The sequence below is a fragment of the Macaca nemestrina genome, chromosome 3, assembly GCF_043159975.1.
Source record: "Macaca nemestrina isolate mMacNem1 chromosome 3, mMacNem.hap1, whole genome shotgun sequence".
In the NCBI taxonomy this organism is placed as follows: Eukaryota; Metazoa; Chordata; class Mammalia; order Primates; family Cercopithecidae; genus Macaca; species Macaca nemestrina.
The window spans coordinates 33,517,349-33,589,437 of NC_092127.1; the positions used below are offsets into that span (position 1 = coordinate 33,517,349).

Sequence of the window (72,089 nt, forward strand, 5' to 3'; positions counted from 1 at the left end):
TTTTCACAGTGGCTGTGCTAATTTATATTCCAACCAATAGTGTCAAAAGGTACCCCATTCTCCACATCTTCACCAGCATCTGTTATTCCCGGTCTTTTTGATAAAAGCCATTTTAAGTAAAGTGAGATGAGATCTCATTGTGGTTTTGATTTGCATTTCTCTAATGATTAGTGATGTTGAGCATTTTTTTCAGATACTTGTGGGTCATTTGTATATATTCTTTTGAAAAATGTCTATTCAGAAAGTTTGCTCATTTTTAATTGGATTTTTTTTTTTTGTTGGTTGTTAAAGCTCCTTATATATTCTGGTATTAATCTATTGTCAGATGGATCGTTTGCAATTTTTTTTTCTATTCTTTGAGTTGTTGCTTCACTTTTTTATTGTTTCCTGTGCTGTACAGAAGCTTTTTAGCTGGATGTAATCTCATTTGTCTAGTTTTGCTGTGGTTACCCATGTTTTTGAAGTCTTACACAAAAATATTTGCCCAGACCATTGTCCGAAAGTGTTTCTCCAATATTTTCTTCTAGTAGTTTCATGGTTTCATGTCTTAAATTTATGTCTTTAATTCATTTTTATTTAACTTTGGTATATGGTGAGAGATAAAAATCCAGTTTCATTATTCTGCATATGGTTATCCAGTTTTCCCAGCACTATTTATTGAAGAGACTGACCTTTCCCCAGTATGTGTTGTTAGCACTTTGGTCTTGGAGATCGCTATCGTGTTTAAGTAGTTTTCTTAAAACTGCTATTTTGAATTCTTAGAGAGTTCACATATTGCTGTTTCTTTAGGGTCAGTCATTAATGTATGTCTGTGTCTTTGCTCTGAAGGATTAGTTATTTATTCTAGTCTTCTCTGTCTGTTTTATTTTGGTTTTTCTTGTATTTTTGCATTTAGAGATTCTTTATAATTTACCTATTGATTTTTCCAACAGGTTACTGCCTCTTTTTTGGCACGATTGTATGGCACCTTAAGCCCAGGTTTGTCTCGATTCTGGTAAACAATCAGAGTGCTGCTAGTCCTAAATGGGGGAGCTCCTGAAGGGGATATTCCACTAGTGTGGGAAGGCTGGTGAGCGGTTCGTTCCCAGGGCACCTCTGAAACAGACCTACCATGTGGTGCTGCTGAACCGCCACTCCGATTTGGCAACTCTTTTGGCAGAGTTACAGAGCAAAGTTTCCATGGCTGGAGATGGGAGTCCTGCCTTTCCCCTTTGTTTCTGACCGTCTTAAGGGCTATTTTTCTCTCCAGGCATTCTCAAGGCTTCCCATGAGTTGACGCAGGGACAGGTTTTCTGCAAGGGAACCCAAAATGGTGAGAAAGCTGGTTGTCCATCCTCAATCTCACTCTTTCCAATGTAGAAACCATGAGTCAGATGGAAATTTTCTGCGAGCTTGGTACTTCGCAGATTGTGATGAGGGGTGTTATGGATATGAAAGTCCAATTCCCTTATTATCTGCTGGAGTTTTTTCCCTTCTCTTTGGCCCTGGGAACTGTCACATCATCATATTTGAATTCTGAAATATTGCAGTGTTGTAGATTTGGTTTTGGTTTTCTTCAGATGGGAGTGAGAGTGAAGCCAGCCTGCTGCTATACCCCAGTTTGAAACCAGAACTTAATTTGTTCTTATCTTTAAAATTTCTTAAGGTGGATGTTCTGGTTATTTATTTTGGACTTTCCAAATATACTCATTTAACACTATCGATTTTCCTCTGAGTACGACTTTAGTTTCATCCTACACATATTGATATGGTGCATCTTCATTTCATTTTTATATTCATAAAATTCGAAATGTTTTCTCATTATTATTTTGATTTATTCTTTTATTCATGGTTTATATAAAATTATTTTGTGTGTTCATGTTTATTTGCATGTGTTTATTTCTTCTATATACTTAGAAGTGAAATTCCAGATCATCTGGCAACTATATGTTTAATCATTTGAGGAACTGCTACACTGTTTTTCAAAGGAGCAGCATCATTTTAGAGTCCCACCAGCAGTCTATGAGGGTTTCAGTTCCTTTGCATCCTTGCTAACACTTGTTATTATCTGACTCTTTGATTCTAGTCATACTATCATGTTTAAGTAGATTTTCATAGTGGTTTTGATTTTTAGTTCCCTGATGACTAATGATATCAAACGTTTTATGTACGTATTAGCCATTTGCATATATTCCTTAGAAAAACGCTTATTCAGGTTCTTTGCTTCTTTTTTAATTGGGTTATTTGCTTTTTTATTATCAAGTTATAAGTGTTGTTTATATATTCAGGATACAATTATCATACCAGTTATACAATTTGAAAATATTTCCCCATTCTGTAGATTTTTTTTTTTATTCTCTAGATGGTGTCCTTTAAAGCACAAAATTTTTAAATGTTGACAAGATTCAGTTTTATTACTTTTACTTTTTTTGTTCATGCTTTTGGTGCTAAATCTAATAATTATTTGTCAAAACCAAGATAATGAAATGTTAGCCCTATGTTTTCTTCCAAGATTTTTATAGTTTTACTCTTATATTAGATCTTTGATTCATTTTGAGTTAAACTTTATATGGCATAAATTAAATATCTACCTTCATTTTTCAAACATAACTGTTGACTTGTACCAGGAAATTTGGATATACTGAGGAATAACTGTATGTACCACACTGTCTTGATTATCGTGGTTTTGTAGCTTTGAAATCAGTAAGTTATAAATCCTCTTATTTTGGTCTTCTATTTCAAAATCATTTTGGCTATCATGAGATGCTTACAATCCCATGTAAGTTTCTGAATCAATTTCTCAATTTTTATAAAGAAGTTAACTGGAGTTCTCATAGGGAATCTGATAGCTGGAATTAAATTGCTAGAACAATTTGGAAACCATTGGCATTTAAAAAATGTTATGTCTTCCAATCAATAAACATGAGTTGTTTTTCCATTTACTTAGATCTTCCTTAAACAATGTTTTGCAGTTTTCAGAGTGTTACGTTTGCACTTCTTCTGTTAAATATATTACTATTGTGTTCTTTTCGATGCTATTATAAATACATTGGTTTCTTGATTTTATTTTCAGACTGTTCATTGTGATACGTTTTGTGTATCCATTTGTATCCTACCAGCTTGCTGACCTTATTTATTAGTTGTATTAGTTTGTGTGTGTGTGTGTGTGTGCATGTGTGTGTATTCCTTAGGATTTTCTAAATACAAGATCATGTAATATTCCAATAGGTAGTTTTACCTTTTCTTTTCCAATTTAGATGCCTTTTATTTTTTTTTCCCTGCCCTGGCTAAAATAGCTTGTACACTGCAGTATAGAAGTGGTGAGAGCAGACATCCTTGTCTTGTTCCTGATGTTGGGAAGAATTTATCCAGTTTATTCCGTTAAGTATGATGTCAGATATGGGTTGAGAGTTGTCCTTTATCAGTCTGAGGAAGTTTTCTTCTGTTCCTTATTTCTTAAGGACTTCTAAATCACAAAATGTTACCGGTTTTCATCAAATGTTCTTTTGTGTCTATTGAGATGAGCATGCAATTTTTATTTTTTAATTTATTGATATGCTGTATTGGGTTAATTCATTTTCAGATGTTAAACAAACCCTGCATTCCTGAGAGAAGTCTCACTTGGTCATGATGTATATTATTTTTATATGTTGTTAGATTTGGTTTGCTAATATTTTATTGATTTTTCCTTTATAATCCTTTTTATTTCTTTCAGGCCACTAGTAATGATCCTTCTTTCATTTCCAGTTTTAGTAATTTGAGCCTTTTCTTTTCTTGGTCATTCAAGCTAAACGTTGATTTTGTCTTTTCAAAGACAAGCTTTTGGTTTTACTGATTTTCTCTATTGTTTTTCTGGTCTCTGTTCATTTCTAATCTAATCTTTATTATTTTCTTTCCTCTGTTTGATTAGGTTTAGTTTGCTCTTCTTTTTCCGGTGTCTTAAGGTAGAAGTTTAGGTTATTGATTTGAGGGTTTTTTTCTTAATATAATCATTCACAGCTATGAATTTCTCTCTAAACACTGCTTTAGCTACATGATATAACTTTAGTATGTCATGTTTTTATTTTGAGTCATCTCGAAGTATTTTCTGATTTTACTTATTTCTTCTTTGACTCATTGATTGTTTAGGAGTGTATTGTTTAATTTCCATATATTTGTGAGAGCTCCAGATTTTTTCCTGCTATCAATTGCTAATTCCATTTCATTTTGTTCAGGAACATACTTTGAATTTTTTTGTGTGTAAATTTATTGAGACTTATTTAACAGCCTAGCAAATGGTCTATCCTGGAGAATGCTCCATGTGCACGTGAGAAAAATATACATACTGCAGCTGATGGGTGCAGTGTTCTAAAGAGTCTGTTAGGCCTACTTGGTTTATACAATTGTGTAAGTCTCTTATATCTTGTGGATCTTTTGCCTAGTTGTTTTATCTCATATTGAAAGTAGGTTATTGAAGTCTCCAACTATTATTGTTGAACTATTTCTCCCTTCACATCTGTCAACATTTCTTCATATATTTTACCACTCTGTTATTGGTTTATAACTGTTGTATCTTCCTGGTGGATTGATCTTTTATCTCCTGAGGCATCTTTTGTTTCAAGTCTATTTTGTCTGAGGTCAGTATAGCTTTCTTGTGGTACTCAATATGTCTTTTTCCATCTTTTGATCTTTATTCTATTCGGGTCTTTGAATTTAAATTGTGTCTCTTCTATGCAGCAGAAAGTTGGCTTTTTAAAATCCAGTCTGCCAATCTTTTTTATTGGATTTTTCAATCAATTTATATCTAATGTTATTTTTAATACAGTTGGGTTTTTGCCTATCATTTTATTTTCATTTTCTATTTGTCTTCTCTCTTTTTTTATTCTATTCCTCTTTTTCTACTTTCTTTCTCTTTTTTTCAAAGCAACAAAGGCAGAGATTTATTGAAAACAAAAGTACACTCTATAGGGTAGGAGTGGGCTGAGCATATGGGCTTAGGAGTACTTTTTTTGCTGCTTTCTTTCCCAATAATGAATATTTTCTTGTGTAACATTTTAATTCCTTTAATTATTTTTACTACATTTGTTTGAGTTATTTTCTTGGTGATTGCTTTAGAGCTTACCATATACCTCTTAACTTATCAGAATATTTTTCAAACTTATATGAATTTAATTCCCATAGTATATGAAAATATTACTCCCACATATTTCTATTTGATTTCCCCTTTCAGTGCTATTACTGTTATATATATTATATCTACAATACATTTGATAATTATTCTTTACCATCTGAGGTTATTTACTTACCTAGGATAGCTTTGCTCACTTCCATCTACTTTATGCTGTTATTGCCAGATACATTACACGAGTATTGCATTTCTGTATAAACCCAATATGGCATATACATATATAGATATACACATACAACTTAAAAAATCACTTGAGAGAAGAAAAAAATAATATGAATTTTTATACTTATTTAAAATAACATAATAAACTTTATCTATCAATGCCTTTTGTTTTCTCCTGTAGATTTGAAATACCATTTGGTCTCACTTGTTTTCAGACTGCAGAAAATCTTTTAATATTTCTTATAAGGTGAGACAGCTAGCAACAGAACCTCTTTGTGTTTATCTGGGAAAGTCTTATTTCATCTTCAATTTTGAAAGACACGTTTGCAGGATATATAGTTCTCTGGAGTGTTTGTCAGTTATTTTTTTCTCTTTCATGCCTAATAAAATGTTTTCTCACTGCCTTCTGCCCTCTAGTATTTCTGTTGAGAAGTCAGTTATTAGTCCCATTTGTTTTATGCATAAGCAATGAGTTGTTTTTATCTTACTGCATTCGACCTTTCCTCCTTGTCTGACTTGCAGAATTTTTACTATGATGTGTCTTCTTCTGGATCTCTGCGTTTATCTTATTTGGAGTTTATTGAGCATCCTGGATGTGTAGGTTATTATTTTTCAATAAATTTAGGAAGTTTTCTGCCATTACTTTTTCAAATATTTTTTCTTTCTCTCCATCTGATATTATAAGTAAACATAACTATCATGCTTAATGGTATCCTGCCTTTCTCTGAGGCTTTGTTAGTTTTTCTTTATTCTTCTTTCTCTCTTCTCTTTGGCTTGTATAATCTCTACTACTATATCTTCAAGTTTACTAATTCTTTTTTATGTCAGTTAAAATCTACTATGTAGTCTTTTGGGGCAATTTTTATTTTAGGTACTGTATTTTTGAACTCTAGAATTCCCATTGCTTCTTTTTATGAGTCATATCTCTTTATTAACATATTTAATATAACATTGTCATCACGCTTTTCTTTTTTACTGCTTCAATGCTTTTAGTTCTTCTTTTTTTTTTTTTTTTTTGAGACAGAGTCTCGCTCTGTCACCCAGGCTGGAGAGCAGTGACACGATCTCAGCTCACTGCAACCTCTGCCTCCCAGGTTCAAGTGATTCTCCTGTCTCAGCCTCCCGAATAGCTGGGGTTACAGGTCCCCACCACCACTTCCAGCTAATGTTTGTATTTTCAGTAGAGACAGGGTTTCACCATATTGGTAGGCTGGTCTCAAGCTCTTGACCTCAGGAGATCCACCCACCTTGGCCTTCCAAAGGGCTGGAATTACAGGAGTGAGCCACCGTGCCCAGCCTCTTTTAGGTCTTTAAATATATTTATAATGGCTTCTTAGAAGTTTAGTTACACTTACATGAAGTTTCTGTTGTCTGTTTTCTTTTTTCACTGGTACATGGGTCATACTTTATTATTCTTTGCATGCCTTGAAATTATTGTTGAAACCTTGACCTTTTAGATAAAACGTTGCTGCAACTTTAGGTACTGGTCCTCTCCCCTTTCTGGGGCTTGCTATTGTTATTTCTGGTTGATTTATTTAAAGATTGGCTTGAAAATTTTAATTAACTCCATTCCATCCTCTATCAGTGTTAGGCCTCTAATGTTGTTCTTCTTGAAGGCACAGCTTTGGGTATGCATCCTGGGACAACAGTGGTTTGATATGGCTCTCTCATTCTTTTTCCCTGACCATATTCAGCTGTTAAATTCCAATAACTACCGAATGATGGATCTATTGTTTTCAAAAGTATCCTGAATAAATTTCTCTACACCAATCTAATAAAATTCTAGTTCCTTTGAAGGAGACTTTGAAATTATCTTTGTAAAAATTATCACTAAGACAATCATTACAGTGAAATAGATCTGACCTAACTGACTCCATCTTGCTTCTAACCTCTAACATGTCCTTGTTCACTCCTTTGAATAGGCCGCACTGACTCTGGGAGGAACTTAGTTTATGGTTTAGCTTTGAAACAAAGACAAAGCCCTTTCCCCAAACAAACCTCCTTCCTGCCTAGGGACTAGAGTGCCTTTGTAAGACTATCAAATTAGCCAAAAGATCGGAAATTATGTATCAGGAGTCGCGCCACTGGAGGCTGCAAGTTTGTAAACCCTCTCAGACTGCTCCTGAGGATAACATCACTATTACAAAACCTAAGATCAGTGCTTGAGATATTTAACAGACCCTGCACTTGATGGATCAGCTGGCACCACCCAGATGGATAAGGTGACTCATCTGGTTTTGTGGTAGCTGGCTCAGCGCAAGAACACAGCTTCAACTCCCTATTATTCCATCTCCAACTCAACCAATCAGCACTCCCCACTTCCGGAGCCCTAACCCACCAAATTATTCTTTAAAAAACTCTGATCCCTGAATTATAGGGAGACTGATTTGAATAATAATAAAACTCTAGTCTCCACACACAACCAGCTCTACATGAATTACTCTTTCTCTATTGTAATTCCCCTGTCTTGATAAATCGGGTCTGTCTAGGCAGTAGGCAAGGTGAACCAGTTGGGCGGTTACAGTTTCTGTGTCTATATTTGATATTTATTCTGACCTCAGAAGGGATCTTTCCAGGTGTGTTATTCCTCAGTTCTCTCCGAAAACTACCCAGCTATCATCTAGACTTTATCTACAGTAAATCCAAGAGGTTCTTTCTAATTGTCTTTCACCACAACTACCTCCATTGTTCTTAAGAGTATCTATACTATGGAACTTCTCTATGCTGTGCTGCAATTGATGTCCGTTCCTTTGGGAAGAGATTAGGAACTACCTGTTTTATGGCTTGTTTCTTCCCATAGGCAAAATTTTTGAGTCAGGCTCTGGAGCTGGGAATATAGACAATGGCAAGTTTCTCTCCACTACGACTACTGTAGGAGCTTAGTGGAAGATGTGGTGAGCAGGGAAGCAGCCTGAGCCTGAGAAGCCTCTTGGATTTTCTCTTCTTTCATGGAACCACCTACCAAGCTGGGGCATGCATGCTACCTCAAGGAAGAGCCTCCATTCCGTGAGTGGAATCTCAGTGAAGCCACCACCTCTCAACTACACTTTCCCAAACTTTGGCCTCCTTAACAGATAGCCAGGCACAGGATGAGAAACTCATATCCTGTTTCTGACAGAAAGAAAGCTCTTTCACTGGGAACTAAAGGGAAAGAGATTCCTGTGATCTCAGCTACAGAAGAAAAAAAATACTGAAGTCTCTTTTTCACTACACTGAAAATGAGAGAGGGAGTAGGCATGGCGCAACATTTCTACCAAATATTTCTTGATTTTTTTTTTTTTGAATAGATGCTTCTTTATTTGCTCTTTGCTCTTAAGACTATTTCTAAAGGCTTTATATTATTGGTTTTCTTTTTCCTTTCCTTTCTTTTATTTTTCACTGGGAAGTAGGTCAGCAAATCTCTACCCAGTCTCATACTGGAAGTCAATCTGAACCCTTTAAAAAATCTATTTGTGTTGCAAGCCTCCTGGGAAAAGCGTTCCCAGTTATAAGATTTCTGCAGATACACACACACGTACACACACACACACACACACGCACACACATTTAAGTTTTTTTAAAAACTCGTCTGCCTTAAGACAAATTTCAAAAATGACAAAAAGCATTGCAGCACAACAAAAATGTCTAATTTCTTTTACATTTTTTAGCTTAAATGGTTTTAACAAAATGCTTCTGTTTTGTGTAGCTAATTGCTACAAGTCTGTAGTTAAAGCCAAGATTACAGTAACTCAACATAGATTTTATAGATAAGTCAATTTTGTAATCTTGCCTTTTGGCTTTTGGTTTTTGACTCCTATATTGCATAAAAGATTTTGAGTGTTGATGAATACCTGCTCCCCTCCATTCCCATCTAGCCTAGAACCTTTAAATTGGCTATAAATCTTTTTGCTCAAAGTTCCGTGGCCATAGGGGTCCCACCAAGCAACAGGATAAACCTGAGGGAGCTAGCCACACCACCCCAGCAATGTTATGGGACACAGTGAAAGTTTGGCCATTGAGGTTGCCTCTGGAAAATCTTGTCCAGAAGCAGGAGAATTAACGCCAAAAATGAAATTCTAAGCCTTGCTACTGACTGAATAAATCCCTCTCTTGGCCAAGGGAACCCCAAAGAAACCTGAGAAACTAGTTCAGGTTATAATGGTAAGACGGGTTTTGGACATACCTCATTACAAGCCCTCACTTTGGAGTTTAGACACAACTGAACAGCATTAACACTAAAGTAGAGATCATAAGACTGACAAATCACTCTGCAGCAATAAAATACAAAATTCCAAAATTGGTATTTTTGGTGTCTGGGATACCATCACATGACAGATAGTAGGCCCTAAAGGAAACCAACGTATTTTACCACAAAATATATTTCTTTGGCTTGTTTTGGAATGGCCCTGCAAAGCTGTCCCTTGTGGGGGGAATTTGCATTCTGTAGAGGATCTCCTTTCCTTTCTAAAGGAAATCTTATTAAAGATTATTGGTAACATACAAATGTCTTCAAAATGTAAATGTGGTCTAAATTATGTTCAAATATTAGGTTTGCTAAATGCTTTAAGGTCATAAACTGCTTCTTTGGCTGCGGAGACCAGCTTGGTCGGGAGACCCTAACCCAGCAGCGCTAGAGGAATTAAAGACACACACACAGAAATAAATAGGTTTGAAGTGGGGAATCAGGAGCCTCACAGCCTTCAGAGCTGACAGCCAAAAGCAAAGATCTACCCACATATTTATTAACAGCAAACCAGTCATTAGCATTGTTTCTACAGATATTAAGTTAACTAAAATTATCCCTTAAGGGAAACGAAGGGATGGGGGACTTGATGGCAGCAGGAACACACCCTTAAGGCACAGATCACTCAGGCTTTTGTTTGTGGCTTTAGAATGCCTTTAAGCAGTTTTCCGCCCTGGGCAGGCCAGGTGTTCCTTGCCCTCATTCCCCTAAAACCCACAACCTTCAAGCTTGGGCGTTAGGGCCATTATGGACATATCACAGTGCTGCAGAGATCTTGTTTATGGCCAGTTTGGGGGCCAGTTTTTTTGGGGGGGCTTGCTCCCAACACTTGGCTTTTGAAAATTGTTTAACTTGCCTGCTTTCCAGCTAGGTAAGACTTGGGGACCTGTGGAATTGGCCACACCCCCTAGCTATGCTGGAATTAGACCTTATCAGAACATAACTTACCAGGTTTTATGTTAAAATTAAGAGTCCTCATTGTAACATGCAATTAAGACTACCAGAAAGAGTTTTACATGCAAGATGTGTAAGAACAGTACAATGTGGGGGTCTTTTGTAAGCGGTTATAAAAGGTTTTTACTTCTTTAAAATTTCTCAGTCATCATTTTGGCAAAATAAATAATTTATGGTAATCTGGAATTCCAACATCAAACTTTAATTTTAAAACTGTCTTTCCTGATGCCTGGCTTTTTGGATGGATCAGAGGGCCTCTGAAAACATCCAGAAAAGCGGTAAACAGGATTATTTGACGTGTTTAGGTACATGGGATTGCCAGAATGATGTTCAATCTTCTTTAGGTTATATTTTTGTGAGTCATACCAATTTATTATTATTATTATTATTATTATTATTGCTTTTTTGTGTGCCTGGCAACTTTTTTTTTTTTTTTTTTTGAGATGGAGTCTGGCTCTGTCTCCCAGGCTGGAGCAAACTCCACCTCCCGGGGTCACTCCATTCCCTGCCTCAACCTCCCAAGCAGCTGGGACTACAGGCACCCGCCACCACGCCCGGCTAATTTTGTTTGTATTTTTAGTAGAGACGGGGTTTCACCATGTTAGCCAGGATGGCCCGGAGCTCCTGACCTGGTGATCCGCCCACCTCAGCCTCCCAATATTCTGGGGTTACAGGCATGAGCCACCGCGCTTGACCTTTGCCTGGTAACTTCTAATTGGATATCTAACACCGTAGACTTTGTCAGTTGCTGTATGTTTTGTATTTCTACAAATAGCCCTATGCTTTATTCTGGAATGCATTTATGTTGCTTGGAAAAGATTTGATTCTTTCAAAGGTTGCTTTTAAAATTGTTAGCGAGAACGGAAGCATCTTTTGGCGTATGGCTAATTTTTGCCTACTACTGCAGGAAATCAATTTTGGTTATTTTACCAAATGCACCATGAATTATGTAGTTTTCCAATTTAACTAGTTGGAACACAAACTATTCTCACCATCATGTGATCTCCATGGATGGTTACATTTGCGCTTTTTTTTTTTTTCTCTCTCTAGTCTTGGGTAGTTTTCTCATGCATTTATGAGCTGACCTGACCTGTACTCAGGTGAAGACTCAAGGCAGATACTTGCAGATCTCCATATCCTTTCTCTATGAAGTGCTCTGTGTCTGAGACTTTGCCATGTAACCTCTAGGTGCCTTGGCTGTAGACTTCTAGCTCTGTCTTCTCAACTCAAAGGAACCTGAAGGTTATTCCTGGATTCCCCTTCTCTGTGCTCTGACTTAGAAATCTCTCCAAGTAGTAAGCTGAACAAATTGTAGGGATTATGTCATTTGTCCCCCATCTCTCAGGAATCACTGTCCTGTGCAACCTAGTGTCTAATTTCTCTTTTATAGCATTTCATATGTGAGAATATAAATATGATTTGTTACTCCATCTTGGATGAAAAAATAAATTTTATAATCTAATATAAAATAAAACCTTTAGCCTTTCAGTCATTACAGAAAGGAATATAATGAAATTGAACTCAGTGCTACTTAGGAAAAAATTAGGATGATGATAAAATTACAATAAACTTATCAATAGACAATTGTTCTTTCCTATGATAGCAGGTTATAACCAGGAATGAAGCCTCAGATGCGTATCTTAGGTTTCAAGAAATAACACTGAACTAGCATTATTTTTCCTGTGTATAAAATAAATACAATAGTGTACAGATCAAAATTGTTCACTTCAGCTCACATTGACTTATAAACCCATATTTTCTGGAGGCAATATCAGTACTGATGGCACACGCACACACACACACACACTATTTCATGAGAGTTTCCATCAATCCACATCACTTATTCACATTACTTGCCAATAATCAATACTGTTCCTGTGTGAATGCATGTAATATTCACAAAATACAATTTTGATAATGTCTTACAGGCATCTGTGTATATACACAAACACACACACACGTAAACATTGTGGTTGGAAGTGTAAAAATATTTAAGTCATAAAGGGTAACTATGTGAGGTGCTAAAGCAAACTAAACATGGCCTGAGAGGGACTCCGTACTTCAATATTTTAGTCCTTGTAGATGAACTATAACCTAGCTTAATAGTCAGACAAGATCATAAACCTAATTTAGGAGTATGTGCCTGTAACTATAACTAAGTCTTGGCCAATCCAAGTGGTCATACTTCAACCACTCATAGACCGCTAAGAGTTCAAACTGTTCAAATAAGGCTAACACCAACTTGTAACCAATCCAGCTGTTTCTGTACCTCACTGCCAATTTTTTCTTTTTTTGATCCATAAATCCTCTTTTACCACATGGTTGTTCTGGATTCTCTGTGAATCTGCTGTGATTCTGGGTGCTGTCTGATTCGCGAATTGTTCATTGCTCAGTTAAACTCCTTTAAATTTAATTCAGTTGAAGTTTCTCTTTTATCGGAGGCAACAGTTGTGTTAACTAACGTGATTGTTGGAGTCATTTCACAAAATATATGCATATCAAATCATCACATTGTACACCTTAAACACACAATTTTGTCAGTTATACCTCAATAAAGTTGAAATTTTTAAATACATATAAATACATAAATTTTAAATATATATCTCATAATGTATGCCTCTGAGTCTCAAACTACTATAAAAAGAGTTGATATTTACAAAAGAAAATGCTAAGTGTATATGATATATACTATATATACTAATATATGTAGTATTTATACTTAGCATTTCCTTTTGCAAATATCAACTATTTTTATAGTACTTTGAATCTATCTTTTTCCACAGCAGAGTGTTTATAGAAAAGTGACTAAGAAAGATAGTCCGAACTTTAGAAGCAAATGTACTATTAAATAATAATGATGATAATATAGCCCTAGACTTCCAATTTTTCTTCAAGGGAGATTGATTTGAACTTCATGAGAGTATAACGTTATTAATGGTAATTTAAATTCCATTAAGCAGTGGAGATCTGGATACTTTCAATATAGTCAAATGAATGCAATATGATCTTCTAAATTACAATCTGGAGTGTGGAGACACAGTAAAATTGGATCATAGGACCACTGTAGACAATATTTGAGAAGTTGTAGAGGCACACAAAAAATTGCTGAAAATTTGGAAAAAATAAAATATTCTCTAGTATTTAAAATGTGAAAAAGATAATTCCCTGGGTGTATTTCAATGTAAGTCAGTGACTTTGCTTTTAATATCTGAAGGAAAAAAAGCATTAAAAATGGACTTTGACAGAAATACTTTTTCAGCAATTAGCATAGTAATCACTCTAACAATAATCACTCTGGTTTGGTATTGGAACAAGAAAAATTAAAAATGAGTCATTAAAAACCATACTATTTTCCTTTTTGAGAAACTCAATTAGGTTAGACATTTTGAAAAGGTATGTAACATAGGGTTTCTAATTTTCAATGAGACATTCAGTAAATTTTAAAGTCATTCTCTGTGTTTGTGCGGTTATGTGGAAAAGAGATAGATGTGAACTAATGACAGATTTGGTAGATCTAAAACTTTTGAGCAGTTATGACCCCTAAAATTGGCATGCCTAATGTGGAAAGAAGTTTAGATTCTGCTATTTATCTTTTCCTATTTAATGACATACAAGCATCCTAAATAAGGCAAAACTTGTAGCTTTTAGCTATGTGTAATAGAATTTACACTAACTGTGCCTTAGTTCAATAGATGATCATTTTTCTCCTAGCTCAATTATGTCTTTTTCCGTCATCAGTCTCCATACCGGGAAATGGACATCTCTGTGGTTATTAAAGAGCCACAAACCTGCACACAGTAGTGTTTTTTGCTGGAATAAAGGAATGCAGCCAAAGGGCTTTCTGTTTTCCATACCATTCATTATCAGAAAAGAAAATCTTGCACAGAAGCACCCAGAAAACTTCTTATGTCTCATTGGCCAGAAGAGAATCATATGCCTCTCCTAGACCATGAAATGCCAAATTAGGACTTTTATATGGTTTGTTTAGACAATTATGATTTATATCTCAGGACTGGGCATGCGGCCAACTAAAAGAAAATAAAATTGAGTTCTTCTAGGGTGAAGAAAAGAGCTATTGGGTGTTTTATAAGCAAGCAACAATATCTGTCATAATTAAACACATTTTAATGATATAATAGTTGGAGAGATAGTTACTATTTTGGATATTTAAATCAAAATTTAAAAAGCTCCCAAAAGCCTGAAATAATTTATTAAAATTTAAGAAAAAGAAACTATGTAAATAATTGTAGAATATTTTACATTTCACCACTTACATTCAACTACTTTGAGAGTAAATTTGCTTAAGACTACTTGAAATGAGAAAACACATGTGATTTTGACTAACACATTCACTGAAATTAATTATTAACATTAAATTGAAACCTGCCACAATGTAAGACTGTATTTATGGCATCATTTCCATCTTATATTGCCTAAACTCTACACTAGGCTAAATTGTAGCTAGAATATTGTTTCCCATCTTGGAATACATTATAAACAGGCTATTTATAAACTGCACAAACAGAACATCCATGAAAACTGAAGAAGAAGAAAATATTCTAAAAGCTGAAGGCATTTAAAGAGAAGAAAGAAGACTCAACATTTTGTGGCAACTATCTCCAAATTTAGAGACTTTCCTATGGAAGAAGAATTAGGATTTGTTGTTTAATATTATTATTATTATTATTATTATTATTATTATTATTATTCCTCCTGCATGGCTAACATTTACTGAGCTCTTTCTCTGTTAAGGCTCCATAAAAACTTGGTGCATTTCATAGGGTTTGATTATTAAATCATGAATTTATTCCCTTCATAACTCTGATTAAGAGAACAGTATTCATTAATTGGATTTTTTCACTGATTATTCTTTCACACTGAAAAGTATGATGCACACTATTCACAGTGTAGAACATAGGATGAGCTCAGTCGATGTTAAGCACTGTTTTTATCAAATAGCACAAATGGGAAAAGTTACCCAGAGAGAAAGTTTTGACTTAATTTCTGAAGAACATTCGGACAAAGTGCATTGTTGAAGATTGCACTTGGTTGCCTGACAAGACAGTAAGTAGCCTGTTTATCACAAGCGAAACTGGAAAAACACTAAGTTATTTATTCATTCATTTATTTAACAAATGTTACCCAACTGCCTACTCATCAGGCTCTGTTCTACATATTGGTGTTACAGCCATGAAGAAGAAAAAACAAATTCCTGCTCCTCTTAAAGCATATACCATAGTGAAGAGGAAAGATACAAATAAAATAAAATGTGTTGTATAGTGTTAGTGCTATAAAGATGAATAAAGAAGAGGAATAGATAATTTCAGGGGTGCTATTAGGTAGGGACAGGAATCTAAACATTCTCTTATGAGACAAAAGGAAAAATTAGAAAAAGAAATGAAAACAAAACACAAGATAATATGAACAGAAACCTGAATAGTATGAGCATAAGTCATGTATAAAGCGGATTCTATGGTTTGAATGTTTGTCCCCCGCAAATTTTGTGTTTATACTTAATTGCCAACTTAACAGGATTAAGAAGTGAGGCCTTTAAAGGGGTCTCTATGCCTTTAGGAAAGAGCTTTTAGGGGAGGATTTGCTTTTAAGCACTCTTACCCTCCCTTGTTCTTCCTCCTTCCCCCGTGGAATAACCCTGTACAAAGACCCTTACAAGATGCCAGAGCTAAGCTCTGAAACTTCCCAGCCTCCAGAACTGTGAGCCAAATAAATTTCTGATCATTATGCATTACCCCGTCCGTGGTATTCTGTCATAGCAACACAACATAGAATAAGACAGTGGGGGAAAAGCATTCCAAACTAGAGGCCTTGAGGAGTGTGCTGAATATGTTCAAAAACCAGCAAAATGAGCGAGGTGAAGCACAGTAGGAAAGTAAGTCAGCAAGGCAGCCTGAGTCTAGACTATGAAGTCTTTGAAGTCCGTATTAAGGGTATAGATGTTTCTTTATTTAGCTAATGGATTATCTCTCAATGAAAAAAATCCAATTCATGAATACTGTTCCCTTAATCACTGCTGCAAAGGGAATGAATTCATTAACTAGCTGAGTAACTAACCACATAACCATTCAATTCTTTCTATCCCCTGATATTCTATATCTTACTGGCCACTTTATAGAGTCCAAATATGCAATCTTGTTTATCACCTGAAGATTCTCATTAAATCTGCAATTTATTTCCATAGTCAGTGCTATCAAATGAATGTTTATTTCCTCCTAAAATTCATATGTTGAAAGGTAATCACTAATGCGAAGATATTAAAAGGTGGAGCTTTTGGGAGGTGAATGGAATCTGTGCCCTTATAAAAGTGACCCCAGAGAACTACTTTGCCTCTTGCCACTTGTGAGGACACATTAAGAAGAAAGCCTCTATGAATCATAAAGCAAACCGTCACCACATATCCAATCTCTCAGTCCTTTATCTTGGACTTTCTAGCTTTTAGCATCATGAGAAATAAATTATAAATCATTTATAAGCTATGCAGTTTGTGGTATTTTGTTATAGTAGCCTCAATGGACCAAGACAGTCAATCTCACTGTATTTATCACAGGGTATATGGTCCAGTACCTGTAATTTCTTATTTTTAAGTCAAGGGATTTTAGACAGACTTATGATGAATGAAGCATGCAGTTTCTATAACTAACATCTAGGAATTCATTTTAACCAAAAACAAAAATTAGGTTTAGATCTACATTTTTTAAATGTATCCCTTCACTTCCTCTGCTGCTTTTGTTGCTAAGTCCCCCTGGCAACATGATGCACTGTGAAGCTCAGGATGAACATTGCCGTAAACAGAACAAGGACAGGAAAGTTAACAGAAGATTCTGTAGCTGCAAAAATACCTCTAGGTGTTCCTGACACTATGTGCCTATAGCTGGCTACGGGATCACAGCAGCCAAAAGCCCTCCAGGAAGAAGTATGGAAGCAGCTTCATTGAGGTTGCCAGCAAGGTAAAAACAAAATTCTTCTCTCTTAGAAAAATTATTACTGTAATACATTTCACTGAAAATGCCAAATATTTAGAATTAGGAAGTATAGCCATTATAGAGAAATGGTGTGCACTCAGGTCCAGGGATGGAAGTTGATGCCAAGGAGATGCATTAAGCAACATTTAGATGCATGATCATCGTGGATTGGATGTCTGCTCCAAAAGTGTTCACTAGATCATCTCACAAAATTAATTGGGTTAAATATTCCTGAAGGTTGATCTAGAGCAATAGTTCTCAAACTTTAGTATGTTTCAGAATCACCTAGGAAACTTGTTAAACACAGATTGCTGGGCCCTCTTCTTACAGTTTCTTATCATTAGGTAAGGACTGGCCTGGATAATTTGCATTTCTAACAAATTCCTAGGAAATGAAATGTTACTGAATCAGGAACTACTCTTGGAAGCACTAATCTAGAGACAATTACTTGAGAAATTGAAAATTTGCCCTAAATAAAATATATGTGCCCACTCAACTGTTTTATTTAGTAGAGATTAGGAGACCGAATATTATAATTACTTGCTTTAGATCTAAGATTTTTCAATGGAAACTTTAGTCTGACTTTTTAAAATGATATTATTGTGATGGCTAACATTTATAGAGACTTGAATTTACCGGGAAATTTATAGGTAACAAAATTATTTAGTACTTACAACAGCCTTAAAAGGCAGGCTTTATTGTCCTGTTTAATAGATGAAAAAAGAGTTTATGTCAGGTTGTAAGATTACAAAGCTACTGAATGGCAAGGACAATATTAGAATCTGAATTCTACTTATTTTTCTTACATCAGTGTTTTTCAGAATCAAATGTGCATATAAGTCATCTGAGAATCTTGTTAAAGTGCAGACTCTGTTGATCATACAATCAATATATAATGGCAAAAGGTCATCAATATTATGATGCTATTTAAAATGAACTAATATACTAATCACAGTGTCACTTACATAATTTAAAATGATAGTACATAAGGTGTGAAAATATTTATGCCACCAAAATAAATTGTGTATAATTCATGTGAATTGAATATTTGAAAAAACTATAATCTATCAGACAATAAAATAGAAAACATTATTTGTCTTTTTTGGTTAATAGAAATGTATATTCTGTTTTTAGTTAAGGCTAAGAAATTCAGTCTTTAAGTCTCAATATGCAATCAAAATAGCAATGGGGCCAGGAGTAGTGGCTCATGCCTGTGATCACATAACTTTGAGAAGCCAAGGTGGGAGGATTGCTTGAGGCCAGGAGTTTGAGACCAGCCTGGGCAACATAGCAATGCCCTGTCTCTACAAAAGTAAAAATAAGTGTGGCATAGTGGTGGGTGCCTATAGTCCCAGCTACTTGGGAAGCAGGAGGATTGCTTAAGTCCAGAAGTTTTAGGCTATAATGAGCTGTGATCATGCCACTACACTCCAGCCTGGGTAACAGAGCAAGATCTTAACTCTAAAAATATATAAATAAAAAATGAAAATAGGAATGGTATAAATGTTTAAATTTATAATGTAAATTTATAATGTATAAATGTTTAAAGCTAGAATCAGCAAGCAGTCCACATTACTCTAAGAACATTATGCTTAAGTTTGAGTTGCTTCTAATCAGGAGATTTTTTAAGTTTTTTGCTTTATGAATTTACTTGAAGGCCATATTATAGTCAGTTTTTTAAATGCATCTTTAAAATAAATGTTATTTAACTCTTATATTTATTAACTAAATATAAACTATATTTATTTTCAAGCATGTTATTTTTATTTTAAACCATAATATCGCTCTCCAAATACTATCTCAAAACATATAAACTGAGTTTCTTTTAAATACCCTAGGAAATACCCAAAACTTTAAAATCAAAAGACTACCACACAAGAGCATTGCTGCCTAGAAATAGCCAGTTCCCCAGAATGATTGTTTAAACTTTAAAAAATCATTTTTCCTGATATCTGCATTAATTACTCAGTTGCATAAAATCCTTGATATACGTATATTCAATATTTACATGAGAATCATATTTTTATGTTCTAAAATTAAATTTGGACATTTTTAGAGGTTATTTACAAGATGCCCAAGTGGATGCATCTGTCATAGATAATCATGTGCATTGTCAGAAAAATGCAATTCATCATTTTTCAGGCTGAAGCCTATGTTTTCATGATTCTCAGGATCTCAAGTGGTACTAGAACTTCATCTTTTTTCCTCCTAATATTTTTGTCTTTGTTTCTATTTCTTAGCCAAGGCTATTGGTCTGTCTGTGCATTATTTAACTCACGGTTTGAGTTCTCTCTCCCCAACCAGAGGCAAAAACTGGTAGAGCGTTAGCCACCATTGCATAGTTTAGGGAACACCCTGTGTGTATATGTGGGTGGGTTAATATGTCTGTGATTAAGAATCTCCACCAGGATGCTAGAAATCTATCCTATCAGGTCAAACACAACATAAAATTTGGTTTGTTAGCCTTCTTTTGTTTGTTCATTTTGCTATGTGTGAGTTCAAATCAATTACAAAATTATCTTTTGAACAATCAAAACTAGAGTAGACTTTTGAAACCTGGATTTGTGCTTAATTTTTATCCTCCACCAGGAGCTGAGGCTGCTGAATTGAAGCAGAAAGTGATGTGTCTGCAACTGAGAAAAGCCTTTTCCTCTCTTTGTGTGAACTTAAAATATTTTCTTTCCTCTGGGGGATATTATTACACTAGATAATAAAAACTCTCAGATTAATCACTTATATAGTATACATCTAACATTCTCAGAAAATAATGAAACCAAGCTTTTAATACATTAAATCTGCTAGCCATTTGAGAAAAAAAAAATCCTCATGAAACCACTATCTAGAAACATTTTCACGTAAAAATTCAAATTCATAAACTTAAGGTGAATCTTTGAACAAAATAGATGGGTGTAATAATTTTGATTTTGGGTTTTTTATTTTTTGAAGAGGCCAATTAATCTGACTGCTTAAGTTTCTTTTCTTTTTAATTTTTAGATAGGAAGTTATTTTTTTGTTTTTAACTTTTATTTTAGGTTCCGGGTAAAATAGTAGGTTTGCTATACAAGTAAACTGTATGTCTAGGGGGTTTAGTGTACTGATTATTTCCTTACTCAGGTAATAAGCATAGTACTCAATAGGTACTATGGGTACTGAGGGAGATCTTCCCCCTTCTCCCACCCTCCACATTCAAGTAATCTCTTTGTGTCCATGTGTTCTTACTGTTTAGCTCCCACTTATAAGTGAGAACATGTGATACTTGGTTTTCAGTTTCTGGGTTAGTTTGCTTAGATAATGGCCTCTAGCTCCATCCATGTTGCTGCAAAGGACATGATCTCTTTCTTTTTTATGTCTGCCTAGTATTCCATGTTGCATATGTCCCACATTTTATTTATCCACTCTACTATCGATGGACGATTAGGTTGATTCCATGTCTTTGCTATTGCAAATAGTGCTGTGATGAACACATGGGTGCATGTGTCTTTAGGGCAGAACGATTTATATTCCTTTGGTTACATACCCAATAATAGGATTCTTAGGACAAATGTTATTTCTGTTTAAACTCAGCTGCTTGAATTTCTTACACTGGTTTACTGATCAGAATACATCATTACTTCTACAAACTTTAGGATTGTGAAAATGTAACACTAGAGCTTAATCAAATTGAAGGATAATTCTTCATTCTTTATATTAGCAATAATATCTTTCCACAGTCTATTACTTAGGTTTGAGATAGAAGAATAATAGAGGCATGTAAAAGACCCAATCTTTATTTCCAAAATGAAATTTCCACACAAATGTCAATTTTTTAGCTTCAGTATTTGTCCTGTGCTCCAAGCTCAAGGAGTCTTATATGATTAATTCACAGTGTTTTCTGCACATGAGTAAAATATCAGGCCAAACATAATGCAGCCAGCCTCTTTTGAAATCAAGAAAAAGTTTTAGAAGTTGTTTATTATCAAAATAGAGGAACTGTTAAGAAAGCATATCCAAAACTTCTAAATAAAAAGAGCACAGTATATCATTTCCAAATCACACTGGAGCACTGGTTAGCAAGCCAATCCAAGGACTATTTAGAGTAATTTGCCTGTGATTGTCATTGCTATTTTTTTAAAAATTCGGGCCTAGACACTGTGAAGTTGTATGTTAATTTGTGTATTTCTGTCCATTGGAAAAATATCTTAAAAGTAATGGTGTCATCATTACCCTGTAGGACACTAAAAATTTTTTAAAAATCTAACCTAGAGATCATAGTCAAATGCTTGTTTTTCTCAAATGCCTATACTCAATGGTTTTTTAACCATTTTTAGCACCTTACTGTTTATTTGTTCATGAGTTCTATTGTATTTGACACATCTTCATTTATATCTGTATGACAGCTATGTTTTGAATTACTGAAAATTGTATTTGACAATTAATACTCTGGTACTCATGCATCATAACCAGCTCACAGAAAACTCTAGCTTAACTGTGCTTTTCTACCGTAGCCCCATTGTTCTCTATTACTCAAGACTCATATTGTGCTCAGTTGAGCTCAGGAAGGATGGAAATATCATCATTCTAAATTCCACTTCTGCCAGCTTTGATGACCAAAGGAAATTTATAAATATTTCTTTTTAAGTAATGGGTCAAATGGCATGCCCCGACTTGACATGATATAACCAAAGACAGAAGCTAATGCAATAAGCTATGAAACTTTGTTAAAACTGACACGTGAGCTTAAGAACTTATTTTTGTCACAGAATGACTTATTTCTCTTAATCCTTTTCTCCATTTTGAAGGATTATGGCTTCTTTGACACACGAACTTTTTGGAATTTACGAGTATTTTAATGAGGATTTTCTGAAAAAAATAAAAATTTAAGTACAAAACTATGAGTGTGTATATTCTTGAATTGTTAAAGATGTGAACCAAATGTTTACATTCATTGCTTTGGGGGAGTATAATTAGTTAATCTGGAGTTTTAGGTACCTTGCTATTGCTATTATTATTCAATACTCTTTAAAAAAGTGTGGAAGCCTCATATGAATGCTGATATGAATGCATTATACTTTTTAGAGATACTCAAATTCCAACAAAGGAAAATTAACGTGCATAGACTTTCCATAGATTTTTACTTTTTCCACCTGACAATGTGATGATGGAAATAATTGAGATGGTGATTGTCTGTCCCTCTCAGCTCATTATTCTCGAATTATTTCCTACAACATTTAATGTTTCCTTCCCACAGATTTCCATAGCAACAATATAGAAGCAAGGTTTCATAATTAATTGCTTCATACCCATTCAGTGCAAAATGATGCTCAGGAGTGGGAGTTCCCTTCTTGGCTGAACTGCTGGCAGTGAGGCCTTTCATTAAAGCTGGGACTGGATACCTCCAGACTAGCAAAGCGCCAATGTAGTCAGTGTTCTCTCAGGAAAAACGAACTGCAGCAGAACTCCCAAAAGCTATAAACCCGTGGAGCGGGTCCCCACTGTGCGTGTGTGCTCAGTGCTACTTGTTTGCATTGTGTTCAGTTCACCCAGCTGCTGGTGTTGGTTTTCTCATTATTTTAAACCATATAGCCCAAAATAGCTTCTGGCATGCTGTCTTCAGCACAGAAACTCATAAAACCTCAGCAAGAGGAGTATTGGCTTTATTATCCTTCTCTGTATGACTGAAGCTTTCAAAAAGAAAAAAGAAGAGCCTGGGGTACAAACCTGTGACAAGGCCTGTGAGTTGAAGATTTTAAAAACGAGGCCACATGCCTATTGTTAATCCTCACTCAGGGAACACGCTTTCAGCTTGCCTATCATCCAGCACTGGAAGCTGCTGAACTGCATGCAGCAGGATTTAGACAGAGGAAAACAGGCCAAGACCTGGAAATTAAAACATCTGGATTCTTATCCCCAACACTGTTATTAGCTACTGTGTGTGACTTCCTCCAGGTAGCCTCTTTGGATCTTCATTTAATCATCTGTTGGGGAAAAAAAAAAAAAAGAAAAGGAAAAGAAGGATTTGTCTAGAGAAATGCATGTACACCCTTTAAACAGTGCTTATAACATAATACAGGTATAATCGATGCTAATTACATGCTTCTTAAGACCCTTCTTGATCTAAAATTCATTTTTCTCATAATCTCTGAGGAAATGTAAGGTGCTCTCAATATAGTTAAGGATCCAAGAATAATACACATGTGATGATTTTGAAAATAAGACAAGACTATACACTTCTGTGCTAAATTGAGAAATATACTAAAAAAAAAAAAAAGAGAGAGAGAAAGGAAGCTGCTCTCACTACCCCACGTCTGCCTTAAAATATCTCTCTGTTCATTCTTTCTCTATTCCTTTGCTCCTGCTGATGAAAATGGGATCTTTCTACTTACCAAAGATATTCATTTAACCTGAATCTCCAAATCCCATTTCCTTCTACCTTCCTTCCGTATACTGCTCCAAAATAAGCATCTTTTTTCTTTGTAATTCAACTCTCCTTTTCTCCTTGTTCCTTCCTTATGAATGAGAAACAATCTCAAGTCTCTCCTCACTATCTTGATTAAATTGTACTACCACTAAACCTGCTGACATTTCCAAAAAACACACTTGCTTGTTTATTTCCTTTTTGTTTTTAAGGATCTCATGTGCTCAGAATTGAAGTTCTAGTGTAGAATTTTTTTTTCTTTTTTTAACTTTTATTTTAGGTTCAGGAGTACATGTACAGGTTTGTTACATAGGTAAACTCATGGGGGTTTCTTGTACAGATTATTTAGTCACCCAGGTACTAATCCTAGTACCTAACAGTTGTTTTTTTCTGTTCCTCTCCCTCCTCCCACCCTCCATCTTCAAGTAGGCCCCAGTATCTGTTGTTCCTCTCTGTGTCCATGTGTTTTCACCATTTAACTCCCACTCATAAGTGAGAACACACGGTATTTGTTTTTCTTTTCTTTTTTTGAGACAGAGTCTCACTCTGTTGCCCAGGCTGGAGTGCAGTGGTGCTATCTCGGCTCACTGCAAGCTCCGCCTCCCAGGTTCACGGCATTCTCCTGCCTCAGCCTCCCAACTAGCTGGGACTACAGGCACCCGCCACCAAGCCCAGCTAATTTTTTGTATTTTTAGTAGAGACTGGGTTTCACTGTGGTCTCGATCTCCTGACTTCATGATCCTCCCACCTTGGCCTCCCAAAGTGCTGGGATTACAGGCATGAGCCACTGCACCCGGCCCGGTATTTGTTTTTCTGTTCTTGCATTAGTTTGTTTAGGATAATGGCGTCCAGCTCCATCTATATTCCTACAAAGGACATTATCTTATCCTTTTTAATGGCTGCATAGTAGTCCACGGTGTTTATGTACCACATGTTCTTTATCCAGTCTACCATCAATGGGCATTTAAGTTGATGCCATGTCTTTGATATTGTGAATAGTGCTACAATGAACATACACATGCATGTGTATTTATGGTAGAATGATTTATATTCCTTTGGGTATATACCAAGTAATGGGATTGCTGAGTTGAAGGATAGTTCTGTTTTTAGCTCTTTGAGGAATTGCCTCAAAGCTTTCCACAGTGGTTGAACGAACTTACACTTCCACCAACAGTATATAAGTCTTCCTCTTCTTCACAACCTTACAAGCATCTATTATTTTTTGACTTTTTAGTAATAGCCACTCTGGTTTGAAATGGTATCTCATTTCGGTTTTGATTTGCATTTCTCTAATTATCTGTGATATTGAGGTTTTTTCCATATCCTTCTTGGTTACATGTACATCTTCTTTTAAATAGTGTCTATTCATGCCCTTTATCCACTTTTTAGTGGGTTTGTTTTTTTTTTCTTATACATTTGTTTAAGTTCTTTATAGAGGCTGAATATTAGACCTTTGTCTACATAATTTGCAAAAATTTTCTCCCATTCTGTAGGTTGTCTATTTACTCTGTTGACAGTTTATTTTGCTCTGTAGAAGCTCTTTAGTTTAATTAGAAACCACTTCTCAATTTTTGCTTTTGATGCAATTACTTTGGGCATTCTCATAATGAAATATTTGCCAGTTCTTATCTTCAGAATGGTATTACCTAGGTTGTCTTCCAAGGTTTTTATAATTTTCAGTTTTACATTTAAGTCTTTAACCCATCTAGAGTTGATTTTTATGTATGGTGTAAGCAAGGGATCCAGTTTCAATCTTCTGCATATGGCTAGCCAGTTATCCCAGCATCATTAATTAAATAGGAGTCCTTCCCCCATTGCTTTTTTTCACCTTTGTCAAAGGTCAGATGGTTGTAGCTGCATGGCATTATTTCTGGGCTCTGTGTTCTGTTCCATTGGTCTATGTGTATGTTTTTGTACCAGTACTATGCTATTTTGTTTATTGTAGCCCTGTAGAATAGTTTGAAGTCAGGTAACATAATGCCTCCAGCTTTGTTCATTTTGCTCAGGATTGCCTTGGCTATTTGGGCTCTTTTTTGATTCCATATGAATTTTAAAATAGGGTTTTTTCCCCCTAATTCTGTGAAGAATGCCATTGGTAGTTTGAGAGGAATAACAATGAATCTCTAAATTGCATTGAGCAATATGGTCATTTTAAAGATATTGATTCTTCCTATCATGTACATGGAATATTTTTCCATTTGTTTGTGTCATCTCTGACTTCTGTAAACAGTGTATTGTAATTCTCATTGTAGTGATCTTTCACCTGATTTGTTGTATTCCTAGATATTTATTCTTTTTTATAGTAGCTGTGAATGGGATTGTGTTCCTGATTTGACTCTCAGCTTGGCTGTTGTTGGAGTATAAGAATGCTGATTTTTGTGTGGTGATTTTGTATCCTATAACTTCGCTAAAGTTGTTTATCAGCTTAAGGAGCTTTTGAGCCAAGACTATGGGGTTTTCTAGATACAGAATCATGTCATTTGCAAACTGGGCTAGTTTGACTGCTCTCTCTATTTGGATGCCCTTTATTTCTTCCTTTTACCTGATTAATCTGGCCAGAACTTCCAAAACTATATTGAATAGGAGTGATGAGAGAGCACATCCTTGTCTTGTCCCAGTTTTTAAAGGAAATGCTTCCAGCTTTTGCCCATTGAGTTGATGCCGACTGTGAGTTTGTCTTAAATAGTTCTTATGATTTTGAGGCACATCCCTTCAATGCCTAGTTTATTGAGTTTTTTTTTTTAAATACATAAAAAGGTTTGGAATTTTATCAAAAGTCGTTCTGCATCTATGGGGATGATTGTGTGGTTTTTGTCTTTAGTTCTGTTTACGTGATGAATCCCATTTATTGATTTGCTTATTTTGAACCAAACTTATATCCCAGAAATAAAGCCTACTTGATCGTGGTGGATAAGCTTTCTGATGTGCTGCTGAATTTGGTTTGCCAGTGTTTTGTTGAGGATTTTTACATTAATGTTCATCAAGGATATTGACCTGAAATTTTCTTTGTTGTGTCTCTGCCATGTTTTGGTATCAGGATGAGGCTGGTCTCATAGAGTAAGTTGGGGAGAAGTCCTTCCTTCTCAATTTTTGGGAATAGTTTCAGTAGGAATGGTACTTTGTGTAGGCTCTTCTTTGTATATCTGGTAGAATTTGACTATGAATCTGTCTAGTTCTGGGCTTCTTTTGGTTGGTAGGTTATTTGTTAGTGATTCAATTTCAAATCTCATTATTGGTCTGTTCAAGGAAGCAATTTCTTCTTGATTGAGTATTGGAAGGGTGTATGTGTCCAGGAATTTATCCATCTTTTCTAGGTTTTCTTGTTGGTGTGCATAGTAGTCTCTGATAGTTATTTGTATTTCTGTGGGTTCAGTGGTAATATCCCCTTTGTCATTGCTGATTGTGTTTATTTGGATCTTCTCTTTTTTCTTCTGTATCACTCTAGCTAGCAATCTATCTTATTAGTTTTTTCAAAATGCCAACTCCTGGATTCACTGATCTTTTGAATATTTTTTGGTGTCTTGATTTCCTTCAGTTCAGGGCTGATTTTAGTTAATTTTTTTCTCTGCCAGCTTTGGGGTTGGATTGGCCTTGCTTCTCTAGTTCTTCTAGATTTGATATTAAGTTGTTAATTTGAAATCTTTCTAGCTTTTTGATGTGGGCATGTAGTTCTCTAAGTTTCCTTCTAAACACTGCCTTAGCTGTGTCTCCGAGATCCTGCTATGTTTTCTCTTTGTTCTGATTAGTTTCAAAGAACTTCTTGATTTCTGCCTTAATTTCGTTATCTACCCAAAAGTCATTCAGGAGCAGGTTGTTTAATTTCCACATAGTTGCTTTGTGTTGAGTGATTTTTTTCAGTCTTGATTTCTGTTTTTATTGTGCTGTGGTGCGAGAGCGTGTTTGGTGTGACTTCTATTCTTTTGCATCTGCTGAGAATTGTTTTATATCTAATTTTGTGCTTGATTTTAGAATATGTGCCACATGGGGATGGGAAGAATAATGTATATTGTGTTGTTTGGGGGTGGATAGTTCTGTATACATCTGTCAGAGCCATTTGGTTCAATGTTGAGTTCAAGTCCTGAATATCTTTGTTAATTTTCTGCCTCAGTGTTCTGACTAATATTATCAGTGGGGCATTGAAGTCTCCCACTATTATTGTGTGGGAGTATAAGTCTGTTGGTAGGTCTCTAAGAACTTGCTTTATGAATCTGAGTGCTCCTGTGTTGGATGTATCTATATTTAGGATAGTTAAGTCTTCTTACTGAATTGAACTCTTTACCGTTACGTAATGCCCTTCTTTGTCTTTTTTGATCTTTGTTGGTTTAAAGTCTGTTTTGTCTGAAGTTAGGATTGGAACCCCTGCTTTTTTCTGATTTCTATTTTCTTGGTAGATTTTCTTCCATCCCTTTATTTTGAGCCTATGGATGTCATTGTGTGTGAAATGGGACTCTCGAAGATGGCATACCATTGGGTCTTGCTGTTTTATCCAGCTTGCTGCAGATTACTATTGTACTAATTGCCTTTTAAATGGGGCATTTAGCACATTTACATTCAAGATTAGTATTGATATGTGTGGATTTGAACCTGTCATTGTGGTGTTAATTGGTTATTATGCCAGCTTGTTTGTGAGGTTGATTTATAGTATCACTGCTCTGTATACTTAGATGTGTTTTTGTAGTGGTTAGTAACTGTCTTTCCTTCCATACTTAGTGCTTCTTTCAATATCTCTTGTAAAGCAGGTCTGATGATAACAAACTCTCTTAGCATTTGCTTATCTGGAAAGGATCTTATTTCTCCTTCACTTAAGGAGCTTATTTTGGCTGGATATGAAATTTTTGGTTGAAGATTTTTTTCTTTAAGAATATTGAATATAGGCCTCAAATCTCTTCTGGCTTGTAGGGTTTCTACTGAGATGTCCACTGTTAGCCTGATGGGATTCCCTTTGTAGGTGATCTCCCCTTTCTCTCTAGTGTTGCGGGAAGTCAGGGACCCTGAACGGAGGGACCGACTGAAGCTGCGGCAGAAGAACATAAACTGAAGATTTCATGGACATTTACTAGTTCCCCAAAATTAATACTTTTATAATTTCTTATGCCTGTCTTTACTGTAATCTCTGAACATAAATTGTGACGATTTCATGGACACTTATCACTTCCCCAATGAATATTCTTGTGATTTCCTATGGCTGTCTTTACTTTACTCTCTTAATCCCGTCATCTTCTTTGTAAACTGAGGAGGATGAATGTCACCTCAGGACCCTGTGATTGTGTCAGCTGCACAAATTGTTTGTAGAGCATGTGTGTTTGAATATGAAATCTGGGCATCTTAAAAAAAAGAACAGTATAACAGCAATGTTCATGGAACAAGAGAGGTAACTTTGAACTGGCTGCCAGTGAGCCGGATGGAACAGAACTATATTTCTCCTCTTTCAAAAGCAAATAGGAGAAATATTGCTGAATTCTTTTTCTCAGTAAGGACCATCCCTGAGAAAGAGAACGCGCCCTGAGAGTAGGCCTATGAACGGCCCTCTCAAAGCGTGCCATCTTTTATGGTTGAAGCCGAAGGGATGAAATAAACCAGCCCCAGTCTCCTATAGTGCTCCCAGGTTTATTAGGATGAGAAAATTCCCACCTAATAAATTGTGGTCAGACAGGTTATCTTCTCACAAACCCTGTTTCCTGATAAGATGTTATCAATGACGATGTGTGCCCGAAACTTCATTAGCAATTTTAATTTCACCTCCTCCGGTGGTCCTGTGATCTCGCCCTGTCTCCATTTGCTTTGTGATATTTTATTACCTTGTGAAGCATGTGATCTCTGTGACCCACACCCTATTCGTGCATTCCCTCCCCTTTTGAAAATCGCTAATAAAAACTTGCTGGTTTTACGGCTCGGGGAATATCACGGATCCTGCTAACATGTGATGTCTCCCCTGGACACCCAGCTTTAAATTTCTCTCTCTTGTGCTCTTTCCCTTTATTTCTCAACCCAGCCGAGACACTTAGGAAATAGAAAAGAACCCAGGTTAAACATTGGGAGAGGGTTCTCCCAATACTCTAGCTGTCTTTAACATTCATTTTTTCATTTCAACCATGTAAAACTTGATTGCTATGTGCCTTGAGGATGATCTTCTTGCGTGGAATCTTACAAGGGTTCTCTCTATTTCCTGAGTTTGACTCTTGGCCACTCTAGCATGGTTGGAGAAGTTTTCGTGGACTCTATACTGAAATATGTTTTTCAGGTTATTTGCTTTCTCCCTCTCCCTTTCAGAGATGCGAATGATTCATAAATTTGGCCTCCTTACATAATCCCATATTTCTCCAAGGTTTTGCTCATTCCTTTTCATTCTTTTTTCCTTTATTTTTGTTTGACTGTCTTATTTCAGAGAACCAGCCTTCAAGTTCCAAGATTTTTTCCCTCAGTTTGGTCTATTCTGCTGTCAATACTTGTGACTGCATTGTGAAATTCTTGTAGTGTGTTTTCAGCTCTATCAGACCAGTGAGGTTCTTTTTTTTTTTACCAGCTAGTTCATCTATGAGCTCCAGTATCATTTTATTGTGATTCTTAATTTCCTTGGATTGGTTTTTGCTGTTCTCCTGAATCTCACTGATCTTTGTTCCAATCTATATTCTGAATTCTATTTCTATCATTTTAGCCAAGTCAGTCTGGTTAAGAACCTTTGTTAAAGAACTAGTGTGTTTATTTGGAGGACATAAGACACTGGCCATTTGAGTTGTCGGAGTTCTTGCATTGGTTCTTTCTCATCTCTTCATGTGGCTATTCCTCTAACTGCTAGGCTGTTGAAGTAGTCAGGCAGCAGCAGGGTGGTTGTGCTGAAGTGTCAGGTCAGGCAGCCCTGCTCAGTGAGGAGAAGTGAGGATGGGAGCATGCATGGAGAACAGTCCAGCTACTTTTCCGTGAAATGGGTGCTCTGTCCTGGGGGTCTGGACCAGTCCATAATCCTGGGTGCTCTCCAGAGCCTGGAAACAGCAAGGGCAAGGGCTGTGAGAAAGCAAAAATGGCCACCTGCTCCTCCCACTGGGTACTCTGTCCCAGGAAGTTGCTACTGGCTTGATAGTTCCAGTTGGAGGTGGCTGAACAGCCAGGCTGGGAGGACCAACCCAGAGAGGAGATATGGGATCAGGGACCCATGTAACAAGCAGTAAGGCTACTTTTCCACAGGGCTGCTGCAGTATGCTGGGCGTCCACTCTAGTTACCTCAGATTTTCTAGTACCTGAAGACATCTTCATTGAAGACTGCAGAACAGCAAAGATTGTGGCCTGCCTCTCCATGTGAGAGCTCCATCCCACAGAGGTACAGATCTGTTGCTGGCCTGAACACACTGGCAGTGGTGGCTGGAAACCTCGGGAGAGAGCTCCCACCCAGTGGGGAGGAAGGGGATGGGGGACCTACATTACAGAGCACTCTGGCACTTTTCCATAGAGCAGCTGTGCTGTGCTGGGGGCCTGCTCCAGTGCCCAGTCACCTTAAACTCTCCAAAGCCTGAAGGCGACAATGGCTAAAGCTACAAAACAGCAAAGATGGTGGCCCACCCCTCCCTTTGGGAGCTCCATCCCAGGTAAGTTTGGAACTGCTGCTGGCTGGAAAACACCTGTGGGGGTGGTTGTAGACCTCGGTTGGGGGATTCCACTCAGGGAAGAGAAATGGGTTCCAGGATCGGTATGAAAAAGCAGTCTGACTGCCTCTTCATAGAGCTACGGTGCTGTGCTGGGGGACCGCTCCTGTCCCTAAACACCTTGAATTCCCCAGAACCTGAAGGCATCAATTACTAAAGCTGCAAAATAGCTAAGTGGGCAGACTACCTGTCCCGCTGGCATCTGTTTCTCAGGGAAATGTAATGTTGCTACTCATAGCTAGCTGGAGTTCCAAGCCAGAGGGTCTTATCCTGCAAGATGCCATGGAAGCAAGGCCTGCAGACTGTGGCTGCTCAGCCCCGTAAATCCAGCCTCTTTCCTAGGGGTATGTATTATGGGGGTCTTACCTCCTGTTTTGCTGGAGTTGCAGTCACTTTTGCCAGGAACCCTGGGTATCTGAAGCTTCTGGGGCTCCACATATGCCTGAGCAGCTGCTCTGCTGAGACTCCACATAGCTTGGTATGTTAGAATGAAGGCCCTGATGGACTGGGTTTATGAGGGAATCTCCTGATCCAAGAGTTGCAAAGATCCATGGGAGAAACATGGATCCCCAGGGTTGCTCACTCACTCACTGCTTCCCTGTTGGGGGAGGCTCCTCTGGCTCCAAGACACTCCGAGTGGGTGGTCATCCTGCCTTGCCTTGCCCCATCCTTTGCAGATCAGGTTCTTTTCTTAATGAATCCCAATGCATGTACCTAGATGTCTCAGTTGACAGTTACTTTCCCCTTCTATTTGTTTCCATGAGACCGGCACATACTAACTGCTTCTAGTTGGCCGTCTTCTGGCATAGAATTTTCATTTCCACTGCAAGGTGTTTCTGTTTAATATTTTTCTGTATGTAGAATATCTTCTTTCAATTCTTCTTTCATAATTCTATATATATACATATATATATATAAATCCTTGACAAATGTACTATTTTGTGTATATTTCTGTGTTTGACATTCTTACAAATAATTTCGAGTTATTAATCTTGTGTTGCTTACTCTTTTTTTTCCCTCAGTCTTATGTTTTGGGCATTCATCTGTCCTCTCTTCAGCTTTTGATCTATCACATCTTGGGTAAGTATGTAAACCAATTCACTTCCTCCACTGCATAGAATTCCTTCTTGTGCATGTAACTTAATTTATATGTAAAGAATAGTACCAAGTTGTTTTCAGTGCTTCACTACTATACAGAAGCTGCAATGACCATCCTGTTAGTGGTCACTGTGAATATCAGCTAGGCTCCCTAGCAAGCTTAATCCAGTGGTGAAATTGCTCAATCAAAGGAGAAATGGAACTTAATTGTAATGCTTTCTGGAATGATTACGTCAGTAGATATTCCATCATTGCTTGTGGGTTTCTTTCTTTCTTTCTTTCTTTCTTTCTTTCTTTCTTTCTTTCTTTCTTTCTTTCTTTTTTTTTTTTTTTGAGATGAAGTCTTGCTCTGTCACTCAACCTGGAGTGCAGTGGTGTGATCTTGGCTCATTGCAACCTCCACCTCCTGGGTTCAAACAATTCTCCTGCCTCAACCTCCCCAGTAGCTGGAATTACAGGCATGCGCCACCATACCCGGCTACTTTTTTTGTATTTTTAGTAGAGATGGGTTTCACTGTGTTGGTCAGGTTGGTCTTGAACTGCTGAACTCAAGTGATCCATCTGCCATGGCCTCCCAAAATGCCAGGATTACAAGCATGAGTCACCGCACCCAGTTGGGTTTCTTGTTTTCAACATAATTAACACATTTACTAATATCCAGCTAATGTTGTCAGTGATAAGTAAACTTGTATCTCTTTGTGCAATTTACTTTTTTCTTTTTTTTTCTGGCTATTACTGAGGTTGCATATGCACTTATATTAATTAGTCTTTGAGATTCTTCTTACTTTGAATTGTCTATTTATTTTTATATGAGTTTTCTCATCCATTTAAACGAGTTCCATGTATAATACATGTGTTCATCCCTTGTTGGTTTTAGATGTTTAAGTATATTTACCCAGTCTATCTCAAATTTTTTGTCTATGGAATCCTTAATCGAACAGATGTTTTTGATAGAGTCAAATTAGCCCTAAGTAGTGAAATTATATACAGGGCCATGACAAGGAAACAAAAAGACCTAATGTGAAACCTTTCCCTTCATCCTTTACAGGTTTTGTTTGTTTTGTTTTGTTTTTTACCATTTCCCACACATACACAATCATTATTCAATCACCATTGTCTCTCTACAGGATATGAATAATGTTTCTGTTAATGAGCCAGCCTCTGGGAACCACCACTTTCCTATTGCTTTTCCAGGTACAAAAAGTCAGCATTGTATGCCAGTTTGCTATCTTGTTCCCCAAACTTCTTAGAGCCATTGGATTTACCAACTATCTTCCTTTCCTTACCATGATCTATAAATTAAACTAAGATTGTTTTCTTGGAGGACAGCAACAACCTCAAAATTTCAAACCTTCCTCAATTACTCAATGCAAAATTTGGATTGGCATTTGATTCTATGTAATCACCCATTTTTTTAATGTTCTACCTTTCCACTAGATTTTATTTATTTGTTCACTATATACCTTGCCTAAGAACTAAACATAGGCATTCTTCTATATTTCAGTCACAGTATAATTTTTGCCTTTGTCTTTCTTTTTTTTTCTGTAAGCAACTTGACCACTGCCATATTTTCAATTATCTCTAAGCATGGAACTTACAGATGTACAAATCTACATCTGAAATCCTGACCTCTTTTCCTAAGCTTTAAGCACGTTTTTTCTTTCTATTTTTTAAAAATCACTTCCAACTTGAGGGCCTACTAGACATTTAAATATAAAATATCAAGTGCTTTTGCTTTTCAGGGGTTTCTTAGCCGTGTTGTGGCTTCTGTGATTCTCCCTACCATTCAGTTTTCAAATCTAGTCATTTTCTTTTTCTGCTCCACTACCAATTAATCAGTGAGCATCCAAGAAGTGTAGATACTCTCATTGATTCTCATGACACTTTCTTCATTGTATTTTTAGAATAAAACTCTTGATCTGGCTGTCTAATCCAGTAGCAGACATAACCTTATTTTTTAAATTGAACTTTGCATTCAGATAGATGTATATTCAGATGCAGTTGTAAGAGTCAATATAGAGTCTCCTCTATACTTCACTCAGTTTCCCCTACTGATAACATTTTGCAAAACTTTAGTATAATGCTGCAACTACAATACTGACATTGATATTAGTCATCTTATTCAGATTTCTCCAGTTTTGTGTTTATTTAGCTCTATATAATTTTGATGTTATTTATTTTTAACTTTTAATAAAAAACTTTATTTTTAGAGAAATTGTACGTTCACAGCAAAATTGAGCAGAAGTACAGAGATTTCCCACATACACCCTGTTCCCACACATGCACAACTTCTTCCACTGTCAACAACTTCCACCATAGTGGTACATTTGTTACACTCTGTGAAGCTGCATTGACACATCATTATCACCTAAATTCTTTAGTTTACATTAGTATTCACTCATGATATTGTACATTCTATAGGTATTGACAAATGCTTACTGACAAATATCTGCAATCATAATATCATACAGAATAGTTTCACTGCCTTAAAATTGCTTGTGCTATGCCCATTCATCCCTCCTTCTCCCCATACCCCGGCAACCACTGATATTTTTACTCTCCACAGTTTTGCATTTTCTGGAATGTCATATAGTTAGAATTATACGTATGCATATAGTAGCCTTTTCAGATGGGCTACTGTAACTTAGTTACATGCATTTAAGTTTTCTTCATGTATTTTCATAGAGGAAAACTTTTCAATTTTTTTTAGTTTTGAATAATATTCCATTGTCTGGATGTACCATAGTTTATTTATCCAATCACCTATTAGAGGACAAATTGGTTGAGTTCAAGTTTTGGCAGCTATAAATAAAGCAACTATAAACATCCCTGTGAAGAAATTTCTGTGGACATAAGTTTTCAATTTATTTGGGATAAATATCAAGGAGTACAATTGCTAGATTACATAGTACAACTATGTTTAGTTTTATAAGAAACTATCAAAGTGTCTTTCGAAGTGATTGTACTATTTGCATTCCCACCAGCATTAATGAGAGATTCTCTTACTCTACATCCTCACCAGAATATGGTATTGTCGATGTTTTGGATTTTGGTCATTCTGATATGTGTGTAGTGGAATCTTATTTTCATTTTAATTTGCAATTTCCTAATAACGTGATGTTAAACATCTTTTCAAATGTTTATTTGCCATCTGTATATCTTCTTTGATGGGGTGAACAGACATTCAAGTCTTTTACTCGCTTTGAAACTAGGTTGTTCATTTTCTTGTTATTGAGTTTTACAAGTTTTTGTGTATTTTGGAAAAAAGTTCTTTATCAGGTATGTCTTATGCAAATATTTTCTCTCAGTCTGTAGATTGTCGTCTCTTTCTCCTGACATTGTCTTTCACAGAGCAGAAGTTGTTAATTAAGTTCAGTTTTTAAATTATTTATTTAAATGGATGGAGCCTTTGGTGTTTTACCTAGAAAGTCATCGTACTGAACACCACATAGGTATAGTTTTGCATTTTACATTTATGTCTATAATCCATGTTGAGTTAATATTTTTGAAGAATTAAGGTCTGTGTGTAGATTTCTTTGTATATAGATGTCCAGTTGTTCAAGCACCATTTATTGAGAAGACTAACTGCTTCATAATATTGCCTTTGCTCCTTTGTCAAAGATCAGTTGACTAGATTTATTTCAGTTTATTTCTGAGCTCTCTATTCTGTTAGTCTATTTAGCAATTAGTTGATCAATTAGTCTATTTTTCACCAATACCACATTGTCTTGATTACCATTTCTTTATAATAAGGCCTTTGTTTAACCACGTTTTGAAGTATAATACTCAAAATCTGCACATCTGTAATGAATATGATAAAATCTAAATAAGTTTGGACATATGAATTGATTCATTGCATACATTGTGTGAGTTTGAGCGTATGCATACACCTATAAAACCATCACCACTATCAAAGTAACCTTGAAAAGTTTCCTTAGGTACCTCCCTTTTTAATAGGTTTATAATTGTTAATCTTTTGATTTAGTTATTCACTTTCAATATTGTGTTGAATATTTTGAATCTTTTCACTCTCTACACACACTTTAAAATCAGATTGTTGATATTTAAAGAATAACATGCCAGGATTTTGATTATGATTACATTGAACCTATAGATAATGTTGGTAATAACTGATGTCTTGACAATATTGAGTCTTCCTAACTATGTACATTAAATATCTCCATTTATTTAGCTCTTTTTTGATATCTTTTATCAGAGTTTTATACTTTTTCTCACATAGGTCTTGAACATATTTTGTCAGATTTATATCTAAGTAATTCATTTTTGGAGGGCGGTGCTGATGTAAATATTATTATGCTTCTAATTTCAAATCCCCCTTGTTCATTGTTGCATGTAAGAGAGCAATTGGCTTATGTTAACATTATATACTACAACCTTGTTAGGATTACTTATTAGTTTCAAAAGCTTTTTTTGTAAATTCTTTCAGATTTTCTAATTAGATGACCATGCCATCTTCAAACAAATACAGTTTTATTTTTTCCATTCCAAGCTATATATTTATTTATTTTTCTTGTCTTATTGCACTAGCTAGGACTTCCAATATTTTGTTGAAAAGGAATGATGAGAGGAGACACCCTTGCTGCTTTGTTCCTGATCTTAGTGGAAAAGCTTCTAGTTTCTCAGCATTAAATATGGTATTAGCTGTAAGATTTTTGTAGGTGATCTTTATCAAATTGAAAAAGTTCTGATATATCTCTAGTTCGGTGAGAGTTTTAATTATGAATGAATGTGAAATTTTGTCAAATGCTTTTTTTGAAACCTACTGATAAGATCATGTGATTTTTTTCTAGTTAGTGCATTGACATGATGGTTTACATTGATGTTTAAAATTTGAGCTTTGCATACTAGGATAAATTCCACTTTGTCATGGTGTCTAGTTCTTTTTCTATATGGTTGGTTTTAATTTGATAATATTGTGTTGAGGATTTCTGTGTCTATTAATAAAAAAGATTGGTTTGTAGTTTTATTTTCTTGCAATGTCTTTGGCAGGTTTTGGTATTAAGGTAATGCTGACTTCACAGAATGAGTTATTCAATATTTCCTCTTCATCTGTTTTCTGAAACAGATTGTAGAGAATTGATATAATTTGTTTCTTAAATGTCTTGTTGAATTCACCAGTGAGCGCATCTAGACCTGGTGCTTTCTGATTTGGAAGGTTATTAATTACTGATGCAATGTCTTTAATAGATACAAGCCAATTCATATTTTCTATTCTCTCTTTTGTGAGTTTTGGCAAATTATGTCATTCAAGGAATTCATCTCGTTTATCTGGGATATTAGATTTGGGAGCATACAGTTGTTCAGAATGTTCTTTTATTATCCTTTTAATGTTCATAAGCATGTAGTGATGTCCCCTCTTTCATTTCTGACGTTAGTAATTTGTGTTTCTCTTTTTGGCTTAGTTAGGCTTGCTAGGGCAAGAAGCTCATTGACTTAACTGATCTTTTTATAGAATCAGTTTTGGGTTTTATTGATACTCTCTATTGATTTTTTGTTTAATTTCATTGATTTCTGCTCTAATTTTTATTAACTCTTCTCTTCTTCCTACTTTGTATTTAATTTGCTCTTCTTTTCTAGTTTCCAAAGAGAAAAATTAGATGATTGATTTTAGATGATTGTTTCTAATATATGCATACAGTGGCATAAATTTCCCCATAAGCACTGCTTTCATTACATCTCACAAATTATGATGAGTTTCATTACTATTTTCATTTAGTTCAACTTATTTTTTAGTTTCTCTTAAGATTTCTTCTTTGACTCATGTGTTATTAGAAGCGTGTTGTTTAATCTCTAAGTATTTCAGAATTTTCCAACTATCTTTCTGTTATTGATTTCTAAATTGATTTCTGTTAGAGATTCCATTATGATCTAAGAGCAGACATAGGATAGATTTGTTCTTTTAAATTTATTAAGGTGTGATTTACATAGCACAATACATTCTAAATTGGTGAATATTCCATGTGAGCTTGAGAAGAATGTGCATTCTGTTGTCGTTCAATGGAGTAATCAATAGATGCCACATATTTACAGTTGATGGATGAGTTTTGAATTCCAGTTACTGAGTTCAAGTATGTTCTTACTGACTTTTTGAATGCTGAATCAGTTCATTTCTGAAGGGTATCTCCAATTATAATAGTGGACTCATTTATTTTTTCCTGCAGCTGTGTCAATTTTTGGTTTTTATCTCATCTATTTTGACACTTTCTTGTTAAGCACATATACTTTAAGGTTTGTTATATCTTCTTGGCATATTAGCTCCATTATCAATATATTATGTCTCTCTTTATCACTGATATCTTTACTTGCTCTGAAGTCTGCTCTAAATGTAACATAGATATTAAAATTAACAGATACTTTGCTTTTCTAAAATTGGTGCTAGCAAGGGATATTTTTCTTTACTCATTTACTTTCAATGTGTACGTGTCTTTATATTCAAAGTGGGTTTCTAATAGATGACATGTAGTTGAGTCTTCTTGTTTGATATACTCAATCTTTGTCTTTCATTAGCGTATTTAGACTTGATATTTAAGATTATTATTGATATAGTTCAATTAATTTCTACCATATTTGTTCATGTTTCCTGTTTGCTTTCCTTTTCATTTTGTCTATTTTTGTTTTCACAGTTTTTCTCTTTTTTTATAGTTTTATTATTTATCTAATTTTGTGTTTTTAATTATTGTAAATACATAATAGTTGCACATATTTATGGGGTAGCTGTGAAATTTTGATCCAAGCATAAAAGGTGCACTGCCCAAATCAGAGTAATTAGGATATCCATCATCTCAAGCATTTATCACCTCTTGGTGTTAGGAGAGTTCCAATTCTACTCTTTTTGTTATTTTGAAATATACAATAAGTTATTGTTAGCTATTGCTACCAAATACTAGGTTTTATTCCTTTAACGTAATTTTATTTTTGTTTGCCCATGAAATATACCCTTTTATCACTCTCCCACCTACTACTCTTTGCAGCCTATGGTAACCATCATTCGACTTTATCTCCATGAGATAAATTTTTTTAGCTTTCACATGTGAGTGACAACATGTGACATTTGTCTTTCCGTGCTTGGTTTATTTCATTTAACATAATAATTGGTCCCATCCATATTGCTACAGATGTTAGGATTTCATTCATTTTATGTCTGAATAATTACATTTTATATATCTACATTTGCTTTATTCATTAACCCACTGCTGAACACTTAGGTTGATTCCATATATTGGCTATTGTGACAGTGGATTATATGATAGTTCTATTTTTCGTTTTTTGAGGAATCTCCAAATTGTCTTCCATACTGGCTGTACTAATTTATATTCTCATCAGCAGTGTACAAGGGCTCCCCTTTCTTCACACATTCCAGTTTTGCCTGTCTTTTGATAAAAGCCGTTTTAATTGGAGTGAGATGATATCTCATTTTAGTTTTGATTTGCACTTCTCTGACAATTAGTGATGTTGCACATTTTTCCATATACCTGTTGGCCATTTGTATGTCTCATTTTAAGAACGCCTATTCTGACATTTTTTTCCATTTTAAACCAGATTATTTGATTTTTGCTGTTGAGTTGCTTGAGCTCCTTATATTCAGGTTATTAATCCCCTGTCAGATGGGTAGTTTGTAAATATTTTCTCACATTCTGTGGTTTGCCTCTTCACTTTGTTGAATACTCTCTTTGCTGTGCCGAAGCTTTGTAGCTTAATGAGTAGATTAAAAACCATATGATCATTTCGATAGATACCAAAAAGCATTTGATAAAATTCAATATCCCTTCATGATAAAAACTCTCAAAAAACTGGGTATTGAAGAAACATACCTCAAGACAATTTAACTGTATATGACAGATTTGTAGCTGGTATCATACTGAAGGAGAACAACAGAAAGCCTTTCTTTTTTATTTTTTTAATTTAATTTTTTTTTTTTTTTTTGACAAAGTCTTGTTCTGTCACCCAGGCTACAGTGCGGTGGCATAATCTCTGCTCACTGCAGCCTCGGCCTACCAGGTTCAAGTGATTCTCCTGCTTCAGCCTCTCAAGCAGCTGGGATTACAGGTATGTGCCACTACACCCAGCTAATTTTTGTATTTTTAATAGGGACGGGGTTTCACCATGTTGGCCAGTCTAGTCTCGAACTCCTGACCTCAGGTGATCCACCCACCTCGGCCTCGCAAAGTGCTGGGCTTACAGCCGTGAGCCAGTGTACCTGGCTGAAACAAGATAAGGATGTCCACTTTCACCACTTTTATGTAACATAATACAGGAAGTCCTAGCCAGAGAAATTACATAAAAGAAAGAAATAAAAGGCATCCAAATTGGAATAGAAGAGGTCAAATTATTCTTGTTTTCAGATTACATAATCTTATTTTCAGAAAAACCTAAAGATTCCACAAACAAAACCATTAGAACTAATAAACAAATTCAGTAAAGTCGCAGGATACAAAATCAACATACAAGAAAGAATAGCATTTACGTATGCCAACAAAAACAGTCTGAAATAGAAACTATGAAAGTAATACCATTTACAATAGTCACAAACAAAATAAAATACATAGTAATAAACTTAGCCAAAAAAGTGAAAGATCTCTACAATGAAAACTATAAAACATCAATAAAAGAGATGGAAGAAGACACCAAAAAAAAAAAAAAAAGAAAAGATATTCTATGATGATGAACCGAAAGAATCAATGTTATTAAAATGTCCATTCCACCCAAAGTAATTTACAGATTCAATGCAATCCTTATCAAAATACCAATGACATTCTTCACAGAAATAGAAAATATAAGACTAAAACGTATATGGAATCAAAAAAGGCCCTGAATAGCTAAGGCAATCCTGAGCTAAAGAACAAAGCTGAAGTCATCACCTTACTCAACTTCAAATTATACTACAAAGTTATAGCAATGGAAACATTGTAGTAGTGGCATACAGACACATAGACCAATAGAACAGAATAGAGAACTCAGAAATAAATCCACACATTTTCAGTTAACTCACTTTTGACCGAGGTATTAAAGGCATGCATTGGAGAAAGGAATGTTTCTTCAACAAATAGCTCTGGGAAAATTGGATATCTATATGCTGGAGAATGAAACTAGACTGCTATCTCACCGTACACAAAAATAAAATCAAAATTAATTAAAGACTTACATCTAATACCTGAAACTATGAAACATTGAGGTACCATTTCAGGATATTGGTGTGGGGAAAGATTTCTTGCATAAGACCTCAGAACCACATTCAACCATAGTAAAAATGGACAAATTAGATCACATTATGTATTTTACACTTTGAATATTTTCTGATTTTATTTTCTCTCATTTCTTAGCATGTTAATCATACTTTTTTTCTTTGTACTTTTTTAGTTGTTACCTTAGAATTTTGCAACATACATTTACAATTAATCCAAACCTGCTTTCAAATAACACCATATCACCATGTAGGTAGTCCAAGTACCTTATAATAACAAAATAATATTACTAGCTTCTCCCTTCTGTCCTTATAGTATTGCTACATTTATTTCACATATGTATACGCATGCATATATATGTGTATGAGTGTATATATATATATACACATACATATATATGGACACAAAATTGAATAAACTGTTGCTATTATTATTATTGTTATCTGTTAAATCAACTCAGGAAAAGAAAAGTTAGTATTTTACGTTTACGTATTCATTTTCGGGTGCTTTTCCTTTATTTATGTTGATCTGAATTTCTGACCTACATAATTGTCTTCCCTATGAAGAACTTCTTTTGTAAGGCAGGTTTAATAACAAAAAAAAAATCTCTTAATTTTTATTTTTCTGAGAAAATCCTTACTGCTCCTTTACTTTTGAAGAATAACTTCACAAGGTGTAGAGTTTTAAGTTGGTGGGTTTTATCGCTTAACACTTAAACTATTTTATCCCACTCTCTTCTTGCTTGCTGCGCAGCAAGCTTGCTTGCTTCCTTGTTTCTCAGGATAAGTCCGTTGTAGTTCTCTGCTCCTCTATAGGTGAACTGTTTTTTTCCTCTAGTTTCTCCCGAGATGTTTTTCTCATCTTTGATTTTTTTAAGTTTTTATATGATATGCCTAGATGTACTTTTTTGGCATTTATTCTTCTTGGTATTTTCTGAGATTTCTGGATCTGTAGTTTGGTGTCTAGCATTAATTTAGGGAACTTTTCATTTTTGTATCTATATTGCTTTAGCTCCTATCTCTCCTTCTTCTCTTTCCAGTATTATCATTATGTTTAAGTTACATCTATTTATAGTTGTGCCACAGTTCTTGGACATTATGTTCTGTTCTTAGCATTTGAATCATAGTTTAAGTTGATTTTTAAATTCCTGGTCTGATAATTCCAACATTCCTGCCATGTCTGAATATTGTTCTGATGATTGGTCTCTTCAGACAGTTCTTTTGCCTTTTAGTGTGTCTTGTTAATTTTCTTATTATACCTTGTGGAAAGGTAGATGTGTTGTGCCAGGTAAAAGAAACTTCTATAAACAGGCTTATAGTAATAAGGTGGTAAGAAGGGAGTGGAGAGGAAGTGATCTATAGTCCTACTATTACATCTCAGTCTTATGGTAATCCCATGGCTCTGGATTGCAGACTTTTCTCAGTCTCCCTACTGCCCACATTAGGTGAGACAAAATGACTAGAGGGCCTAGAGTTGGGTATTTCCCTAACCTTAGGTAGATTAAGCTCTGATATAATCCCAGTGGGTTAGGCTCTGGTTAATTAGTTTCTTTTGAGGGTAGGCCTAATTAATAAGAGAATTTTCTGGCATGTTTCAAAATGTTTCCTATTTCCCTTCCCTTGCCAGAAACATGAGGGGATTTTTCTCCAGTGTTCGCTGTAAGGATCTGGTGGAATTCCTGGAGATAAAAGTTGTAAGAGTCTGAGGGTCCCCCTAGATTTTTTAACTCTCAGACTTGTACACTGTGAACCTCTAGCTATCCATCAGCTGCTGTTCAGATTTTTCTAACCCAGTACTGTTGTTATGAAGGTTTCTACTAATGGATTTCTACTCTAGTAAGTTGTAATTCTCTGTATGCACCTATCTCTCGAATTGTTGGGGCAGTAGACTTGTCCTGTGACCCCACTTGTCTGATGGATCTAAGAAGAGTTTTTAATAAAGTTTTAGTTTGTTCAGCTTTTTATTTTTTGTTAGGACTGAGTGAAGACTTCTAAACTCCTTATATGCTTGACCCAGAAAAAAGAAGTCTATAACTTTATAAACACATGCATTTGGTTTGGTCTGTTTCCTCTCCCTTTGAATTTCTTTATTAAACCTGTCAAATTTTGTCCAGGCTTCATGATTAACTTAAAAATACTACCTAATATCTGACACTTGATCTCCCAACTTAGACATAATTTTTTTATTTTTAAATTTATATCTACTATATTTTAAGATACTCATTAATTTTGACTCCTGTAAGAAGTGTACATGAAGCTAAGCATGTATTTAGATTAAGTGCTAATTAGTGAAATAAGACTTCACAGAAAAAGTAGGATTTGAACTGGTTCTGAAGAATTAGTCATATACTGACCAAATGGTCTCTGACAAATAATTTGACATTTTTGGTATTTTGAGAACACTGTATTCAAAATGCACTTTTAAATAAACTTTCTCTTATGTGCTTTGTAACTGGGGTTGACAAACTACAGCCAGTGGACCAAATCCAGCCACTGACTATTTTTGTAAGTAAAGTTCATTGGAATATAACTACTTCAGATTACTACCAAGACTGCACGTCCTGCAAACCTGAACATTTACTATCTGGCACTTTATAGAAAAATCCTGAGGACCTCTGTTTTAAAAGTATAAATGGAATATAGATTGAGAGCCCTTTGGGATCTAAAAAAACCCCATCAATACAAATTCCCAAGTTTGTATTAGTTTTTTTATTTTTGTTTATCTGAATTGCTCCTCAAAGTTTGAGTCCCTGAATGGCAGCATTGACATCACCTGGGAAAGAAGTATAAACTTTCCATTGTGCAAGATGAATAAACTTGGAGATCTGATCGAATGTACAGCTTTTTGAAAACACTAATACTGAAGTTTCTATAAGACTTTGAGAATAATCATCTCATCTCTCTATAGATAACATCTGTAGATAATCATCTCTCTATAAATAACAAAATAGTTTGTATACTTGAAATTTGCTAAGATAATAGATTCTAAGTGTGCTCACTATATCAAAACATGGTAAATATGTAAGGCAATGAATATGTTAATTAGATTGATTATGGTCATTATTTCACAGTGCATACCTATATCAAATCATGTTGTACACTTTATATATACACAATTATTTTTCAAAACTAAAAAATCAGAATTGTATATTCTGAGGTCCTATGCCCAATCTACTGAATTAGAGTTTAGATCTTAAAATGCAATTGATATGCACAGAATGGTTTGAAAAATTCTACTTTAAAGAGTGTCAATTGAAGAACCAGCATCCAAACTCAGATTTTAGCTGACTGCCTGAATTTGGCTTCTGCTGCTGTCACTTACTAGCTCTGAGGACATAAATAAGCAACTTAAATTCCCTGTGGCTCAGCTTCCTATTTGTAAAATGCAACTAATGTTGTTGTATGTATCTCAGTGTCATTTCAGTGATAAATGAGTTAGTGTGTGTGTGTGTATACATACATACATATACACATATGTATACACACACACATTATATATATAATATATATAACTCATTTATATATAATATTTGGAATAGCACTTAATATGTGCTATGACATATAATACTCAATATATTATCATTACTATTACTATTTAAATATATAGAATCTTCATTTTTAAAATGTGACTGGCAAGCCAATTGGCTTAGATCAATTAGCAAATTATTGGCTAATTAATAACAGTGCCTCAGAAGAAAGGCATGAGTACACTCAACTCTAAATCAAAGCCTTTACATTTTTTTAACTATAATCAACCATCATAGGAATTAGAGATGATTTTTTTCAAAGTCTTTTAGAAACTTTAGTATTAGCTTTTTCAAAAGTTTTTATCTGAGTTAAAATGGCTAAGCAATAAGATTCCAAAACTTTTCTGACTTGATTTGACGCTTGAGAATATTTCTAAAGTGTCTACTTCCATCAGCCATAATCACTACTTTTCTGGAATGTGTTCATATCTAATATCACTTTGACTGACAGTGAAATGGCCCCTACCCGAATTAGAACTCCTGAGGAGAAATGCCTCCCAAAAAGCTACTGCTCTCAGGAATGTCTAGATGACACATGCTTAGTTTAGTTATAGGTTAAAGGTTATTTCATGGGCACCTGTGGATAGTTAAAAGGATAAGTAATTCAATCAGAAGTCATTTAAAATAGAAACCCATTGACTGGGGATTTGGATGAGTCTTTACATCTGCAGAATGAAAAACAAAACAAAAAAAAAATACTACTCACTTTATTTTGAAATAAATCAGCTTTTAAATTTGGGATTAGTGAGGAATTTACTATGTAGAAGAGAGAGTACTCACTAACAGTATTTTCTTAGAACTGTTACTTCCAAATATATAATTTATTTGAATAATGATCAGGTTGTATTGCTGAAAATGTGAGATTTATTTAAAGCAGCAAGATCTAAAGTGTAATATCCCAGAAAAGAAATCTTTTTAGCATGTGTTGGTGTTGAGCGTGCAGAAGAGTAGAGTTAAGAAGAATAAGCATTGAAGTACTCTCCTAATGGAGTATCTAAAATTGTACCTTCCGATGGGAAGGGAACCAGTCATATGTGACCATTTAAATTTAAGTTAAAGGCCAGGTGAGGTGGCTTACGCCTGTAATGCCAGCATTTTGGGAGGTTGAGGTGGGTGGATCACCTAAGGTCAGGAGTTCAAAACCAGCCTGACCCACATGGTGAAACCCTGCCTCTACTAAAAATACAAAAATTAACCAGGCATGGTGACCGGTGCCTGTAAGCTACTTGGGAGGCTGAGGCAAGAGACTCGCTAGAACCCGGGAGGCAGGGGTTGTAGTGAGCCAAGATCGTGCCACTGCACTCCAGTCTTGGCTACGAGAGCAAGATTTCACCTCAAAAGAAATAAATAAAATAAATTTAAGTTAAAAACTAAAATTAAGTTCAATTTTAAAATGTGTTCCTCAGGCACACTAACCACATTGCAGGGATCAGTAGTCACAGACAGCTAGTGGCTTCATTTTGTGAGGTCATAGAAACATTTCAGTGTTTTAAGAAGGTCCTGTTTCATGGTGCTGCTATAGAATATAGCAAAGACTACAAAGGTACAATCTTAGAATGATTTGGTATGGAATAGCAAAGTTATCTAACATTTTTAGAATTTAAAAGTGTATCTTATTCTTTGTAGAAAGCCGAGTAGCAGAATATTCTTTTAAACAATCAATTCATTGCATTTGGGTGAGATTTCATGTTTTGTGGCATCTAACGATAGACTTCTTACTTTTTTTTAAACTAAAGACATCTTGAGACTTTGGCAGGGGATTGTTGGGGTTTGCCCTCGAACCTTCTGATAAAAATATCACAGACATTGTTACAAGTGATTCAACAACCTTGAAGTCAGTAGCAGTGCAATATTTTGACCTCTAGTTCTATAGTTTTATTCAGATATTTTGTTCTTGTGAAGGTAATTCAACACTACTAAAAATAGAATAATCTCATTAGCAAAATAAGTATTGAAATCCAAGTCAATTTAAAAACCATTCACTTAATAATCAAAATAGAACAAAAGTATAGTGAGTATAAGGATAATGTGTATATCAAGTTACTTTGGACTTAATTTTGGAGCAAACATGTTTTATTTGGAAATTCTGGGAAAAGACTAGGATCAGGCAGCTGAGAGAAAATCAGAAGCTCTGTTCCTCCTTTATCTCACTCGGCTCCCATCAGGACACATTGGGAAGCTCTGATATCAAAGCATTATGAAACCACATTTTAATATCTACCTATTTTTCAAAAACATGAACATTGTGTTTGTATTATAAATTTATGATGTGTCACAAAGTACCTAAGATTTCTTGTTTTTAATAATACAATGTCTGCAGACGCGGTGGCTTGTGCCTGTAATCCCAGCACTTTGGAAGGCCGAGGTGGGCAGATCACCTGTGGTCAGTAGTTCAGGACCAACCTGGCCAACATGGTGAAACACCATCTCTACTAAAAACACAAAAAATTAGTTGGGCATGGTGGCTCACGCCTGTCGTTCCAGCTACTCAGGAGGCTGAGGCAGGAGGATCGCTTGAACACCGGAGATGGAGGCTTCAGTGAGCCGAGATTGCACCACTGCACTCCAGCCTTAGTGAGAGAGCAAGACTCTGTCTCAAAAAATAAATCAATAAATAAAATAAATAAAAGCAATAGTACACTGTCTTCATTAAATGCCACTTTTTAATTCTTTTATTTTTTATTGTTTTCCATAACTTTGCAGCATTTTATGACAATATATTAGACATATTAATTGTCATATTTATGACTGTCACCATCCATACTATCGAATGCATAATTTCTACTGCAGTGTGATAGTGACTTTATATTTAGCTTTACATTTTGCAAAATCCTGTAGGTTTAGATTTTTTCTCTATCAATCAAAAAATAGTGAGGGCAGGGAGAAACCTATGAAGTCCTCATTTAAAAAAAGAATATTCTCTGCAATGCAAGCACCTGAAAGTTCCTCAGCTATAAATAGCTGCAAAATAAATGTGAAGAAATATTTTCTGTGGTATTTACACCTTTCAAGTAGAAGTTACATTTTTTTCAGTAGTTCAAAATAAATATAACAAGGATATAAATGCCCCTTAAAGACTTTCTTTATTCTCAGAATTACTTGTTTTAAAAAAGAACCAGATGAATTAAGCTTTATTATGCTCTTATTTCATTCGGCTAAACTTTACGTCAGATACTGCTGATATTTACTGATACAACTGACTCTGGTAAGTTTTTTTAAAAGGACATAAAACTATATTAGATTTGAATATTTCCAGGATTACATTTACTTGGAAATCTGCCAGAATTGTCTAGAATATCCCTAATTAGGTCAACAGAGAGCACAGAAACAAAATTTGGTTCATAAAGTGTCATGTTTTTAGAAGCTCTGATAAAGGCGAGTTATGGTTTTAATGTCTTTCTATCCATGTTTGCATAGTCTGTATACAGCTGCACAAAAGAAGCTCCATGCCAAATATGCTCAAAAGAGCCTGTGCCAGACCGAACAGACAATGGCATCACACACAACGATCCTGTGGGTCAGTGTTCTTTTGTAACTTTAACATTAATTACTGTCTTCTAGAAAAAGAGAGAGAAGAAACGGAATGGTCATTTTTTCTGTCATTTCTTATTAAAAATAGCATTTCCTCAGGATTATAACAAAATTCTAGAACAAGACCAAGGTGTTGCGAGTCTTTTTCTCTTCTGAAAATATAACAGCTCCACCTTGAGGTAAAAGTATTTTACTATAGTTTGAGGTTATATTTGAAGTAGAAGGTGGCATTTGGGACCACTAGTGACCAATAATTCCTTATGGGAAAATAAACAAATAAAGAGCTCTAAAATTATACAAGGGATTTTGAAGCTCATCTTTTGTTCCCACTTTTGGTCAAAAACAACAGCAGGTATTAGTTACCTGAGGAGGACAAATTACTGTAATCTGACTGGCCATTTTCAGACTCTGGAATTTCATGTGGTCTAAATCTGTGTTGATGAAATTTTATTTGAAGTTGTCAAAAAGCAAACTAGAACTTTAAAAATCGATTTACTCCTCTGGTATCCACTGGTACATAAATTTCTGCCAAGAAAATACACAAATGGAACTTTCTCTTGATAGAACCTACCACTTATATCTTACTGTTGGCAAAATGTTGCTGTGCTTGCATGTAAGATAAAAAGTGAAAGATAATATTCTATATGCCACTCACTTTCTGCAGCTGAGCCTCAAGGCTGATCGTTTTTGTTTTTCTTTTTGACTCACCTTTCAAGGGTTAAGCTTGAAGCTGCAACAGAAGTAGATATGGAAAAACGAAAATCTTCCTCAAGTAAATTCTAGAGTAATTGTCATCTCACCATGCTCTTTTCCTGGTTATAAATATGCTAGAAAACATTCTTACTCTCTCTATATATAGTGTATATATATCTATATATACACTTTTTTTTTTCTGAGGCTGAGTCTTGCTCTGTCACCCAGGCTGGAGTGCAGTGGTGCGATCTCAGCTCACTGCAAGCTCTGCCTCCTGAGTTCACGCCATTCTCTTGCCTCAGCCTCCCGAGTAGCTGGGACTACAGGCACCCGCCACCACGCCAGGCTAATTTTTTTTTTTTTTTATTTTCAGTAGAGACGGGGTTTCACCGTGTTAGCCAGGATGGTCTTGATGTCCTGACCTCGTGATCCACCCGCCTCAGCCTCCCAAAGTGCTGGGATCACAGGTGTGAGCCACCATGCCTGGCCTCTTACTATAATTTTAATAAAGTATTTCTCTATATTTTCTTCTGATTTTTTTTATTATTTTATATAAGTTATTTGCCCATGTAGTCAACTTAGAATTTTTGTGCATGTGTGTAAAAGTGATATTGCAAACTAATTTTCTGTATGAATAAAAACTGTCTCCATGTTGCTTATTTGGTCATTGCAGGCATAGGAAAAAGTCATTTTTTAATATTTATCTTGTATTACTGACTGAGCCCTCTTATTAAATTCAATGGTTTTTCAGTAGATTCTTCTAAGTTTATAAGATTGATGGTCATATCATCTAAAATAATGCTGCCTCTCTTGACTCAATATTGGTAATTGCTTTTATCTAGAAAATCATGCAGTTATTATAGACCATAGTGAATTTTATAATTTCGTTACTGTTTGTATATTTCCATTATATATTAATATTTAGAATTTAACTTTATTTTTTAGTCTCAGGTTAGTTGCACAAGGAGATACAAGTGCCACAGACCCACTTTATGGGATTAGTGTCCACCAGCACAGGGGACACTGTGGCAGCCTTTGAGTGAATTAGCTGAGCGACACTTAGTTTGCAACACACCGAATGTAGCATCTGATCACAGTTTAAGACATTTGAGAGGGAAGAAAGAAAGGAAGATGGAGAGAAGAATCTAAGTCGGATGTTAGCAGTAGCACTCACTTCAATATTCACCAATTGAGGGCTAAGGAAAGCAGCTGGATGTCCAGGCATTAGGAAAACATTTCCCTAAGGATGTGCCTGCTATTCAGCTGCTAAATTCCGTTAAAATTTCCTCATTCTTGTGGTCCATCCTTAACATCTTCTTCCGACAGCTGCAGATGCTCCTTCAGAGCTTGGGTGAGTGGGAAATATATACAGGAAAACATAAAAAATATTTTGGATGTATATTCTCAAAATAGGTGAAGAGGAAATGTTTAAATAAACATGGTAAATGTGCTATATTAATTAATAAAACATATTTGTTTGGTATTGAAATCAATTATTCTCCAATATATTGGGATATAAAATGCATTTTAAAATATGGTACATTCAGCAGAAATAAATACAATTTTTTTTAAAATTAAGAAGCCCTTTTCATACACATTTTTAACAATCACCTCAAAATGATGATACCACCAGAAAATTGAAAATAAGAACCATAAATTTTGGATTTAAAAGTGATAGACAAATCCCTGTAATTCCTGGTTTCTTTAAACAGAAAGAATGTAAAGTATCAGTAAATACTAGTTATTTTTATAAATGAAAAATTAGCGCAGCTCCAGGGAAGAAACCCTTGGGTCTCAGGTTTTCTAGATGCAAAAGAGAGATAATAAGTACACCTGCAAGGTGACAATAACTGTAAAGTGATTAAACACCCTGGGCTGAAAGATGCTCTTAAGAAAAGCATGTGTCAAAGCTCACAATGTAACAAGGGGTCCATGAGTATTTGACGGAAATGTACACACTTCATCTTTTCGCCTGATGTCCAATTAATATGTTTTATTAAACCTGAAGTAAATTTGCCCTTAAGCAAAAATTCCTGAAAGTGCTCTTTTACTGTTCGTTAGCTCCAAAATAAACAGATCTCCGAGCCCCTTCCCTGAAATTCAGTAACAACTTGGGTGGTACTTGTATATTAAAGGACAAAGCAATATAAGTTTTGCACTTTCCATATGGAGCTGGAATCACATAGGATATTTAACCTATATATTTTATCTTAAGTATATGAGTGTCTTTTTAAGGAGAATAAGGGATGAGGGGACATATCAGAGCAAACCATAGGAGACAACCTGGCCCTCCCACTTCCCGCCTTAGTTGACAGAACATGTAGTATCAGGATGAGGAAGAACAGGCAGGGATTAAAGAGTTCCAGGAAACGTGTATCATCATGCAAAAGAAAAGAACTGGCAGAGTTTCTAGGGCAATCCAGCAGTTCCCTCAGCTCCTTGGCTAGATTCAGCATGCTGCTGCTACTACTTCCCCAACTCCATCTGAGGTGAGGCCAAGTTCTTAAACTCCTGGGTCACTATCTCCCTGACTGAATCATCCCAGAACCAGGCATCTGACAATTAGGGTCAGTCCATAAGTCTCAGAGCTCACAGAAATGATTGACTCTAACCATTTCTAAACCTACTTAGCCTGCTTATCCTGTTGTCTTTGTCTGTTTTGTGCTGCTACAACAGAATACCTGAAACTAGATAACTTAAAAAAGAAGAGAAAAAAACAAACATTATTTGGCTCACAATTCTGGACGTTGGGATATCCGACAGCATGGCACTAGCATCCAGCAAAGATCTTGGCAGTGCATTGTCCTATGGTGGAAGGCAGAAGAGCCACAGAGAGCAAGAAAGAGATTGAACTTGCAGCCTTGAGCCCTTTTAAAATTGGCATTAATCCATTCATGAGGGTAGAGCCCTCATGACCTACACACCACACATTAGATCCCACCTCTCAACACTATCGGATTGGGGATTAAGTTCCCAACACATGCTTTTTTGGGACACACATTCAAACCATAGCATCTGACTTGCCCATTCCTTCCTACAAAAGAAAAAAACAAAATAAAGGCTGTTGCTCACTTACCCCCAACCCCCAACTCCTTCTGCCTCCTCACCCATGCTGGTGGTTCCCTGTGTTGCAATGTGTGACATGATGTGCCCCTTCCTCTTGTGTGAGTAACAAACTCTCTTTTCAATGACAACCGTGTCTTGATCTGTTGGCTTCATCATACTTGAATAATAATAATAAAACTTGCATTTTAAAACACCTTGTCCCTCCCTACTCAGCCTGCTCAGAACATAGGCACACAAATCCTTCTTTTGCTGAGAACAACCTATTTTTTATGCCTATTTTGCCTGATGTACTCTTACTACTTCTTCCTAATTCACCAAAAATACAGCTCTGCTTCAAAAACATTCCTTACTTCTCTGGACGAATAGGAACTCTCTTTTGAACCCCTGAAGTATGATATTAATGCCTTAATGCTAACATTTAGCACATTGCATTATATTTGTTTACTTCTATGACGTTTTTGGGTCTTAATAACATTGTGTTATTTAATTTTGGTACCTGTCCTGGCTATGGATAGTGCTCCATAAACATTTACTGCATGATATAGTTTTTTAACAAAAGTTTTCTTGACCATGGGTACTGAAAATGACATCTTCCTTTTCCAACCTTATTATTTATACAATTCATTTGCCAGTTGCTCCTTACAGTGGACAATGTCTGATGTATATATACTAAATCCCAAACTAGATCATAAATTACCTTCTGTGTATTCTTGTATGCTTAGTGTTGAGCCCAGTGCTTACACATGCTAATAGCTGATTGAATGTTGACTTAATTTAGATATACCTGGTAATCCAACCCTATTCAAATTCTTTTAAAATAGAACAAGAAATAAGCAAGCAAACACTCAAAAAAGTCTTGAGTATAAAACCCTTGACAATATATGCAGAGGATTATTACATCATGATTCTTGGTGTCTTAAGGCATCGTTCAAACTCCTGGTTCTTAAGTGTAAGCTGTGCTGCATGAATGTTAACTAAGCCAGTATCAAAATATACAGAATAATAGAATTGTCTATCACAGAAAATGTGAAAATTAGCATAAACATAAATAAATCATACTGTCTTATTTAGAAATTCTATGTCTACAAAGTCCCTAAAACTTGTACAAGAAAAGAAATCTTAGAGAATTTACTACTATATCATGGAATTCAAGGACAAGAGCAAGAGTTGGACTGAAACCAAGACACAGAATATTGTCAGAAACCACAGGACTGCATATTCACATTCTGTCTCTCTTTCTCCACCCTCTATTCTCATTCTTTCTTTCTCTCTGCCTTTCTCTCTCTCATCTCTTGATCTTTTTTTTTTTTTTTTTTAATCTCATTATCAGTTTCATTCTTGTTTCTTTCTTCTGACAGCCAATGTTTTTCATGAACATTTCTGGTTCTAAAATGCCACTCCAGCCCCAGCACCATTCATTGTGCAATGTACATCCACTTTGCTTTTGTGTCTCCTCATCAGTTTCCAGGGAAAAGTCTGAGTTAGACATAGTCATGGGTTTCTCAGAGGGATACCCAGTATATTTAGGGTACAAATCCAGACTTTCCTTCTGCATTTGGGGCAGGACTAATTTTCAAAAGTCACAACTCTGGAGTCACGTTTGATTTCTTTTCTGTTTTTTCCACTTCTATCAGGATGTTCTAAATACATGTACAATAATTTCATAAAAATGGTATTAGATTCACCTTAACACAAAGTTATGATCTATGACCCATGGCTACTGAATAAAATTCAGATTTCACATTATGCCTGCCCCTTCAAGGCCTCATTTTAGGGTAAATGTTTTTTGAATTTTGTTTTACCCTAAGTCATGGTTTTTTGTTACGCAGCAGTGTTGCTACCTATCACTTTTGATAAACTGCATGGGCTTCACTTCGGAACCATCACAAAGTCCTCCTTTTAAAAAAATAGTTCTCTCACTGAATGAAAAATACAATGAGCCAAAAAGGCAACACTTTTGGAGACAGTATGCCAGTGGTTTTCACCAGGAATGTGGTCTATTGTGATTCTCTAAACTCCTAAGTTGTCTTCGTTATTTAAAAAGAAAAAAAGAGATTTGATGAATGGTAAGAGGATTTTATAATATAAACATGGAAAATGAATAATTGTTATTTGACAGCAGGAAACCAACTGTATTAAAAGGAAGCAGACCATCATAATTGTTTCAAGAGCCTAAATTAGAATGTCAACCATCTAGATTGAAGACCAAATTATTTCCTTAGTCCAGATCGAGGATGGAGATAACATGACTTACCCATCAGAAGACTCTACTATTTTCTGTTGGAGAAAAAAAGTTTTACATGGATAATTTCTTTACAAGTTTTAAAATATTCATTTGTTTTAGTTTCATTGTACAACAGAGATATCTCTTGCCCAATATATATTTAACCACAGACAATAAAATGAGCTTAACCCTTAATTTGTGTGCTTATAGTAGAAAAATACAAGCCATGGTATTGCAGTGCATTTACCTTTCTTTTGTCTAAAACAGAGAGTACAGAGGACTGAGTACGTACTTGATCAGAAATCTTTCTTTACCCAACACTTCTAAGATATCCTATCTTTTACTAAACTTATTATTAAAACTAAAACAGTGTTCAGTTTAAAAGTAAACCCACTAAGATGTTTATGAACTGTCTTCTAATTATTGAAAGACTGAAATGATATATTTACATATAATTTTGAATTAAAAAACAAGACTTCATGCTTACTTCAATAAGACATATCTATATGTCATGATATAATCCATTTTACAGTTTGATAGGGTATAGTAATGAAAACTTACTTTAATTCCATACAGCTGAATTATCTCACATAAATTTGTGAGTTGAACAGATGTTTTTGCTGGCACATTTAGATAGTTTCTCTGAACATTCTCCTCTGCTGATGAGTTGCTGTCTCCATTACAAGGAATGCCTTAAACATAATTGTAGTACAGCTGTAGACATAAATGGTTTTGATGGTGTTTAAGCTCCATAATATTTTAAGTGGCTTTTCAAGCCTCAATCAAGATGGTTTTAAGTCATTAAGTCTATGCTTTTGCAGCTGATGATTTGTGTCTTAGAGATAATATTCAGTGGCTACCATATTGTCCCTTTAGAATATGTAAACTTTTGTATCATTGTGTAATTTTTTTACTACTGAAAACAAGAAATTTGAGAATTCTTGAATTCAAAATGAGTACCAAAGCATATTTCTAAGATGATCTCAGACTGCAGTAGAACTAATTAATTATGTTTAAATGTTCCAACTTCAACCACCATTTCTTAATTTTCTCAATCCAAGGATATCTGCCTACAGGACTTAGGAACCTAGAGCTGCTCTCACATTTACTACCTTTGGGCAAACACACAAAAATATCTACTGAATACTCTTTGACATTTTCCTTGTCTTTTTAATGGAGAGCAAGGACAGGGGTCAGAACAGTAAGGATGTAGAGGACACAGAAGTTCACTAGACAGAGCACAGGTGACTTATTTCAGTGAGACTTGAGGTGACTTTTCTTCACTTCTCATTCTGTTAATAAATGTTTAAAGAAACAACATAATGTTGAGAGATCTGGGAAGAGTGCTTTTTTATTTTTAATTTTTATGGGTATATAATTGTACATATTTACAAGGTACATGTGATATTTTGATACAAGCATACAATGTGTAGTGATCAAATCAGGGTAATTGGGATATTTATGACCTCAAAAATTTATCGTTTCTTTGTGTTGGGAACATTTCACATACAGATTGTTTGATTACGCGTCCAGCTGTAGCTGTGGCACAGTTAGTATTAGTGAATACTAATATCCTTGTCTTCAGGCATTCTTATTGGTGGATTCCCAAAAATAACAAATTACTTGAGAAATGCTATCTCATTAATAAACATAATCAACTTACTCTTTTCACATTTTCCTCAAGTCCATGATACAGGAGGATCTGGAATCTTCTCATGGCAAACTTGATAATCACTTTGCGAAAAAGAAAGACAAATATAGAAAATGTACGTAATATAGCACACTGCTCTTTTCAATGATTATTTTTAGACCACATTGGAAAAAAAAAACAAAACCTTAAAGCCTACGGGGAACAATGCCTAATTTTTCAGTACTCTGAAACATATATATGTGTGTATATATACACACACACACACCCCCACACACAGATATATATAAAATATATAATATATATATAAAAATATATAATATATATATATAAAATATATAATATATATATTTTATATATTTTTATATATATATATAGGGATTTCATTCTCTCACTTAATTCTCCAAAAAGAAGAAAAGTTTATTATAAATAAAAGAGGCAAGGGTGTAATTAATGTTTGGAATAAATATTGATTCACCCTAGTGAAATTGAAATAATTTAAAAATAAGTCTCAGTTCCTCCTATATAAAACGCAGAAGGCTGTTTGAGAGCCATCTGGTGTGTTAGAAAATGAACAGACTTTGGAGCAGAAAAGCCTGCGTGAGACCCTGCTCTTTATTTTCTGGTATCAATATCCTGGAATCTTTACCCAATTTCTTACTGCCCACATTTCCTCATGTACAGAATGACAGGAATCACACAGAGGTGGCAGAGGCTTTGCGTTGCGTTGATTCAATGAGCTAATACATGTGAAGCACCCTGTGCAGGTACCAGCGCACTTGATAAGTATTAATTCTCCTTCCCCAGTTTTTTGTTTGTTTTTGAAGCCTAAGTAGAGGGCATTCTTTGAAGTTTACTGGTATGGAAGAAATCAGGATTATTAATTCAGAAACCTAAATGTGTCCAATTCTAACAACAAGGGCCTGTAATCTGCTAACGATTAAGAGTCTGGGAACTTCGTTACAACAAAGTCTATGAAAAAATCATTCTTCCGGTTAAGAAAGTCTATATTCTCTTCAATATTATATGTAATAATTTGAAATTTGCCTTTTCCAAGCCTGAAAATTAGAGAATAGACATAGGTTCTTCAGAAGAATTTGAGGTGGTATTTGAAGCTAATTAATGCCCATATTCCCAAGAAGGCATGCATCAGGTTGTCAGAGAGCTTATTCTAATCTTGTATTGGCTATGTTGACAGCTACTACATTCAGATCATTATTTTGTGGCCCAGGGCAAGTAATTTTATATTCTGAAAAATGTTTACCTTGATAAGATACATTTCTGTCAGCACATATTTAGAAATGGTAAGAGCCAGGAGCACATATGAAGTTTTATTCAAAGCAAGTAATTTTCTTCTTCTCAAAACAGAATCCCACGGTAAATTAAAAAAAAAAAAAAACTGTATTTTTTGATTTTAAGAAAATGTGAGGATGATTTTAATAAAATTTAAATATAAATTTTACAGGAATTATAATCAGAAGGTCTATGTTTAAAGTCAATCTACAAAGGCTTCATATACGACATGTCACCTTTTACTTCTTCTCCTAGAATTTGTTTAAAAATAGAGAGAAATATGTATTTTAAAGCCACAAACTCAGCAAAACTAAGAGAAGGAACAATTTTCAAACTTAAACATACATAGGAAAGTTTGTAAAAACAGGTAGGATGGAACAGAAGGGACTGGGAAAAAAAGAAAAAAGAATGTAGATAGTAGCTCAAGTTAGCAGATCTCAGTAGGTACCAGCAAAATATTCATTTCTTGCAAGTGAGTGGTTTGTCCTTGAGGGCTAAGTCATAGCTATTCTTTGCAGCAATGCGGGGAGGATCAACTGGGTCAGAAGGATTGGATGACGTTTTCGAAACACAGCTTTTATTCAAAAAGGCAAATTAGGTAGGGCTGTGTGGAGAGATACCAAGAGCCACTTCCCTAGGAAGCTGGCAGCAGTTGAAAACCCACCTTTAGATTGTGAAGCTTGGATGGCTACACTGGCCTCATACTTGCTATGGGAATCCCTTCCTGGTGGCTGGTCCTGGTGCATTAATAGAAATGCATCTATTGATGAATTTAAAAGTGTCATCTCATGTACCATTCAAAAAACATATCAAAGGGGGAAAAAGTGGATAAAGCAGAAAAATTAACAACTGATGAACACTTACTGAAAAAATATTGCCACGAAAGAGTTGAAATACTACAGTCAAATATTTTGCCACGTATTAAAACATCTTAATGAATTAATCACCTTTATTAAAGAAAAGCACTGATCAGAAACACAGGAACTCAAGAAATTCATGTCAAGATAACAAGAGGAGATGAAATGTGAGCAGGTGGTCTCAAGAAAAAATTTAGAAAAAAATTCTGACAAGAAGATATTACAAGAACACAAAGCACAATACGTTTTGTGAAAAAAAAAAAAAAATCACAGTAAAGGGCATTGAGTCCAGAAATAAGAAAAACAAAACGAAATGAAAAACAGAATCTTTAGAAAGAGAATCAAATACATAAAAGACAGGCGAAGGAACTCCAACATGAATGTAATTTAAGCCCCAAAGCAAACACAGCAATGGAATAGAACAAAAACACCAAGAGAGGTGATATTATTCACCAAAACTGGGTGGTAATAGAGAGGAGGAGAAAAGATGAAAAGGAAATATGCTATTTGAATCTTGTTCATAGTAGAGAACTGGTAGAGATTATCTTTAAAAACTTGATAATAAGAGGAAAGGTATAATTATTAAGAACAATAATAAAAAGAATCAAAACCTTTCAAAAAAGAATCAAAACATTTCAAGTTAAAAGAAAACACATACACACAAAAACACAGAGCAAAGAAATAGACTACAAGGCAAAATTACTTTAATAACCACAAGGAGAAAAGAAAATAATTTAAAAGTCAGACTAAATACTATTTATAGTAATAAATATAGATAACTTAATTCTCCTATTAAGAAATGTATTTAGTCTGATGGCAAAATAAAACCTAAATCTGCAATGTCACAAGAATCTCATGAAAATTAACTCTATAATTGGCCACAGAGACATCCTAAATAAATCCAAAAAGAAGTTGAAAATAGCACAGAAAACACTCCAAATCAAAATGCAATGAAACAAAACCATTGACAAAATTTATAAAAAGAAATGCCTCTTCCACTAAGAAGTTTAACAACTTTTTCTTAAACCAATCTTGGGTGAAAGGGAAAATATAAAGCAAAATATTAGAATATAACAATAATGAAAACATCAAACCTTTTGAGATGTAACTAAAATAGTATTTAACTGAAAATTAATATGACTTTACATATTTATAGAAATAAAAACATGAGCACAATGTCTTTTAATAACCAACTCAAAAACCTAGTAAAAGGCCAACAAAATAAACTCAAAGAAAGCAAAAGGGAAAGTACTTACATAACTATAAACTATAAATATTATTATAATAATATTAGAAAACATGTATTGGAAAAGAAAAAAACAGAATTAATAAACAGTAATAAAAATAAAAAATACCATTGGCAAACTACTAGATAATCTAATCTAGTATATATTTAGTAATCTAATATATATACTATATATGTTTGTGTCTGTATACCAACACAGACACACACACATACATGAAGACCTGTATAAATTAGCCAATTATCTAAGAAAGTTCAAAGTTTACTTGAAAAGAGGCAAATCTAAATAGGAGACTGATTTCCTCATAAAAGGTAGAAAAAATTAAACAATTTGCCTCCATCGCCAAAAAGCACCTTGCCTAGGTTATCGTACAGAGCAATTCTGCAAAAGCTCTTAAAATCAGATAATTCTAAGAGCACTTACATTAGTCCAAATCACACATGCAAACTCAAATACGACATTCACATTCTTTTTACGTGGTTAGTATAATTTCAGCCCCAATCCCTGCAAAGACCACGTAAATGCACATACACACAAATATTAACATGTACACATAAAATATAGGTCAAATTGTTCTAAAACATCCCTGCAAAATTCCTAAAGCATATTTATAAAAATAATCCACAGATATGTTTTTTTGTTTTGTCTTGTTTTTGTTTTTGTTTTTGTTTGAAATGGAGTCTCGCTTTGCTGCCCAGGCTGGAGTGCAGTGGTGCAATCTTGGCTCACTGCAAGCTCTGCCTCCCAGGTTCACGCCATTCTCTTGCCTCAGCCTCCCGAGTAGCTGGGACTTCAGGCGCTAGCAACCACGCCCAGCTGCTAATTTTAAAAAATATTTTTAGTAGAGATGGGGTTTCACTGTGTTAGCCAGGATGGTCTCGATCTCATGACCTCGTGATCCGCCTGCCTTGGCCTCCCAAAATGCTGGGATTACAAGCGTGAGCCATCGCTCCCGGCCCAGAAACATGTTTTCAAACATATTATAATCAAGGTTGTTTATTTTAAAATGCTGCAAAATTATTTAACATTTAAAACTTCTAATTCATTTTCAGTAGATGAGAAAATCAACTGATCATTTCAATACCTGTTCTAAAGTCATCTGAAATAATTCAAAAATATTGACAATTGTTAAAAATATCCAATATGGTATAACAGAACAACTACTTCCTTAACATGATATATGATATAGACATATATGTAACTATATAGCACTTTAAATTATTTTCAATTCTATTCTGAACAAGAATATGTAACAAGAGTTACATAAAGATGCCCTTATACCTTAATTATGAAATATTATATTGGCATTATGAGCAATTATTTAAAACACATATGCACAAATGCTTTGTCTAAGCTATTCAAATTTTGGAAATGTATACTCAGATATACTTGGATATTTAGAGGATAAAATAATTTGAGGTATAAATATTGAAAAAAATAGGCAAAATTATCACCGTTAGCAGAATATGCTGAATCCCTGGAAATCTTCAAGTAATTGTGGAAAAGCTATTAAAACAATAAGAAAATCCAGTAAAGTAGCAGTGTATGAACATTATTGATGTTCATATAAATATCTGCCTTTAGAAATTATGTCTTTAGGCCAGGCGTGGTGGCTCATGCCTATAATCCCAGCACTTTGGGAGGCCAGGGTGCAGGAATCACGCGGTCAGTAGATCGAGACCATCCTGGCCAACAGAGACCATCCTGGCCAACATGGTGAAACCCCATCTCTACTAAAATACAAAAAATAATAATAATAATAACTGGGCATGTTGCGCGCCTGTAGTCCCAGCTACTTGGGAGGCTGAGGCAGGGGAATTGCTTGAACCTGGGAGGTGGAGGTTGCAGTGAGCCAAGATCGTTCCACTGCACTCTAGCCTGGCCACAGAGCGAGACTTCGTTCTGAGCAAACTATCTCAAGGACAGAAAACCAAACACAGCATGTTCGCACTCATAGGTGGGAACTGAACAATGAGAACACATGGACACAGGGTGGGGAACATCACACACCGGGGCCTGTCGTGGGGTGGGGAGGGAGGAGGGATAGCATTAGGAGATATACCTAATGTGAATGATGAGATAACGGGTGCAGCACACCAACATGGCACATGTATACATATGTAAGAAACCTGCACGTTGTGCACATGTACCCTAAAACTTAAAGTAATTTAATTAAAAAAAAGAAAGAAAAAAAATGCTTCCAGGTACAGGACACAGAACTGCAGCAAACAGCATTCTTATGGGTAGCTAACAGACATTAGAACTTCCACCCTTCTTTGAGACACCTGAGCTCACTGGTGAACTCTGCTTCCAAGTACTCCTGCAAAGCACATTACAAGCTCAGTCCATGTTCTCAGCCCCTCAGCTTCAGTTCACATTACCACACTTACATACCAGTAACAGTAAAGAACACACACCATACAGCATTCATGGCAGTTGACAAAGGGGTAGGGGGAGTACAAGTATCGTTTCACTTTACACATTCAACTAATGTGGATTATCTGAGAACAAAAACTCAAAGTCTTCCAAAAGTTGTGGATGTCCTTTAAATGCAAAAAACATTTGCACATTATTTGCCATCCTTGCTTTCTGCACACTCTCTCACCAAAGCCACAGGATTGAGAGACATAGCTCTCCAAGTTAAAAAATATCCATTATGCACCACCAAGTCTCTGCACACGCTCTCTCCTTTTCTTGCTGATACTAGCCTTTTATGCCTTGGCACCACCATCAATCCCACACAAGGTTTCAAAAAAAAAAAAAAAAAAAGAAAGAAAGAAAAGAAATCACGTCTTTAGATGAGAAGATGCACAAAAGAACATATCTAAAAGTTAACTTGAATCTGCAAAACTATGTTGGAAAAATTTTAGAAATAAAATTTAATCAAAAACAAATCCCAAAAGAATAGAAAGATGGGTCAGCAATCAAGAGCATTCAACCTCACATTGGTATCAAGTCATTGATATCAAAAATACAAAATTTTAATTTGATTCTAATTAAAATACCAATAAAAATTTCTTAACACTGAGCAAATTAATTCTACAGTTCATGTGGAAAGTAAGCGAGAATAATTTTTTAAAAAATTGAAAAAGAAGAGGAATATTATCTGCAGCAGACAACAATGTATATTTTAAATGATCAAAACCAAACGTCAGTGTACAGTGCTTCTGATGCATTTCTGGAAAGACAAACCAATTGAAAAAATTACAAAGGTTGGAAATAGACCCAAAAACATAATAGAGTTGGGAATATGGCAATCACTCCATCTCAAATTATTAAGTGATGTTTGACTTTTCAATAAATGCCTATTTGGAACAACTGGACTGGCATTTGGCAAACAATGAAACTGGAACCATACCTCCCTCAGTGCATCAGAATAAACTCCACATGAACTAAAGATTTAAATGTAAATAATAATTGACTTACAACCTTGCATTAGTAGTTACTAAGTATGACTTATCATCTAGATGATATCATCCAAATGAAAACAAAAACAACACAAAACAGGCTGGGTGCAGTGGCTCAAGCCTGTAATGCCAGCACTTTGGGAGGCCAAGGTGGCCAGATCACGAGGTCAAGAGATCGAGACCATCCTGTCAACATGGTGAAACCCCATCTCTACTAAAAATACAAAAATTAGCTGGGCATAGTGGTGCGTGCCTGTAGTCCTAGCTACTCAGGAGGCTGAGGCAGGAGAATCGCTTGAACCTGGGAGGCAGTGAACTGAGATCACACCACTGCACTCCAGCTTGGTGACAGAGTGAGACTGTCTCAAAAACAACAACAACAGCTATTCTGCTGGCTAGAATGGTCTTCCCAATATCTTCAAGGCTCACATTCTTATCACCTTCAGATGTTGGTGATTTTCTTCATGAGGCCTTACTTAATAACCTTATTTAAAAGTGACCGCCCTCCTTATCCTCCACACCCACACAGGCACATCCTATGCATCTTTTTTGTTCCCTTACCTTCCCTTCATTAACACTTATCACCAGTTAACATACTTTTAATTTAATATATGTATTTGTTTAATCACCTATAATGCTGGGATTGCATCCTTTCTATGCTCTGCTTTATCCTAGAACTTTTAATGTTCCTGGAATGTAGGAGGCATTCAATAAAGACTGAGTGAATAGACAAATCAGACAATAGACAAACTGAATGCTTCAACCAGAGTATCCTCATGAAAGTGCTGTTTTCTGTTGGGTATATTTTCAATGCTGTATAATCAATTATTTTGAAAATATATTCAAATTTTACAAGTAAATATCTATATCAATGTTTATATTTCCTGTTTAATTTCATTCATTAATTGCATTACATTTCTGCTAAATTTAAAGCCAATAATTTAAAAAATACTAACTTCAAGATGAATTGCCAGACATAAACAATTGTTAGTCCTAGACATAAAAGAGTTCATACTGTGACCTGTGACCATAAGACTATGCTCTTCAGGGCTTTATTTGTTGTCATTTTTGTTTGTTTGTTTTGAGACAAAGTCTCACTCTATTTCAGTCTCCCAGGCTGGAGGGCAATGACATGATCTCTGCTCACTGCAACCTCCACCTCCTAAGTTCAAGCTACTCTCCTGCCTCAGGCCCCCAGGTATCTAGGATTACTTGTAAGCACCATCACACCCACTAATTTTTGTATTTTTTAGTAGAGACTGGGTTTCACCATGTTGGCTGGGCTGGTCTCAAACTCCTGACCTCAAGGGATCCGCCCGCCTCGGCCTCTCAAAGTGCTGGGATTACAGTCATGAACCACCATGCCCAGGTGTTCTTCAGGTTTTGGGTTTTGTTTTGTTTTGTGTTGTTTTGTTTCTAGAGACAGGGCTTGCTCTGTAACCTGGGCTGGAGGACAATGGTGCATTACAGCTCGCTGAAGCCACAAACTCCTGTACTAAAGAGATCCTCCCACTTCAGCCTCAACTTCCCAATTAGTTGAGGCAACAGGCACACACCACCGTGCCTGGCCTATGTCCTTTAATACATGCTTTCTAAGAGTTGGCCTTCTCAAAAATGAAACACCTCTTCAGTCTGTATGCCATCATTTAAGGAATTTATATTAAGAAACAGATGTATACAAAAGACATCTCAATCTAAAATTCATCTTTCTAGGAACCTAAAACACTGAGATAACAATAATTGAATGGATATTTAAATTTTAAATTATGTTAAGTGAATCTTCAGGAAATCTGGCTAATATTTATACATGTTAAATGGAAACGTTTAATACAAATCTAAATCTAGTAATCTCAAGGGCCTTTAATCAATAGGCAAATCTCCTTTGCTAAAGGAGAAGCTGCATAATATCATTATTTTCAATATAATTGATTCCTTTCTTATGTGTTATATTCATAATAAAATTTTAATCCCATAAGTATATCCCATGGATTCTTAAGAAGCAGAACTTTTCTTGTTCTATTGCTAAATAGGAGACATTCCCTCATATTTCAAAATATCTTTAAATAATCAAGATATAAAATACTGGTTTAAAATTTACTATCTGGAGGAGCCGATTTTCAAACTATTGAAAAGTCAGCTTACAAAATACAGTGAATTTCTTTTTTCTTAAAGACTTTTGTCCCTTCCAAAAAGAAACAAGGTACAGATAGAAATAAAACTGTCAAGATACATTCATTTAATTTTTTTACATTTATTTACTTTTCTAATCAAACTTTTGTTTTTATTTTAAATAATATCCAATTGTAGAAATTTTGCAACAATGGTAAAACAAACATCCATGATATTCACTAAAATTCATCACATTTTAGCAATTGTTACATTATCTGTCTCTCAATCTCTCTCTCTCTCTCTAGGCAGCCATGAATTAAGCTGTTAAGTCATTGAAAGACACAACCATACATGCAATTTTACCCCTAGGTATTTTGTATGTATGCCCTAAGAATGAGGATGTTTTTCTTAACAAAATGTAATACAACTATCATACTCAGGAAATTTAACATATACTCTTATCTAATATACTACTTTCTCTATTCAAATTTCCCTAGTTGAGCAAATAATAACCTTTATGTCTGCTTTTTCTTTCAATCAACCATCCAATCTAGGATTATCCATTGGTTAAATTTAAATTTGATGTCTCTTTAATGTACATCAGTGTTCATTTTTTTTTTGTTTTTTTTTTTTTTGCTTTTCATAATATTGATATTTTTTGAAGAGTATAGGGTAGCAGTTTTGCAGAATTCCTCACAATTTGGACACTTCTCATTGTTTATTCAATAAGACATTCAAGTTAAACATATTGGTAAGATTACTACATAGGTGACAGTAAAAGGAAGATACTTTTAAATTAACACAGTTGAAAACAGAGACTGACTGAGCCCTTACTATGTGAAAATTTAGTAAGAATTCCGTGTGAGTCAGGCACAGTCTTAACTTGTCTTCAGTAGATTCACAGCCTCTTGGGAGCATTACTATCAATGAAAAGCTAAAGTAACAATAAAGATCAAAGCAGCAGTAGTGACAAATATGGCTAAATCTCCCTGTTTGAAGGAAATTATTTCCAAAACTAGGGTTACTCCATATGTCAAGTGGTCTAATAATCATGGAACTGTACTTACTGTTGCTACCATATTTCAAAAGTATTTAACCCCAGGGTCCCAAATTGCATAGTGGTTAACTATGTCTATGTATTAGTTTATTTTGCATTGCAATAAAGGAATACCTGAGGCTGCATAATGTATAAAGAAAAGAGGTTTATTTGGCCCACAGTTCTGCCGGCTTTACAGGAATCATGGAACTGGCATCTGCCTGGCTTCTGGTGAGACCTCAGGAAGATTTTACTCATGGCAGAAGGCAAGGGGAGCCAGTGTGTCACCTGAAGAGCAAAGGAGCAAGATAGGGGAGAAGGTACCAGGCTCTTTTTAACAATCAGTTATCATGTAAACTAATAGAGCAAGAACTTATTACCACCAGCGTGATACCAAGCCATTCATGAGGGATCCACTCCCATAATCCAAACACCTCCTACCAGGCCCCACTTCTAACACTGGGGGTCACATTTCAACATGAGATTTGTTGGTGACAAACAACCAAACCATGTCAGCCCAAGATCAGGAAACACAAAGCTTACATCCCATCCCTACTTATACCCCCGCTAGTTCACTCATCTTTGTTCACTTCTCTTATCTGTTCTGTCTACATCACTGAGTGCGGATTTGTCCTAGAAATTTGGTACTTGTTTGAATTCTCACCTTTCTTTCAGGACCCTCTGTTCCATTTTGTCCTGGACAAGTAAATGACAGGGATTCCATAACAACAAGAATGAAATGATTTCCAAAGAGAGCATATTTCCTAATTTGACAATACTTACTAAACATACATTATAACCAGGTCCTCATTCAAATGTAAACAATGATTTCCTACCCTCCTGGAGCCTGAATTTTATTGCTGGGAAGGAAGCAATCAACAAACAAGTAAATTAGAAAGTATTAAATGATAGTAAATGTTATGAACATTTTTTAAAAGAATGACATAGAGTGATCAGATGGCACATGAAGTTTGAATTATCAGAGAAGGCCTTTCTGTGTGCATTGATTTAAGTAAAAACCTGGAAGACAGAAAGAAACCAGCCATAAAAATTCATAGAAACAAGAAATCCATGAATTGCAAAAACTATTGTTAAGGCTCTAAAGTGGGAGGAAGTTCTTATATTTGAGGAACAGTAAAACCACTCTAGTGTCTGGAGTAAGGTGGGCAAAGAGGAAAAGTGATGGGAGAAGACAAAGTCAAGGGTGCACATGTTTGCTATGATAAGCTTATCAGACTTCTAAATAATAGAAAGGTCAACAAGTATCTGATATATAGAAGTATCTTGTACTTGAATATAAGTACGGGCTTCAGGAGTTATTACTTGGAAAATATAGAGACTTTTGCTGCAGTAAGACTTGTATAGCAGGGAGGAATCCCCCTCTTTGGCCTTGAGTCACCTTACAAGAGAGTAAGTGAAACAGGCCTACATGTTTTTTGTTTTTTGTTTTTTTCTATTTGATGATGGATGATGTCTCATGTTCTGTGTGTATTAAGTGAGATGCCCATTGCAACTAATCATTCTAACTCTGCCTAGAATTTATAGGCAAGAAGTAAAAAATACAGAAAGATGAATAAATCAGTGCCAAACAAGCTTTGCTTCAACAGATCTTTAAAACAGAAATTAAAGGAGGAGAGAGAGTAGCTCCAAATGGTTGTAAAAATACCAGAATGGTTATTTATTTTTCAAATGACATTAATGTATTAGAATGAAGAAGTTCATAACCAAAACACTAGTGCCTTGTTTAGCCAATAATTCATTCATTCTGGTTACATTAATGGTATTATTAGTATGAGCCAAACAAAGCTATATCCTGAGACAGAGAAAACAACTAGGCATAGGCCTTGCTTTCAATGAAGTCACATTTACAAAGAGAGACAGAAAGCAAAAACCCTTGATTACACTACAGAGTAAGAAGTGTTAAGCAAATAGGCACAGGGTGCTCTGAGAATTAAAAAGAAGAAACCAAGAGAGGAGGAACCTAATTCCTTGTCTCCTTGTCGAGGAAGACTAAGAGGAAAAGACGTTCTAGCTGAGCTGGCTCTGTAAGGATCAGTGAGTACGGGAAAAAGGATTTTAAATGGTCTGCATATGCAGAATCGTAGAGAAAAAAAATAATTAAATCTATCTATCCATATATATGTATTTATATACACATATGTGTTTATGTATTTGCATGCCATATTGTGTGTGTGCTTGTCTGTGTGTGTCTGTATGACTAAATCTTCATTGGTTGACAATAGATAAAGCACATGGTTTATTTAAGCTAAGGAATTTAAATATCCTCTTGAGAATGACAAAGATTGATAGAATGATTAGGAAGTTTGAGCAAAAATGTAACCTGATTTGGTTTGCACTTTAAAATAATGGAGAGTTGGTGATGGATTTGAGGGTAATGAAAGAGCTGTTCTGCACAGGTCACGTTGCTTTACGTAGTGTTGGAGAGATGAGAGGGCAAGGTCCAGGAGGAACCCACACCCACATTCCTGATGTGGGGGTTGGAAAGATGTCAGGATATCAGTGAGGAAGAAGAGAGGCAACTGTGGGAGGAAATAAAAGATGAAGGGTAACTTCTACTTTTCTACTTCCACTCCTGTCTCTAGAATTAAATAATACAATTTTGGAATTTCTCTTCCCCTTGTCAGCATGGACATACTTACCTGCATTGTACCCCTTTTGTTTCCAAAAAAGAGTTAGGAAAATAAATTTAAAATGTTGAGAAGATCATTTCAAGTGGGTGGTGGTTTTCCAGGCTGTGGAATCGGGATGCTGACTGGGCTCTAGAAATTATACTCACTTTCTTACTGTATAAACAGGTTTGCCATTATGAGCATTTGGGGTGAGATATCAAAAAGTCTTAACTCACTCCTTGTTTGTCACATATGGAGAATTACAAACAATAGTCCTGCTCTAGCCAAATAACATGTAAAACAAAATCCTTAGAACAGATTGAAAATTACAGATGGTTCATAATCAAAAAAGAAATCAGGCAGTGAATAGAGCACACATTTAAAAAATACCGAAGCACATCTGCAACCCTTCATGAACCACCTGCCAGCCTCTGGGCTATTCCCATAAGGGCAAGAAAACCTGGATGCAGCTTCAGTGCGGGGCATGTAGATCAGTATTGAGCAAACTAAAATTTGATGCTATAGGCTCACAGAATAGAGGCAAAACTAGAGGAGAGTATAAACTCTACACATCTCTTTCATCTTCTACACATCTTCTCTCCATAGGTGGAGGAAAGACAGTATTGTAGGAGAGCAGGATACAGGACTGGATGTCCTACCTCAGCTGTTTAAGGCAACTCCTTTTCGCCTCTGGCTTTACGCTGGTTTTACTTTTCATTCCAGTAAGCTGCTAGGGGGCAGAGATGAAACACAGTTGTTTACAGGACTTGGAACGTTTAGATTTAATCACACTTTCTTAGGATAGTGCTACTGTCATTTTCCTTACTGGTTTCAAAATTATCTACTCTCTCTCTCTCTCTCTCTCTCTCTCTCTCTCTCTCTCTCTCTCTATATATATATATATATATATATATATATATATATATATATATATATTTTTTTTTTTTTTTTTTTTTTTGCTGGGATGAGCCTACAAAAATGATGCTGAACTTAATTTTTTACTACTTTAAAGAGTTATAGGATTCCTCTTGGGGTTCTTATAATAATCCACACTAAGAGAATAAATAATAATATATAAAGTTAATGTAAACTTCAAACTTAATAGAAAATCTATTTTATGAGGCTATATCTCATTTTATAGCACATGCCACCCAGTTAGAAAAGAGAAAATAGACATCTAAGTATCAGTTTTAAATTATGAATGCAATAAGTGGCTTATTTAATGTTTATCTCTATGGCAGGGCAGGGGTTAAAACATCAGGTCCTTCAAGCAGAGCTGAGGGGGGTTTTAGTCTCAGTTGGGTTATACTACAAAAGGAACACTTCACAGCTCTGTGAAAGCTCCTTCTGTCTGCAAACCATACTGCAAGATGTCAGAAGGCACAAACACCAAAGGGAGATGTGCTCTTGGCCCATTCTGTTGTTAGCAAGTGACAGAAATGTCTTTCAGCAGAATAATTACAAGGTTATGGTCCACAGACCGTCATTTATGAATACAGTAATGTGCACCTGCTGACTAGAAGCTGTGATTTTAAAAGTTCATTCTCCCTGTAAAAATAGAATCACTTTCTTCTTCAAAATGAAAATGATCAGATATGAAGGTATTTAGCATTTGTCTTGAAATAGTCACATTTACTATTAATAACCTAATTGTGGGAAGATCTCTGTACCCCTTCTGCAATTAAAGCTATGAATTTAAATATATCCAAGGAAAACTCAAAATAGAAAGAAAAAAATGAGCTTAATACCAATTCAATTAGCGGTTGTAGTAAAGTTTAATTTATTTGAAAAGCCCATCCAGTATAAATAGCATGCTGCACATTTATATTCTCTCTTCTTTTATTTGTATTCACATCACAAGGATGCCTATATTTAGATTTTACATGAAATGTATTAGGCAAACCTCTCTGAAAGGGTAACTACAAAGACAATTTCACATCAAATACTGATACTAAAACTTCAATCAGCATATATTAAAGAGGGGAGTCCTTTCCAATTAAGACAATTTTCTTTGTAAAGCCACGTTACATGAGTTTGGTATCTCCCAGGGAAGGATGCACATCAAAAGTCTGTGTAATTATGCTGAAAGAAGTTCTATCATCTCATACAGTCTATGAGGCTACGGTTGCTATGGTAACTGCTTTCCTACAAGATCTCTTGTACACAGTAATTTCCTAGCTTTTTCCATTCCAATCAATGTAGTACCCATGTGTCCTTTTTGAATGTCATGGTTAAGCCCTTGGTGTTCCCACAAAAAGAACAAATCCACTATTTACAAGTAATTATGAAGGTTCTTGATTTACATTATTTTGTATATTCATTCACATATCAGTTTACATCATATCTGTCATGAGACTAAATAACAAAAGGCAATCGTTTAGAAGTGAGTTTCTCTATTAGGCAGTGCAAAACAAACGAATTGCAGCTTTATAATCATTTGCTATTGATTGTATGAACAAAAGATCTTGCTTAGTGAGGGTGTTTAATTGCCCTCATTCCTAAAAGGAGACTAAATTTAAAGAATCACTAATCAGGATCATTTAAGGGCCTTCTTGCTGCCCTTAGAATGATCTGGAATAAAATAAACATTTAATAAATGTTATAATAAACACAATATGTATTTATTATATTTACAATGAGCAATGTGTTTAATGTTTTATATGTATGATCTCATATAATATTGACAGTAGTCATATAAATCGTACTTTTCATAAGATATTTTAAACCCAGAAAGAATAGATAAAATGTTCAAGATTATACTGACGGCCGGGCGCGGTGGCTCAAGCCTGTAATCCCAGCACTTTGGGAGGCCGAGGCGGGCGGATCACAAGGTCAGGAGATCGAGACCACAGTGAAACCCCGTCTCTACTAAAAATACAAAAAATTAGCCGGGCGCGGTGGCGGGCGCCTGTAGTCCCAGCTACTCAGGAGGCTGAGGCAGGAGAATGGCGGGAACCCAGGAGGCGGAGCTTGCAGTGAGCCGAGATCGCGCCACTGCACTCCAGCCTGGGCAACAGCGTGAGACTCTG

General features: G+C 35.4%; 1 long non-coding RNA gene across 4 annotated transcripts; it reads left to right on the forward strand.

The window, feature by feature from the left end:
* Window positions 1-17,274: 17,274 nt before the first annotated feature.
* On the forward strand, window positions 17,275-54,965 carry LOC139362158 (uncharacterized). 4 transcript variants are annotated; one of them, XR_011620508.1, is made up of 5 exons: window positions 17,275-17,449; window positions 31,041-31,173; window positions 31,303-31,438; window positions 32,518-32,575; window positions 47,643-47,897. It is a non-coding gene; the product is annotated as an uncharacterized lncRNA (long non-coding RNA). The 4 variants fall into 4 exon arrangements; XR_011620507.1 differs by lacking the exons at window positions 31,041-31,173; window positions 47,643-47,897 and adding an exon at window positions 54,732-54,965; XR_011620506.1 differs by lacking the exons at window positions 31,041-31,173; window positions 47,643-47,897 and adding an exon at window positions 48,740-48,833.
* The last annotated feature ends 17,124 nt before the right edge of the window (window positions 54,966-72,089 follow it).